At 46.3% G+C, this 72,089-nt stretch overlaps 1 protein-coding gene and 1 pseudogene across 1 annotated transcript; one reads left to right on the top strand and one right to left on the bottom strand.

Moving 5' to 3' along the window:
* Positions 1 to 35,461: 35,461 nt before the first annotated feature.
* LOC143809402 (Fanconi anemia group F protein-like) lies at positions 35,462 to 36,532 on the top strand (annotated as a pseudogene).
* A 3,139-nt stretch (positions 36,533 to 39,671) lies between these two features.
* Positions 39,672 to 47,865, bottom strand: LOC143803745 (vomeronasal type-2 receptor 26-like). The gene is made up of 4 exons (XM_077281520.1): positions 47,380 to 47,865; positions 41,830 to 42,051; positions 40,622 to 40,748; positions 39,672 to 40,534 (listed from the first exon to the last, which is right to left on the bottom strand). The coding sequence occupies exons 1-4, from the start codon at positions 47,863 to 47,865 to the stop codon at positions 39,672 to 39,674; spliced, it is 1,698 nt and encodes a 565-aa protein (XP_077137635.1).
* Between the last annotated feature and the right edge of the window lie 24,224 nt (positions 47,866 to 72,089).

Genomic DNA, 72,089 nt, shown 5'->3' with positions numbered 1-72,089 from the left:
TCAGCTCCCGTCAAGGAGAAGACAAATTAGTAGAGTTAAGCGACTTTTATTTTTTTCGGATCAAGTCGGGTTTCGCAAAACCCGACTTTGTCAAAAGTCGGGTCGGGTGAAATCGGCCGATTATCACGTAAAGTTGGGTGCCGACTGAAACACGAAACCCAATGCAAGTCAATGGGGAATCAAAGTCGGCAGTGAGTGGAGGACAGGAAAACACCTACAGTGCCCATTTTAATGCTAAAAACATCACACAGCATCACAAGACACTTTTGCATACTATGAGGGGCCCTGTGCCAGTGAAGTCATCAACGAGTATGCTCCCCCCACCTGATGAAGGAACCTGCACTTTCATCTGCACCTTCCTCTTTGTCCCCGTGTAAGGTGGTATAGTATGCGGGAAGGGGAACCTGACTTTCAGCAGAGTCAGATTCTGTCTGTGTAGAGTGCAAGGGGAATGTAGTGGTCTGGGTCAATGTACCAGCAGACTCATCTAGCAGTGGCTGGGCAATGGGCAGGATGAGGAGGAAACACAGATATAGGCCTAAATAATAAAGTGGGCTAAATGCAGTTCAAAATTAGTAACAGGACTAACCAGGCGGCATTGCTTTGTTCAGCGGAGGACAACTGTAAGGAGTGGCTGACACAGTGAGTAGGCCCAAATAAGTAAAAGTAGGCTAAATGCAGTTCAAAATTGGTAACAGGACTAAACTGGTGGCATTGCTTTGTTCACCGGAGGACAACTGTAATGAGAGGCTGACACAGTGAGTAGGCCCAAATAAGTAAGTAAGCTAAAAGCAGTTCAAAATTGGTAACAGGACTAAACTGGTGGCATTGCTTTGTTCAGTGGAGGACAACTGTAATGAGAGGCTGACACAGTGAGTAGGCATAAATAAGTAAGTAGGCTAAATGCAGTTCAAAATTGGTAACAGGACTAAACTGGTGGCATTGCTTTGTTCAGTGGAGGACAACTGTAATGAGAGGCTGACACAGTGAGTAGGCCCAAATAAGTAAGTAGGCTAAATGCAGTTCAAAATTGGTAACAGGACTAAACTGGTGGCATTGCTTTGTTCAGTGGAGGACAACTGTAATGAGAGGCTGACACAGTGAGTAGGCCCAAATAAGTAAGTAGGCTAAATGCAGTTCAAAATTGGTAACAGGACTAAACTGACGGCATTGCTTTGTTCAACGGAGGACAACAGTAAGGAGTGGCTGACACAGTGAGTAGGCCCTAATAATAAAGTAGGCTAAATGTCTGCCAAAATTTTCTTCATAAATAAACAGGTGGCATAGCTAGGTACAGGTAAGTGCTCCTCTGCTGAGTAGCAGACAGTGGTAGTAGGTGCAAAGTATTAACTGGTCTAAATGGAGGCCAGGGCCCCTGTATATTTTAACTATCATCTATCATTTCAACAAATTTGTATTGGCAGTGCCATTGAAGGATTTAACAGCGCAGACTACACAGTGGTGGAGCTGGGAGAGGTAAGTATTGCAAGTGGTAGAGCACTGTTCGAGCTGTGGGGGAACACTCTCGTGGGCCGCGGTACTGGCATAGGGCCCCTCATATTACGACGATGTGTCTGACGTTGGTTGTGCACCACCACCGTCAGAGACACTTCATTGTACTATGAGGGACCCTGTGCCAGTGCCGTCGCCCAAGAGTGGGCACACCCACCTGTCCAGGCAAACGGCGCTCGCATGGGTGCTTGCGCCAAGTGGTGACCACGGCCCTGTGGGGGGAGTCAGTTCATTTAGGGAGGTATAAAAATGGCCTATGGTGGACATTCAGCAGCTGCAAATGGAGGAATTGGAGAAGTCAGTAAGAGGAGGCCAAAAGCAAGACATTTTTCAGGCAAGCTACGTGTCAGCAGGGGAAGGTGGGGTCAAATAATTTGAAATCGAATAAATTGATTGGTTCATTTTAATGAAGGTTAGATCATCAACTTTTCGGGTAGCCAGACGTGTCCTCTTTTTGGTCAGTATTGAACCAGCAGCACTGAATACTCTTTCTGATAGCACACTAGCAGCAGGGCATGCGAGCTCCTGTAATGCATAATCTGCCAATTCAGGCCAGGTGTCTATTCTAGATGCCCTGTAATCAAAGGGGAATGACCTGTGAGGGAGAACATCGATAAGGGCGGAAAAGTAGTTTGTAACCATACTGGAAAAATGCTGTCTCCTGTCACTTTGAATCGATGCAGCAGTACTTGTCGTGTCAGCGGTCGTTGCGAAATCACTTCACAACCTGGTCATAAAACACCTCTGTCCAACGCCACTTCGGATTTGTGCACCTCTAACACCTCTGCCATGTTGCCCACTACGGCTCGTGTGAGAACCATCACCGCCGCTATGTGGTGGGAATGCCTGAACCAAACGGTCTACAAGAGTTGCTTGTTTGGTAGCCAATATTTGCTCAAGGTTCTCATGTGGCATGATATTTTGTAATTTTCTGCTATATCATGGATCCAGGAGGCAGGCCAACCAGTAATCGTCATCGGTCATCATTTTGATAATGCAGGGGTCCCTTTTTAGGATACGCAAGGCATACTCAGCCATGTGGGCCAATGTTCCAGGTGTCAATTCTCTGCTTGTGCTGGGTTGAGGAGCACTTTCTTGCAAATCAAAATCACTTGTGTCCCGCAAAAACCCTGTACCTGACATTGCAACACCACCAGTTTCTATTGCCCCCTGAGAAGCATCCTCTTCCCATACATATTCATCCCCATCATCATCCTCCTCCTCCTCTTCGTCCGCCACCTCGTGCAGGAGAGTTCCTTGAGCTGACAATGGCTGACTGTCATCAAGGCTTCCCTCCTCTTCGGCTGCAGACGCCTGCTCCTTAATGTGTGTCAAACTTTTAATCAGCAGACGCATTAGTGGGATGCTCATGTTTATGATGGCGTTGTCTGCACTTACCAGCCGTGTGCATTCCTCAAAACACTGGAGGACTTGACAGAGGTCTTGTAGCTTCGACCACTGCACACCAGACCACTCCATGCCTGCCATCCAAGTGCCTGCCCATGTATGTGTATCATCCCACAAATAAATTACAGCACGCCTCTGTTTGCACAGCCTCTGAAGCATGTGCAGTGTGGAGTTCCACCTTGTTGCAACGTCGATTATTAGGCGGTGCTGGGGAAGATTCAGCGATCGCTGATGGTTCAGCATACGGCTGGAGTGTGCGAGCAAAGTCTTCGCACCTTCAGGAGCACGGCTGGTAACCCCGGATAATTTTTCAGGAAGCACTGCACCACCAGGTTCAAGGTGTGAGCCAGGCAAGGTATGTGTTTCAGTTCTGAAAGGGCTATGGCAGCCATAAAATTCCTTCCGTTATCACTGACTACCTTGCCTGCCTCAAGATGTACACTGCCCAGCCATGACTGAGTTTCTTGCTGCAAGTACTTGGCCAGTACTTCCGCGGTGTGTCTGTTGTCGCCCAAACACTTCATTTGTAACACAGCCTGCTGACACTTACCACTAGCTGTTCGATAATGGGACACCTCGTGTGCAACACTGGCAGCTGCGGATGGAGTGGTCGTGTGACTGCGCTCTGTGGACGAGCTTTCGCTTCTGGAGGAGGAGGAGGGGAGGTGGCGAACGCCTACAGCCAACTGTTTCCTAGACCGTGGGCTAGGCAGAACTGTCCCACTATGGCTGTCCGCTGTGGACTCTGCATCCACCACATTAACCCAGTGCGCCGTGATGGACACGTAACGTCCCTGGCTATGCCTACTTGTCCATGCATCTGTTGTAAGGTGTACCTTTCCACTGACTGATTGCCTCAGTGCATGGACAATACGGTCTTTGACATGCTGGTGGAGGGCTGGGATGGCTTTTCTCGCAAAGAAGTGCCGACTGGGTAGGTCATAGCGTGGTACTGCGTAGGCCATCAGGTCTTTGAACGCTTCGCTTTCAACCAACCGGTAGGGCATCATCTCTAACGAGATTAGTATAGCAATGTGGGCATTCAAACCCTGTGTACGCAGATGAAAAGATGAGTACTTTCTTTTCCTAACGAGAGTTTCTTGTAGAGTGAGCTGGACTGGAGAGCAGCATATGGTGGAACTAGCGGTGGTGGTGGTGGTGGACATGGCAGATTGAGAGAGGGTTGGTGATGGTATTCTTGATGTTGGCCTACATACAGTGTTTCTTACCAAAAACCTTGTGATTCCCTGACTGCTTTGGCCTTGCGACGATACCTCCACATTTGCTGCTGGTGGTGTCCTAACCGGTGGGCTTACAGTGAGGGAAGCAATGTAGCGTTGTTGACTACCTTCGTTCTCACCAGGTGCACCAACGGTACGGGACGTTTAGTAGTTCGTCCAGGCTTGCAAGTGCATGCTGGTTAAATGTCCAAGCATGCACGTTGTATTTAAATTTTGGAGATTCTTCCCTCTGCTAAAGGTCTTTGAGCATTTCTTACAGATAACTTTGCACTGATCATTCGGATCTTAGTTAAAAAATTGCCACACTACACTCTTCCTACTATGGAATACCTTTTCAGGCATTGCACACTGTGCTACTTTCACCGGATGGCTACGCTGTCCTAAAACTGTTTTTGTTTTTGACAAACGTTTTTGGCCAGATATGGGCCTGCCAGATGAAAGCTGTTGCGATGTTGATGGCTGCTGCGGATCATCCTCCTCCGCTTCTGAGCTACTGGCAGCGGCACCCTCTTCCCCCAATGGCTGCCAATCTGGGTCAACAACTGGGTCATCTATCACCTCCTGTTCAATGTCATGTGCACCTTCCTCTGTGTCATCGTGTACGGTGCTATAGCGTTCAGGATGGGGCACCATAGTCTCATCAGGGTCAGATTCTGGCTCAGTACACTGCGAGGGCAATGTAGTGATCTGAGTCAATGGAACAGCATAATAATCTAGCTGTGGCTGTGCATCAGTGCACTCCATGTCCGATTCATCTTGTAATGGGGTGTTAACAATTTCCCTTTCTAACCCAGGCACGGTATGTGTAAAGAGCTCCAATGAGTAACCTGTAGTGTCGCCTGACACATCCTTCACTTTTGGTTTGGGTGAAGGATACAAGGAAGCGACTTGTTCCTGACCGGGAGCATCCACTGACGACTCGCTGCTTTTATATTTGGAACTTTCTGAAGAGGAGGCGAAAGAGCTAGAGGCTGAGTCAGCAAGGAAAGCCAAAACTTTTTCCTGCTGTTCCGGCTTTAAAAGCTGTTTTACTACTCCCAGATTAGGGAGCCTTCGAGGCCTTGTGTAGCCAGACGATGACGCTGGCTCAACACCTCCAGCCTTAGGTGCTATTTTGCTTTTCCCACTACCACCAGATGCTCCACCACCAGCACCACCATCAGTACCAGCTGACAATGACCGCCCATGGCCTCTTCCACCAGACTTCCTCATTTTTGGGAAAATCTAACCAAAATAACAACCGTTATATGGTACTGTAAAACAAGGTAGAAGGTGTATATAAAATTGTCGAGAATTTAAATCTCCCTTTTTTTGGGGGAGACTGAACCAAAACTCAGGCCCAGTGTATAACACAGCACAATGTAAGTAGCAGAACGTGGCTGGCTGATATACGACAAACTAACAGAACTGACGTATATCCACTTTGTGAAAATTTGAATCTCCCTTTTTTTGGGGGAGACTGAACCAAAACTCAGGCCCAGTGTATAACACAGCACAATGTAAGTGGCAGAATGTGGCTGGCTGATGTACGACAAACTAACAGAACTGACGTACATCCACTTTGTGACAATTTGAATCCCCCTTTTTTGGGGGGGAGACTGAACCTAAACTCAGGCCCAGTGTATAAAACAACACAATGTAAGTGGCTGAAAGTGGCTGGCTGATATACGACAAACTAACAGGACAGAAGTATATCCACTTTGTGAGAATTTGAATCTCCCTTTTTTTAGGGGGAGACTGAACCTAAACTCAGGCCCAGTATATAAAACAACGCAATGTAAGTGGCTGAAAGTGGCTGGCTGATATGCAGCGCCCCAGAGTCCTGGTCGTTGCAGTACTGTGGCTCCGCCACTATGGGGAGCTACGGTGCGTCCGATGGCACTGAAGGAGTTCATCTGAACAGGTATCACAGACACCAATACATTTCACAGCAGGGCCTCCGGGGGGAGCTAAGGGTGCTATTCATTAGGCCACTCCCCACCATAGTGGGTAAACCGGGGGTCAGGCAGGAAGTTAGATCAGAAAGCTGACTGGATTGGACGAAGCAACACCTAGTGGCAGAGGGTGTTGTGGAGGAAGAGACAGTAGGGTCTCTGTCAGGGGTGGGATCCTGACAGAGGCTTGGCATTGGAAAGAACGTAACGGGTCCGCGCCAGCTCCGGGAAGCGGCGGGGCCCAAGAAAGGACTAGAAGCGAGATAGATTGTGCTGAGTGAGAAACGAGATCAAGCAATAGGAGAATTCCAGTAGGGGTCGTGCTGTAAGACCGGAGCAACACCCTACTGAGGCGCACTACCGGTGGCCGGAACGCCGAGGGAGTATTATAACATTCAGCTTTAAGCAATACTCTAAACAGCGGCAGGACAGTCAGTCTAAGGCGGGCTGTCTAACACATATCACCTATGAACTCCAGGCCTACCCCACAAACGGGTGCCGTTCTAACTGTAACATCAGGAAGGGACGGACGATTAGAAGAACATCATTTAATCGAGTTGTGAGGGAACTTAAGAAACAGACACAACAGTTGTGGGGTACTTTCCGTAAGCACAGCAGGGAAGGACTACAACACATAGCGCTAAGAAGGAAGGCACCGATTTCCACCTGTGAAGTGAACTCTGGAGGTGCCATTGGACCGGCCGGACTTGCGCAGCCTGGTGAACCGTATTCTGGACTGAGGACTCAGAGATCTCCAGTAAAGAGACTGCAACCTGGTGTCCTCGTTATTTACCGCGACCTGCACCCCACAACTGCACCACCAACATCTACACCTATCATTCACTGTGCGCCCCACGGCAGGGTCACGGACCGGGGTCTAGCCGCCGTGACAACCCCCAGAAGCAGAGACTCGTAGGCCCGGTACCGGGTACCCCTCGGCCCTGCGACAGTGGGGGCGCTACAAACTTGGCGTCACGAACAGGATCTACTTAAGCCTGAAGAATCAGGTCATGTGTGCCTTGGAACTGTGATTTGTTGTGCTTAGACTGTACTTGATTGCAAAGACTGTGCTGCGCCATTTACCGCCAAAAGTTCCCGCCAAAATCCGCCGCCATTGCAGCGCTGAGGAGAGCGCAGGAAGGGAAGAGGGGCGTGAAGTGGGCGTAGGCGAGCTGGGGAGCGCGAACAGCAATGGCCGCCCAGTCTAAGTATTTCTTGATCCTGAGGACGTGCCCGTCAACAGCCGAGGTCCGCCTCCTGATTCTGGTTGGAGGGTGGAGACCATGGGGACGGGGCCGCCCACGGAAGAGACCGAGGGAAGAAGATGCTGGAGAAGAGACCAAGATGGCCACGCCAGAAGCCCTACGTGAGAAGGATCGGGCGCGGAGAGAGGTTGGACAGCCCAATGTAGTTCAGGGTACGCCGTCGCTGAGGGGACTGACCCTGGCAGGGCCAACGATGGGCCGACCTCCCCGGCCGCCGTCAGAAGAGAGCATGGCCGCGGCCGAGGCCCGGCAAATTGCCGCCCGCCTGGAGGCCGACGCCCGCGAGATCGCTAGGCTGGGCCAGCCCACGGAGATCTGTTTGGCTCCAGTGTCCCCTGCTTCTCCCAACCCGGCCGCGGCTGAAAGTGCGATGCAGACGTCAGGCCTGAAGATCATGCCTGAGGCCGAACATCTGCGACGCTTGATGGCTGCATGGCGAACCCGACCCCAGCCGGCCGTGCAGGTTGACCTGACCACCAACGCGGAGGTTCCCTCATCCCACTGGGGGGTAGTGATCTCCTTCAACCCCCAATACGGACGCGGGGTTATCCAGGAAATCGGGGAGCCGCTACAAATCCACGTGGATCGGGAAGAGGTGGAGCCCTGCAGCGGAAGATTTCCCCGCGATCTGGAACCCGGTGATGCGGTGACTTACACCCGATGGAGGAGGGCTACGGGAGAGGCTGGCTGGATGGCGCGAGGCGTGCAGCGATGCATTGCTCTCCAGGCTGCTGCCGGAAAACCGGAAGAGGATGCTCCCGTGGGGAAAGCAGCAGAGCCCGGCCCCGCGGAACCTCGAGAAGCCCGGCCTCGCCGTGCCCCGGAGGGACGTGTGCGCTTGCCAGCGAGAAGGGCCTCCCGGCGAGGGATCTTAGCGTTGCTGGGACCAGAACCGCGTCCTGGCTCACCAGTGCGAGCTGTGGGCCTGGTGAGACCGGATAGGAGACCACCACAGTAAGATTTTACTGTACTTCTTTTACTTGTAAATAATTACTGTTTTATTGCTTTTATGATTGCTAACACCCGTTAAGGGTAAACTCTTAAGGGGATCCTTCTATGGACCTGGGATCCCTATTGTTTGTTTTTGTTTCCAAAAGTTTTGCACAAGTTTTAAAAACTGCTGAATCATGAACAGTGCATGATCCGAACTCTTTTGTATATAGTTTGCACCTTATTAAAGGCGCTCCCTACTGGTTTTACTTAAACAAGGACTCTTTGCGAAGATACCGCACTGGAACCTTTGATGAGTATGGACTGGTAGCTTGAGAAGATGTGCTACCTCACAGAGATTTGGTCCCCTCTTAAAGGGGATGTTCATTTGTTGCACGTAAATGGTGATATTGCTTTAAGACCGGTAGCAATAATGTCAATGGAAGAAAATTATGATAATATTTACATGTAAAAGTTATATGTATGCCATTAGTTAATTGTAAAGGAATGCTGATAATGTTCTCTGAAAGAAAAAAGTAAAAGGGAGTAATGAGAAAGTTTAATGTTGTGAAAAGAAGATAGTTGATAATGTTGATAAGAAAAGGGGGGGGATAGAAGGTAAACCCTGCGTTCCCCATCGAAAGTTAGTAATGTGTTACTAAGGACAGAAAGTGAACCCGTAAGGGTTAGTGGGTGAGTCCTTATAGGAGCCAAGTAGAGCCGGCTCAGTGTTCTCAAACTGAAAGAAAAGTTATGTTCTATACTGTGTATAGTAGTTGAAAAGGCAGTAGGCCCTGGCTGAACGGGGCGGTCCTGTAACAGAAAGGAGAGGCAGTAGGTCTGGTGCCGATAGGACAGGCGGTCCTGCAGATCCAAAGTAGGAGAATGAAAAAGTTAAAATGCCTTATAATGTGATTATAGGAAGGTCTTTAGTGGATTAAGAGTGTATGTCCTTAAAGGCAAAGTTAAATTATTGTTCAACAATTTGTTTGCACTTAGTAGAATACCCGGTTGGGTAAGAAAAGTTAATTATAGCATGTAGCTATGATATTTTTGCCATGTTTGTAACGTTCAAGTGTCCTTACCTCCCATAAAGGGAAGCCTGTTCAAATATGCTTATTGTTATTGCACTCAACAAAATTGTATGTCTTTTTGCTAACTTGTATTGTTGTTTTCTTCCCAGTCCCGGAGTACTGTGTTTAACCAGGGGGGAGTGCAGCGCCCCAGAGTCCTGGTCGTTGCAGTACTGTGGCTCCGCCACTATGGGGAGCTACGGTGCATCCGATGGCACTGAAGGAGTTCATCTGAACAGGTATCACAGACACCAATACATTTCACAGCAGGGCCTCCGGGGGGAGCTAAGGGTGCTATTCATTAGGCCACTCCCCACCATAGTGGGTAAACCGGGGGTCAGGCAGGAAGTTAGATCAGAAAGCTGACTGGATTGGACGAAGCAACACCTAGTGGCAGAGGGTGTTGTGGAGGAAGAGACAGTAGGGTCTCTGTCAGGGGTGGGATCCTGACAGAGGCTTAGCATTGGAAAGAACGTAACGGGTCCGCGCCAGCTCCGGGAAGCGGCGGGGCCCAAGAAAGGACTAGAAGCGAGATAGATTGTGCTGAGTGAGAAACGAGATCAAGCAATAGGAGAATTCCAGTAGGGGTCGTGCTGTAAGACCGGAGCAACACCCTACTGAGGCGCACTACCGGTGGCCGGAACGCCGAGGGAGTATTATAACATTCAGCTTTAAGCAATACTCTAAACAGCGGCAGGACAGTCAGTCTAAGGCGGGCTGTCTAACACATATCACCTATGAAGTCTTGGGAGGCAATTGCGGGAGAGGGGCGTCTCTAGGGTCCCGGAAGAACTCCAGGCCTACCCGACAAACGGGTGCCGTTCTAACTGTAACATCAGGAAGGGACGGACGATTAGAAGAACATCATTTAATCGAGTTGTGAGGGAACTTAAGAAACAGACACAACAGTTGTGGGGTACTTTCCGTAAGCACAGCAGGGAAGGACTACAACACATAGCGCTAAGAAGGAAGGCACCGATTTCCACCTGTGAAGTGAACTCTGGAGGTGCCATTGGACCGGCCGGACTTGCGCAGCCTGGTGAACCGTATTCTGGACTGAGGACTCAGAGATCTCCAGTAAAGAGGTAAAGAGACTGCAACCTGGTGTCCTCGTTATTTACCACGACCTGCACCCCACAACTGCACCACCAACATCTACACCTATCATTCACTGTGCGCCCCACGGCAGGGTCACGGACCGGGGTCTAGCCGCCGTGACAACCCCCAGAAGCAGAGACTCGTAGGCCCGGTACCGGGTACCCCTCGGCCCTGCGACAGTGGGGGCGCTACAGATATACGACAAACTAACAGGACTGAAATATATCCACTTTGTGAGAATTTCAATCTCCCTTTTTTTTTTTGAGACTGAACCAAAACTGAGGCCCAGTGTATAAAACAACGCAATATAAGTGGCAGAAAGTGGCTGGCTGATACATGAAAAAATACAAGGACTGTAGTACAATTTCAATCTCCCTACAATGATCTCAGGACAAGTATGGCAGCAATAAAAAGGACTGTTGCACACAAAAGTGTGGACAAATAAACAAGATAACTGTGCAGAAAGGAGCAACAGGATTTTTGCTTTTAAAAAAGCAGTTGGTTTACACAGCAGCGGTGCAAACAGCAATGCAGCTTTCAGGGAGCCTTATAAGGCAACCTAATAAGCTACAAAGCTGATGCACAAAGATATAGCCTCCACTGTCCCTGCAAAAAAAGGTGGTGTTGGACAGTGGAAATCGCTACAGCACAAGCGGTTTGGGGGTTAATCTTCCCTCCCTAACTATAGCCCTTCTGCTGACGAAGCTGCAGCAACCTCTCCCTATGCTAAGATCAGCAGAAGTAAGATGGCGGTCGGCATGCATGCCACTTTATAGCCCCTGTGACGCCGCAGAAAGCAAGCCAATCACTGTCATGCCCTTCTCTAAGATGGTGGGGACCGAGACCTATGTCATCACTCTGCGTCCTCCATCATTGGCTGAGAAATGGCGCTGAACGCGTCATATGAAACGCGACTTTGGCGCGAAGATCGCCGACCTCATGGCCAATCCCACACTAGGATCGGGTTGGGTTTCATGAAACCCGACTTTGCCGAAAGTCGGAGATTTTTGAATTTGTCCAATCCATTTCGCTCAACCCTAGTCATTAGCCAAGTCTGCCTTCTTTGATAGCTTTAGCATCAGAGGACCCAGTGCCCCCTACTCTTTGAAAACTTGTGCCGGTATAGTAGAGACAGCTGGTAGAAGAGCAACAGGCTACATAGTCGAGTCTATAGATGGCCAAATGTGTCTGCCCTAACTATACCAACCCTATGAAATGTAACCAGATTCCAGACAGAAGGTCAGAGATACCAACGCCTGAAGTGGCATCTTATCATCCTCATCTGAAGTGTATAGAACACCTGATTCCTAGCCTTGACCCAGAGTCTCAAATAATCTAGCTCCTAGGGAGAGATATTCTACAAGTTCACAAGGTTAGACAACAGATCAATGGCTCACACAATGCTCCATATGCTCAGAGACTCGACCTTGGGTGAGTCATTGAAGGAGAGGTCTGTTTAGGAGGTGCACACAAACCGACAGTGGTTAACAACATGTTTACCAGTACGCTCGAGAATGGACATCCATCTCTCGTTCAACCATGTGAAAATCACTACTTCATAAAGGAGTTGCTACACAGCACTTCAGCACCAAGTATCTTAGCGAGTCGTGCCTATGATAATCGCATTCAGAATTGTGAGCAAGATCACCTTGGGTGTACGGTCTTCCGCAAGACCAAAGAAGATAATCCTACAGCAATGTCATTTGAAGATAGACTGTTCCTAGAGATGATGAAGCAAGGAATGGTGCAGGACAAATCGATGAGCTGGATTGCACCTCTACCCTTCAAGCCTCAAAGACAACGCTTGCCTAACAACAGAGAACAAGTTTACAAACGATTTGTCTCCCTCAGGCACAGCTTCCATAATAAACCAGAGATGAAAGATCATTTCTTTACCTTCAAGGAGAAAATATTTAAAAACGGTCATGCAGAGTTAGCACCTACACTTCAAGACTCTGAAGAATGCTGGTACCTGCCTCTGTTTGGAGTGTATAACCCAAAAAAGCCAGGTCAAATCAGAGTAGTATTTGATTTGAGTGCCAAGTATGAAGGTGTTTCATTGAATGATGTCTTGTTATCAGGTCCGGATCTGAACAACCAACTTTTAGTAGTGCTTACCCGTTTTCGTAGAGACTCTATTGCAGACATCCAACAGATGTTCCATTGCTTGGTTCAAAGATAACGATCCTTCCAAAGAGGTTATGGAGTATCATATGAAGGTACATATTTTTGGTAATAGTCCTTCTCCTGCAGTAGCCATCTACGGGCTGAGACACACGGCTCAAGAGGTTGAAGCAGAGAAGGGAACAGATGCCAGACTGTTTTTAGAGAAAGTTTTCTATGTGGATGACTGTTTGAAATCGATGCCAACAAATGGGACCGCGATTAGTCTTCTGAAAAGAGCCCAAGACATGCTCGCTGTATCTAACCTAAGGTTGCACAAGATCGCTTCTAACAGCAAGGAAGTGATGGAAGCCTTCCCTCCTGAGGATCATTCAAATGACTTGAAGAATTTAGATCTAGGCATAGACTCCCCACCGATGCAGCGGAGCCTCGGCCTACTATGGGACATAAAAGCTGATACCTTCACCTTCCAGATTTATAAGATAAACCCTTTACTCGCAGAGAAGTAGTGTCTACCATAAGCAGTTTGTATGACACACTGGGGTTTGTAGCTCATGTAGTCATCGAGTGCAAGGCTATGTTAAGAGAGATCACTAGAGAGGTGTCGAACTGGGATACTCCTCTTCCCACAAAAGAGAAAACCAAGTGGATGGCCTGGAGAAATTCCCTCACATCCTTATCAAGTCTTCATATAACACGCCCGTATGTGTCTGTACCTAGTACCGAGATAGAAACACAAACCCTTTGTGTGTTCTCCGATGCTTCAATCAAAGCGATTGCTGTGGTAGCTTATTTGAAGACGATAGACACCAGTCGACAATGCCATGTAGGGTTTGTCATGAGCAGAGCAAAACTAACACCGCCCATTGAACACACCGTACCACACCTGGAACTTTGTGCCGCTGTGTTAGCAGTCGAATTGGAAGAACTCGTTGCTATGGAAATGAATCTAGAGATTAAAGACTTTGAGTTCTACACTGACAGCAAGATAGTACTTGGTACATCAATAATAAAGTGAGACACTTCTATGTCTATGTTAGCAATAGAGTGCTCAGAATCTGAAGGTCTACCTCTCCTGAACAATGGAAATATGTGCCTACACATCTCAACCCGGATGACCAGGCTATCAGATTTGTTGCTGCAAATCGCCTAAAAGACAATATTTGGTTTACAGACCCTGAGTTTTTGAATAGACCATTGCCCAACATGACAGAAACGGCCTTGTTTGAATTAGTAAATCCACATGCTGATGTTGAAATTTGCCCTCAAGTGTCTGCGTTACATGCGGAAACTTTGAAACACTACCTGGGATCTCAGCGATTCAGTAGGTTCTCTACTTGGAATTCGCTTGTTCGTGCCATTGCCTGCCTGACCTACATAGCTCAGTCATACAAGACAACCTCACCAACAAAAAAGGAAATCTGCAAAGGCTGGCATCATTGTAAGCATGTCCACACAGCTCTCGATCTAGAGCAGTCAAAGAATATAATTATCCAAGCTGTACAACGGGAAAACTACGCCAAAGAAATCGACTGTGAAACCAATCAAAGACCAATACCAAAAGATAGTGTAAGAGGGTGAACTGTAGTCCCACTGAGAGAGCACTAGGACCCTGTGGTTTTTGCCTGCTGCAGCATGGGACAGACACTGCCAGACTCCCGGAGACAATGTGTGCTGGTGGGTGGGGTCTGGTGTCCTGTGTGTAAAGTGTCAGATAAGGAAGGAGAGAAGAAAAAGGCGGGAAGAGGAGAAGAAGCTGCTGTGATATAGGAAGAGACTGTGTGGATTTACTGCGAGTGTGTTGGAGAAAAAGCTTTTGAGAGACTTTTTGTTGCTAACGTTTTTCTGGAGAAGAGCTAACCTTTTAGTTTGGAAGACTGAGACTTCACTGGAAACTCAGTACGTGTTTGAGAGTCTGTGGAGTCCCTGTGCATTGAGTGGAGAAACAAGTTTGGACAGACTGCTGATATAGAGACGGACGGGTTGTTGTGGGAGCATTTCTAGGAGCTACAGAAGCAGAGACAACATCGTGAGGCCACCAAACTAAGTCCCCGGCGTTTGGGCTCAGCATCGGCCGACAAGACAGAGGAGCCTGCTGTAACTTATTGGCGCTGAAGATATGGACTGGCTGCAGCCTGTGCAGATTCCTGCCTGAGACGAGCTCTATCTCAGGATACGGTACCATAGTCATAGATACCCGGGTATCCCTGTTTAGAGTGTTTAATCGTTAATATTAGATGTGTATAAGTTATACTCAGTGTGCCATTCCAGGGGCTCCCTTGACTGCACTACAATCAATTTACACTTGTTCTTGTATTGAGTTGTTCTGTTAGGTAAATTGATAATTAGTCTGTTGGAGCATACACTTCTCAGGAGACCTTGGAGTGGCACAGTGATTTCAGCTGATGCTGAATTGGTGTATCTTTGGGGTGCATCTGCCTTAGTATTCTCCATACTACCTTAGTTATTTTGCCTTTGAGTAAACAACTGTTGGAGATTTCTGCCTTAGTCTTGGTTTGTGACTCACTGGATCTTATTCGGACCTCTGGTCATTAAATTTTTGGCGTAGTCGTCAGGATCCAGTGTTTGTCATGGACGAGGGCGAGGGTAGAAATGACCCCGCTGTATCCGCATCTTCCTCGGGGGTTGGGGTTCCCCTGGCAGCCGCGGCGACTCCGGGAGGGTATGTGCCTGTAGGAGCTTTACTTCAGCACATGCCAAAATACGACGGGCGCAATATGGCGTTGCAAGATTGGTCCGAGAGGATCCGGAGCATTCTGCGCATGTGTAATTTGACCCCCGCGTTACGCGCTGAGCTGGCATTAAATGCACTGGAGGGCAATATTAGGCGTATGGTGATGGTGCACCCAGAATCAGAGAGGGATACGTTAGAAAAGATTTTGGAACTGTTAGAGGGGAGTTTGGGGGGCCGAGCGCGTGTGGCCCAGCTTCGGTCTCTATTCTTTAATCGTCCCCAGAGAGAGTGTGAGTCCCTGATGCAGTACTCTAATATCTTGCAAGAGACGTTGAATGAGATGCAGCGACTAGACCCGGGGGCCATGGGAGCGTTCCGGGAGGTAGACCGCTTGCTCCGGGATCAATTCATCACCGGTTTAGCCAATAGACTTCTCCGGGACAAACTGTTGGAAATGGCCCGGGTTACACCAGAATTATCTTTCTGGCAGATTTACCGAGCTACAGTGGAAAGGGAAGAGAAATCTGCCCATGTGCCCGAGGGGTCAGTGAACAGTGCCCAGCTGGAGGAAGGTGGGTCATCAGGGTCAGGGGGAGAGGGGCTGGTAAGCGTGGTACAAGCTTTGCGTGCTGAGGTGAAGGAGTTGAAGCTAAAATTGTCTCAACTGACAGTTGATCCCGCCTCTACCCCCTCATGGGGGCCTCCTGCCCCACCCCCTGGAACGATGACCCCACAGATGACCAGGTCATCCTATCAGAATGAGTCAAGCCCTCGTCCACGCGGAACAATCACCTGCTGGAAGTGTGGGCGCCAGGGACACATCTCTCGTTACTGCCGGATGCTTGCGGCCCCAGAAACCCCGTCGCCGGCTTTAAACTTCCGGCCGCTGCCATGAGAGGGCAAGCAGCAGCGGTCCCACCCGAACAAAGCCCTCGACGGAATGAGCAAGATTTGTTTGCATGTAGTCCAGTGATAGAAGCAGAGTTTGAAGGGCGGAAGATGAGGTGCTTGGTTGACACGGGATCCGAATGTACTATAATGCCTCTAGAAGTATATGAGAGATACTTCAGTCGACTAGTGATTTCAGAGGATGGCCGAGTGATACGACTGACCGCCGCAAATAATGGCCAACTGTCAGTCAAGGGGATCGTGTGGATGCAACTAAAAATGTTTGGTCAAGAGCTGGGGCAGAAAGGGGTAGTACTGGTGGATCACCCCCCTAGAAGAGGGATGGAGGTGACGCTCGGAATGAACGTGCTGCGAGACTTGAATCACCAGATGTATGCCAGTGAAGGACCCCGATACTGGGCCCGTGCGACAAGACACCGACCTACACAGAGAATTCTACACCGTCTAGTGCTGAGTTGCGACTTGCTGAAAAGTGCGGTCCCGGGTGGCCGGGTGGGCTGGGTTCGAGTGCCATCGTGGGCCCCGATCCTGCTGGGACCCAGACAAGAGGAACTCTTAATGCTGCCGGTGGGAGCTGCACAGAGATTGAATGGGCTTGAAGTGCTACTTGAGCCCGCCCAAGAGAGTTCCTCATTTGCCAAGGTACATGTGGCCCGGTCTTTGGCGATTGTGAAGAATGGACGAGTGCCGGTCCGATGCATCAATGTTTTAGATGAAGCTGTTGCAATTCCCGCTGGAACCATACTGGCTGAACTGTTTGTGCCGGCAGAGAAGGTGCCGGAAAATGCAGGATTCGAATTGCGACCAGACCAACAGTCATCCTGGACATTTGCGGTCGAGGTAGGCCGGACTGAGCCTCCTACGGAGGAATGGAATGGTCATGTGATCATGGAGCAGATGGGAGTGGATCGGGAGAAGCTGACCCCCGTGCAGTTGGAGCAGTTGGAGAGAGTTTTGTGGGAACATCAAGAGACCTTTTCCCGACATGGAGAGGACTTCGGGTGTACCCAGACGATTGAGCATGAGATTCCAACGGGGGATACTCCACCCATTAGAGAAAGATATCGTCAAATCCCTCCGGCGCTCTATCCAGAGGTGAAAAGCATGGTGGCCAGTATGCTGGACAACCAAGTGATCCGAGAGAGCCGGAGTCCCTGGGCGGCCCCTGTAGTCTTGGTCCGTAAGAAGGATGGGACACTTCGATTTTGTGTGGACTATCGGAAATTGAACGCCCACACCGTACGGGATGCATATCCTTTACCCCGTATTGAAGAATCCCTGTCGGCCCTGGGTCGGGCCAAGTATTTCTCAACGTTGGATTTGGCAAGCGGATACTGGCAGGTCCCAATGGCTGAAAAAGATCGGGCCAAGACGGCATTTGTCTTGCCAATGGGGCTCTTTGAGTTCAACCGGATGCCCTTTGGCCTCGCTACCGCCCCGGGAACCTTCCAACGCCTGATGGAACATTGCTTAGGTGATCTAAATTTTGAATCAGTCCTGATATATCTAGACGGCATTGTGGTGTTCGGAACCTCATTTGAAGATCATCTGGAGAAGCTGCGTCAAGTTCTCCGGCGGCTCAAGAGCTACGGTCTGAAAATAAAGCCAAAAAAATGTCAACTGTTACGAGACCAGATTGAATATTTGGGGCATCTGGTGACCCCGGACGGGGTACTACCGATAGCCAGTAAGATTAAGGCGGTACAAGAGTGGCCACCTCCTTGTGACCTGCGGGAAGTGCGGGCCTTCCTGGGCCTAGCAGGATACTATCGGCGGTTTGTGCCTAAATTCTCACAAGTGGTGAGTCCCTTGAACGAACTTTTGAGAGGGACAGCGCTGGGTCCTCGAAATCGGCCCATTCCATGGGGACCCCTACAGAAAAAGGCATTTGATGAAGTGAAAACCGCCCTAACGAGTGCCCCATTGCTGGCATACGCCCGGTTTGACACCCCTTTTTTGTTGTATACCGATGGTAGTCTCCATGGGTTGGGGGCAGTACTAGCACAGGTGCAGGATGGCCGAGAGCGAGTGATTTCTTATGGCAGCAGGTCTTTAAGAGACTCCGAGCTAAATCCGGCTAACTAAAACTCATTCCGGCTGGAATTGCTGGCCCTGGTGTGGGCAATGACAGAACGCTTCGCCGAGTATCTTACAGGAGCTGAGGTGCTAGTCATGACAGATAACAACCCGCTAGCCCACTTAGAGAATGCAAAACTGGGAGCGTTGGAGCAGCGGTGGGTCGCCAGACTAGCCAAGTTCAATTACCGCATTAAATTTCGCTCGGGTCGAGAAAACGGCAATGCAGATGCATTGTCAAGAGTGCCCCTTGGGTCATCAGGGGAAGATGTTGACGAACAACTTGAGGACACTGAAACTCCAGCTTTGGGGCAGATACCTATCTTCCAAAGTGTGGTACACTCAAGTGGGGTGGCCACCGGGATGCCCTGTGTCCTGGGTAAAACACCCTCAGATTGGACAAAAGTCCAGGACGAGTGTCCGGACGTTGCACTTGTGCGCCGTTGGGTACAAAACAAGGTCTGGCCCCGTGCAGAGGACAAGGCTCAGTTGTCCATGGAAGGAATGAAACTCCTTCGACAATGGGATAAATTGTGTGTGGAACAAGGTCTTTTGTATCGTAAGGTGTACCTGCCATCGGAGCTGCAGCATCGGTACCAACTGATAATTCCTGTGGGGATGGGTCCAGTGGTCGCTCGTGAGGCGCATGAGAAGGGGGCCCATTTCGGAAGTGAAAAGACACTTCAGTGGTTGCAGCGAGTCCTCTACTGCCCTGAGTTGGGAGGGATGGTGGCAGACGCGTGTCGGCAGTGCCGAATTTGTGGGCTCAACAAAAGCCCTGAGCAGCGGGCTCCCACACTGTCTATTAAGACTTCAGCTCCGCTGGAGCTACTCATGATTGACTACGTGTTGATAGGGTACTCTACGTCGGGGTACTCCTATTGCCTGGTGATGACAGATCACTTTACCAAGTATGCTGTAGCGGTGTCGACAAGAGATCAGACGGCCAAGTCGGCGGCTGAGGCCGTGTGCCGACATTTCTTCCAAGTGTTCGGGTGTCCGCGGAGAGTACATTCAGATCAAGGGGCCTGCTTTCAGGGGACGTTGATGAAGGAGTTGCACCAGCTCTATGGTATCGAGCAGTCGAGAACAACGCCTTACCACCCTCAGGGTAACGGGGCGTGTGAGCATTTTAATCGGACCTTGTTGCAAATGTTGAGGTCCTTAGAGAATCAGCAACAGACACGCTGGCCTGAGTATCTTCCCGAATTGATGTGGGCTTACAATAACAGGGTGCACAGTACTACTGGTTACTCGCCACACATGTTGATGTTTGGTAGACCTGGCCGAGACATTGAGGATTTGAACATGCCAGATCCCTCCTCCGTTCCCCTTCGGACTGCATCCGAGTGGGTACGAGAGCATCGGCGGCGGTTGAGGGTGGTGCATCAGGTGGTGGGCGACCGCCTTCGCCAGGTGATTCATAGGGACACGCGACCCGTACAAACAGAATTGTTCTCTCCGGGAGACAGAGTGTTGGTGAGGACAAAACGACGGTCAGGGAAGCTGAGTGACCGATGGGAGGCAATACCGTATCTGATAAAAAAACAGGTGAATCCTGAGATTCCAGTGTACGAGGTCGAACCGGTGGGGACAGGGGGGCCAACCCGTAATTTGCACCGTAACATGCTACAACGGTGCTGGTTTGAAGATTCGGCGCCTATCCCCCTAGAGCCAGAGGCCATGTCCCAAGGGGCGGGAAATCTGAATGATCTTGAATTTGTTGGTGTGCTTACTCCTGCGCCTGTTTATTTGCCCCCTGTGGCCAATCTGGCCTTGTGTGATGAGAATGTTGGGAATGTGGAGGATGCTGTTGAGGAGAGCGCGTCAGGTCAACTGCTTGGTCCTGACGAGCCGCAGGAGGAGACAACTTCACTTGCGTCCACTAACACGACCACGGAAGAGACTTTAGCTCCCCCTAGGGTTGCACCTGTTGATGTAGGACTCAGGAGAACTACACGATCTATGGCAGGAATACCGCCTCAGCGATATGCTCAGGATGAATTTGAGTGGGAAGGTGTGTCGAGGACGCCAACCTCTAGTGGGGTGGCATGTAAGAGGGTGAACTGTAGTCCCACTGAGAGAGCACTAGGACCCTGTGGTTTTTGCCTGCTGCAGCATGGGACAGACACTGCCAGACTCCCGGAGACAATGTGTGCTGGTGGGTGGGGTCTGGTGTCCTGTGTGTAAAGTGTCAGATAAGGAAGGAGAGAAGAAAAAGGCGGGAAGAGGAGAAGAAGCTGCTGTGATATAGCAAGAGACTGTGTGGATTTACTGCGAGTGTGTTGGAGAAAAAGCTTTTGAGAGACTTTTTGTTGCTAACATTTTTCTGGAGAAGAGCTAACCTTTTAGTTTGGAAGACTGAGACTTCACTGGAAACTCAGTACGTGTTTGAGAGTCTGTGGAGTCCCTGTGCATTGAGTGGAGAAACAAGTTTGGACAGACTGCTGATATAGAGACGGACGGGTTGTTGTGGGAGCATTTCTAGGAGCTACAGAAGCAGAGACAACATCGTGAGGCCACCAAACTAAGTCCCCGGCGTTTGGGCTCGGCATCGGCCGACAAGACAGAGGAGCCTGCTGTAACTTATTGGCGCTGAAGATATGGACTGGCTGCAGCCTGTGCAGATTCCTGCCTGAGACGAGCTCTATCTCAGGATACGGTACCATAGTCATAGATACCCGGGAATCCCTGTTTAGAGTGTTTAATCGTTAATATTAGATGTGTATAAGTTATACTCAGTGTGCCATTCCAGGGGCTCCCTTGACTGCACTACAATCAATTTACACTTGTTCTTGTATTGAGTTGTTCTGTTAGGTAAATTGATAATTAGTCTGTTGGAGCATACACTTCTCAGGAGACCTTGGAGTGGCACAGTGATTTCAGCTGATGCTGAATTGGTGTATCTTTGGGGTGCATCTGCCTTAGTATTCTCCATACTACCTTAGTTATTTTGCCTTTGAGTAAACAACTGTTGGAGATTTCTGCCTTAGTCTTGGTTTGTGACTCACTGGATCTTATTCGGACCTCTGGGCATTACAATAGTGTTCTGAGGAAACTCTACCCAGTCATGGATGGAGACGGTCTCTTAAGAATAGGAGGACGCCTTAAAGAGGCAAAAATAGGTTCTGCAGAGAAACATCCCGTGATAGTTCCTGGACAACATCACATAGCTACTCTGCTTGTTCAACATTATCACGAGCGGACAAAACACCAAGGTCGTATGTTCACAGAGAGAGCCTTAAGAACATCTGGTCTGTAGATAGTTGGAGCTAAAGGTACCGTTACACTTAGCGACTTACCAACGATCACGACCAGCGATCGTGATCGTTGGTAAGTCGTTGTGTGGTCGCTGGGGAGCTGTCACACAGACAGCTCTCTCCAGCGACCAACGATCAGGGGAAAGACTTCGGCATCGTTGAAACTGTCTTTAACGATGCCGAAGTCCCCTGCAGCACCCGGGTAACCAGGGTAAACATCGGGTTACTAAGTGCAGGGCCGCGCTTAGTAACCCAATATTTACCCTGGTTACCATTGTAAAAGTAAAAAAAAAACACTACATACTCACCTTCTGATGTCTGTCACGTCCCCCGGCATCCACGCGCTGCTGCAGAGAGCTTTCCCTGCACTGAATGTGTCAGCGGCGCCGGCAATAACAGCGGTGAAGTCACCGCTGTGCTCTGCTTTACGGCTGGCGCTGACAGTCAGTGCAGGGAAAGGTCTCGGCAGCAGCGCATGGATGCCGGGGACGTGACAGACATCAGAAGGTGAGTATGTAGTGTGTTTTTTTTTTTTTTTACTTTTACAATGGTAACCAGGGTAAATATCGGGTTACTAAGCGCAGCCCTGCATTTAGTAACCCGATATTTACCCTGGTTACAAGTGAACACATCGCTGGATCGGTGTCACACTGTCATGGGAAGCCTAGGTGGGCAAGAGCTAATAACCCGGGCCCCTGCAATTTCCCTCAGACTAGGGAAATCCTGACTGACCCTCTACCTAGAGTTTACACTGATGGTGTGCATGTCTAGGCCTCGACCCTCGCCCTGTCTCCTGTTTCAACCCTAGGCTGAAAACCACCCACCACCCAGTGAAAAGATCATACACCAATACCCACAGTTAGCACAGACAAGGATAACGGAAAATATACACCACGCTGCAGTCACTCAGGAATACACTATAAATGCGCAGGGCAAAATAAATACAAATATAGGAAGGAGTAAATAAGACAAAGGGAAATACACCTCCAGATACGATACTCCAACTCCTAGCTCACCACTCCAGACCGAGATAACCAAGCACTAGACAGAAGCTATAATCGGCGACGCCCAATGTTCAGGAGAACTATTTAAAGGCAGTGGGCATGGCCTAGCTACCAATCTGAGCACCAGGTAAATTAACCCCGGACCAGCTAGATGAAATCTAGCCGACGCCAATGAGCGCATAGTGGTCAAAAGCGGAATTACCGCTGTCTGTCGAACGACCTGGTCTGAACAGTGTCCGACATGACACACACACACCGATCCAGCGATGGACAGCGGGTGATCAGCGACGAAATAAAGGTCTGGACTTCTAGTTCTGATCCAGATCGCTGCTGCGTGTCAAACACAATGAGATCGCTATCCAGGACGCTGCAACGTCACTGCAACATCACGGATCGTTGTCGTTCTCGGTGTAAAGTTGCTCAATGTGACGGTACCTTTGGACGCGTGTGCAGATTCATCTTTAACTGTGTTACTTGGAAGAAACTTCGTGGTATGTCACAGATTCCGAAAATGGCGGATTTTCCATATGACCGATTTAGCACAGATCCACCTTTCACCAACATCGGTCTAGATGTGTTTGGTCCTTGGTCTGTGGTTGTCCGACAAACCAGAGGCCACGTAAATGGGAAACAATGGGCGATTATGTTCACTTGTCTATCCATTAGAGCTGTCCACATAGAGGTAATCAAATCTATGGACACTTCATGCTTCATAAATGCTCTCCGGCGTTTCATTGCCATCAGAGGACCCGTCAAACATATTCGTTCAGACCGAGGCACAAACTTTGTCGTAGGAGCAAGAGAACTGCAATTCTCTTCCAACTTGGATATCAAGGACGTAGAATGATACAAGTGTACATGGGTGTACTTGGACTTTTAACCCACCACATTCTTCACACATGGGAGGTGTATGGGAGAGAATGATAGGTGTCGCAAGGAGAATCCTCAATTCATTCTTCTTACAGGAATGATCTGCAAGACTGACACACGAACTCTTGACAACATTCATGGCCGAAGTGTCAACCATCATAAACGACAGACCGTTGACTCCAATTTCCAGTGATCCTGATGACCCAACTGTTCTTCACTCCAGCCCTGCTGCTTACGCAGAAGACCGACCCTAATTGCTCTCCACCTGGAAATTTAATGTTAAAGACCGTTACAGGAGTCAATGGAGACAAGTACAGAGTCTCTCCAATGCCTTTTGGGACAAGTGGAAAAAACAGTACCTGCCTACTCTGCAACAGAGGAGAAAGTGGCAAACTGGCAAGCCTAATCTCCAGCCTGGCGATATAGTACTAATGAAAGACTGTCAGTCTCGGAAAAATGAATGGCCATTAGGTCTCATTACCCAGACATTCCCATGTAAGGATGGAATCGTACGTAAGGTGGAAGTAAAAATAGGAAAACAGGGCGAGACCAAATTGTTCGTCAGGCCAGTAGGAGAACTCATTCTGCTGTTCTCGTCTAGTAAACACAATAGTGACGTCGGCTGACGTAAAGCGGGTAGTGTTCTGTCCAGCCATATAATTTCTGTCTAAAAAGTTTAGTCATTTTTTATGTTTCCGTTATTACAGACATTGTATTTTTCTGTGTAGTAATCCTTCCTATATTTCATATTGTAAGGTAACAGCACCACCTGCTGGCCCTTTAATGCATAGATTCTAGTTTAATTTGCAGTGTGTTGTGGGAAGTTCCTAGGGCATTGTGGGATTGTTCCTGTTGCATTTTGGTCTTATTATGACACTTTGAAGGGAACAGCAGCCATTGTTCCTCCATGCGTCTTAGGAGAAACCACATCATTCGTTTTCTTCATGCTCCTTAAACAGCCTGCCCTAAGTGTAGTTGGTAAGCACTATCTATGTGTTACAATCCTGTGTTTATCAATACATTTGTTGTACTAAGTAGGTAATCATCAGTTTGTATTACCTCATGTTACCTGTGTATTGCAGACTATTTGTCTTTCATGCTCTGTGCAGTTATATATTCTGAAATGCTCCTGTTATTGCATCCTATAGTTTCACCCTTTCCTGTCACATCTGCAATCAATAAAAGAAGGTTACAATTTTACAGCATCTTTTCTCAAAGAAGACAGGGGGGTTAACTACATGTCTCGTTGTACACCCTGCTAACGTGTATGAGGACAGTACATGGGGCGTGCGATATTATTCGGCCCCTTTACTTTCAGTGCAACAAACTCACTCCAGAAGTTCATTGTGGATCTCTGAATGATCCAATGTTGTCCTAAATGCCTAATGATGATAAATAGAATCCACCTGTAATCAAGTCTCCCTATAAATGCACCTGCTCCGTGATAGTCTCAGGGTTCTGTTTGAAGTACAGAGAGCATCATGAAGACCAAGGACCACAACAGGCCGGTCCGTGATACTGTTGTGGAGAAGTTTAAAGCCGGATTTGGATACAAAATATTTTCCAAAACTTTAAACATCCCAAGGAGCACTGTGCAAGCGATCATATTGAAATGGAAGGAGTATCATACCACTGCAAATCTACCAAGACCCGGCCATCCCTCTAAACTTTCATCTCAAACAAGGAGAAGACCGATCAGAGATGCAGCCAAGAGGCCCATGATCACTCTGGATGAACTGCAGAGATCTACAGCTGAGGTGGGACAGTCTGTCCATAGGACAACAATCAGTCGTACACTGCACAAATCTGGCCTTTATGGAAGAGTGGCAAGAAGAAAGCCATTTCTCAAAGATATCCATAAAAAAGTGTTGTTTTAACCCCTTAGTGACGGAGCCAAATTTTTGAAATCTGACTGGTGTCACTTTATGTGGTAATAGCTCTGGAACGCTTCAACAAAGCCAAGTGATTTTGAGATTGTTTTTTCGTGACACATTATACTTTATGATAATGGTAAATTTAGGTCGATATGTTTTGTGTTTATTTGTAAAAAACAATCAGAAATTTGAAAAAAATGTAAACAAAATTAGCAATTTTCAAACTTTGAATGATTATCCCTTTAATCCCGATAGTCATACCACAGCAAAACATTAATAAATAACATTTCCCACACGTCTGCTTTACATCAGCACCATTTGCAAAATGTTATTTTATTTTGTTAGCATTTTAGGAGGTTTAAAAATGTAGCAGCAATTAAAAAAAATTTCAAGGAAATTTACAAAATGTATTTTTTTAAGGGACCTATCCATGTTTGAAGTGAATTGGGGGGTCCTATATATATATATATATATATATAGGGAACCCCCCACAAGTGATACCATTTTAAAACAGCACCCCATGACATATTGAAAACTGCAGTCAGGTAGTTTGTTAACCCTTCAGGTGATTTTCAGGAGTTAATGCAAAGTGGCATGAGAAAAATGAAAATGTGTATTTTTACCACTTAAATGTCACTAACTTCTGAACGGATTACTACAGCCGTCAGACTCTAAAGCCGCTATTTGGTCGTGAACTGCCATGGCAATCATCAGGACCACACAATCATGATCTGAGACCACCAATTGGGATAAAGAGGAAGCCCCCACACTCTGTTAACCAGTTATAATGATGTAGTCACTACTGACAGCAGAATCTAAGGGGTTAAATAGATTTGGATGGTGCAAACACTGATCATGTCTGATGCAGCAAGTTGTCAGCTATAGTGTACAGCCGACAGCTGCGGGATTGTCACCTGTATGGGGATATAAGTCTCTTATATCTCAGGTCAGTTAAAAGGCGTATTGGCGGTCACTAAGGGGTTAAGTTTGCAACAAGCCACGTGGGAGACACACCAAACATATAGAAGAAGGTGCTCTGGTGAGATGAAACCAAAATCAAACTTTTTGGCAACAATGCCAAACGATATGTTTGGTGTAAAGGCAACACAGCTCATCACCCTGAACACACCATCCCCACTGTCAAACATGGTGGTGGCAGCATCATGGTTTGGGCCTGATTTTCTTCAGCAGGGACAGGGAAGATGGTTAAAATTGATGGGAAGATGGATGGAGCCAAATACAGGACCATTGTTGAAGAAAACCTATTGGAGTCTGCAAAAGACCTGAGACTGGGACGGAGATTTGTCTTCCAATAAGACAATGATCCCAAACATAAAGCAATACCTACAATGGAAAGGTTCACAAATAAACGTATCCAGGTGTTAGAATAGCCAAGTCAAAGTCCAGACCTCAATCCAATTGAAAATCTGTGGAAAGAGCTGAAAACTGCTGTTCACAAACAATCTCCATCAGACCTCACTGAGCTCGAGCTGATTGCCAAGGAAGAATGGGCAAGAATTTCAGTCTCTCGGTGTAGAAAACTGATAGAGACAGACCCCAAGCGACTAGCAGCTGTAATCACAGCAAAAGGTGGCGCAACAAAGTATTAAGTTAAAGGGGCCGAATAATATTGCATGCACCATTTTTCAGTTTTTGAATTTCCACAAAAATTTAAAATGACCAATAAATTTCGTTCATCTTCACAATTGTGTTCCACTTGTTGTTGATTCTTCACCAAAAATTTACATTTGGTATCTTTATGTTTGAAGCATGATATGTGGGAAAAGGTTGAAAAGTTCCAGAGGGCTGAATACTTTCGCAAGGCACTGTAGTTAACTGTGTGTTATTTTCTGCAGAGTCGAGTCCTGGCTGAAAGAAACAATGGCGGTCTACGTTGGATGAATAAGAAAAGTGAAGTTGAAGGAATTCAACTAGAGATGTCACTGGAGAGTCAGTGTGTTACCTGTATACATCAATGTGTTACCTGACTCCTCCATACATCTATGACCTAGTCTCCCAGTACTTACCTGCACGCAACCCCCGATCCTCACAAAATCTCTATATCCCCTCTTATCTCCACAATTGCACACAAGGTTTCTCCCGTGCTTCCCCCATACTCTGGAACTCTCTACCACAACATATCAGACTCTCGCCTACTGTGATGGTGTGATATGCTATGTGGGTATCATTTTGTGTATATTTCTATTTTATTTATTTTCATGGTGTTGAGTTGTTATTTGCCATCTGATATTCTCCCCACAGTTCTGTATTGTTATCTCTCCACAGGGTCAGTGAATAATGTTGTTTGCTAATATGCTAATGACATGTTGACCTAGCTTGATGAAACAATGAGCCCCTGGGACCCACCCCCCTAACCTGTGAATGGGGAGATGAGACACAGATCAGTCTTGTTTGGAACTATGAAGTGAACACAGCAGAGAGAAAGAAGGGAATATGGACTGTTATCCTCTGTGCTGGATTGTTGGACTTTTATCTTGTAACTGAACTACATTTGTGTTCTGGAATATTTGTATCCTTTGTGTGGTGGATCGTATATGGACCTGTCGTACTTTTGCCTAAATAAAGGTCTTGGGATTGTTCACTCTTCGCTGGGTCTGTTGATTGTGTGGTACCGGAGAAGGAACCTGTGACACCTACCATGGAAACCTTCAAAAGGAACCTGAAGACCTACCTCTTCCGACAAGCCTACAACCTGCAGTAACCACAAAACCGCTGCATGACCAGCTCTACCCTCATTTACTGTATCCTCACCCATCCCTTGTAGATTGTGAGCCCTCGTGTGCAGGGTCCTCTCTCCTCTTGTACCAGTTGTGACTTGTATTGTTTAAGATTATTGTTTTTGTTTTTTATTACGTATAACCCATTTCACATGTAAGGCACCATGGAATAAATAGCACTATAATAATAAATAATAATAGTAACCTGCACACTGACACTATATAGTATATACAAAGCTCCTGTGTATAATGTCACTGGTGAACCCTGTATTAACTGTATACTGACACTATATGCAGTGCTTCTATGTATAATGTCACTGGTGACCACTGTATTACCTGTACACTGACACTATATACAGAGCTCCTGTGTATAATGTCACTGGTGATCCCTGTATTACCTGTACCCTGACACTATATACAGAGCTCTTGTATATAATGGTGTATAATGTTACTGGGGATCACTGTATTCCCTGTACACTATATACAGCGCTTGTGTGTATAATGTTACCAGTGATCACTGCATTACCTGTACATTAATCACTATATACAGAGCTCCTGTGTATAATGTCACTAGTGAGCATTATATTACCTATACACAATATACAGAGCTCCTGTGCATAATGTCACTGTTGATCACTGTATTACCTGTACACTAAACACTATATACAGAGCTCCTGTGTATAATGTCACTGGGGATCACTATTACCTGTATACTGACACTATATACATAGCTCCTGTGCATAATGTCACTGGTGATCACTGAATTACCTGTACACTGACACTATACACAGAGCTCCTGTGTACAATGTCACTGGTGATCACTGTATTACCTGTACACTGACACTATATACAGAGCTCCTATGTATATTGTCACCAGTGATCAATGTATTACCTGTACAGTATACTATCCAGAGCTCCTGTGTATAATGTCACTGGTGATGGTGATCACTGTATTACCTGTACAGCAGGGGCGTAACTACCGCGGTCGCAGCGGTCGCCAGTGCGACCGGGCCCGGCAGATCAGGGGCCTGGGCCCGGCAGGTCAGAGGCACCCAACACCATGTTGCAGTGCAGGAGATTTGCTATCTAATTGTACTCACCTACTGCTGGCACGGTCCCTGCGTGTCCCTGCTTCTTCCAGCGCTGCATATTCTTCCTGTAGTGAGCGGTCACATGGTCCCGCTCATTACCAAAATGAATATGCGGCTCCACCTCCCATAGAGGTGGAGCCGCATATTCATTTCGGTAATGAGCGGTAACGGTGACCGCTCAATACAGGAAGAAGATGCAGTGCTGGAAGAAGCAGGGACCGCGCCAGCAGTAGGTGAGTATACAGCGCTGCGTGATATTTACCGCTCCTCGATCCGGTGCAGCTCCGTCATCAGTGTCCTCTGGCTGTGACGCTCAGGTCAGAGGGCGCGGTAACGTAGTCAGTGCGCGCCCTCTGATGAGCGTCAGTGCTGGAGACGGAGCCGCGCGAGGAGCAGGTAAAGCGCCAGCGTCCTGAGCGAAGAGAGGTGAGTATGTGATTTTTTTTTTTTATTGCAGCAGCATTATATATTGAACAGCTTTATATGGAGTATCTATGGGGCAATGATCAACGGTGCAGAGCATTATATATGGCACAGCTTTCTATGGAGCATCTATGGGGCCATAATGAATGGTGCAGAGCATTATATATGGCACAGCTTTCTGTGGAGCATCTATGGGGCCATAATGACCGGTGCAGAGCATTATATATGGCACAGCTTTATGTGGAGCATCTATGGGGCCATAATGACCGGTGCAGAGCATTATATATGGCACAGCTTTATGTGGAGCATCTATGGGGCCATAATGAATGGTGCAGAGCATTATATATGGCACAGCTTTATGTGGAGCATCTATGGGGCCATAATGACCGGTGCAGAGCATTATATATGGCACAGCTTTATGTGGAGCATCTATGGGGCAATAATGACCGGTGCAGAGCATTATATATGGCACAACTTTATGTGGAGCATCTATGGGACCATAATGACCGGTGCAGAGCATTATATATGGCACAACTTTATGTGGAGCATCTATGGGACCATAATGAATGGTGCAGAGCATTATATATGTGGCACAGCTTTATATGGAGCATCTATGGGGCCATAATGACCGGTGCAGAGCATTATATATGGCACAGCTTTATGTGGAGCATCTATGGGGCCATAATGACCGGTGCAGAGCATTATATATGGCACAGCTTTATGTGGAGCATCTATGGGGCCATACTGAACGGTGCAGAGTATTATATATGGCACTGCTTTATGTGGAGCATCTATGGGGCCATACTGAACGGTGCAGAGCATTATATATGGCACAGCTTTATGTGGAGCATCTATGGGGCCATACTGAACAGTGCAGAGCATTATATATGGCACAGCTTTATGTGGAGCATCTATGGGGCCATACTGAACAGTGCAGAGCATTATATATGGCACAGCTTTATGTGGAGCATCTATGGGGCAATAATCAACGGTATGGAGCATTATATGTGGCACAGCTTTCTATGGAGCATCTATGTTACCCCCTATGTTATCCATCTATGTTATCCCCCCTATGTTACCCTTGTGCCTGTCTCCCGTAGCCCCCTTGTGCCCTCTCCCCTGCCCCCTCGTCACCATTTGCTCGTGTCTTTCTCACTGCCCCTGTATGGAGGGGCTGCATTACACTATTGAGGGGGGCTGCGTTGTATTCTATGGGGGTTACATTAAGTTGTATGGCAGGGCTGCAGGGGGGGGGCCCCATTTGGAAGTTTGCACCGGGGCCCATAACTTTGTAGTTACGCCACTGCTGTACAGTATACTATATACAGAGCTCCTGTGTATAATGTTACTGGTGATCACTGCATAACCTGTACACTATACACTACGTACTACTAATATTACCCTAGATGGAGGAAAGCAAGATTTACTACACCAATATTTCCAATGATACCCATAACCTGCTGGGGTAAGTGATGGAGTCAGCGACTTTGTGCTTCGTCACAGCTCTTAACAGTATGGTTATCTTGAGAACACCGGCACGGTGGCGCAGTGGCTAGCACAGCAGCCTTGCAGCGCTGGAGTCCTGGGTTCAAACCCCACTAAGGACAACATCTGCAAAGAGTTTGTATGTTCTCTCCGTGTTTGCGTGGGTTTCCTCCGGGCACTCCAGTTTCCTCCCACATTCCAAAGACATACTGATAGGGAATTTAGATTGTGAGCCCCATTGGGGACAGTGATGATAATGTGTGCAAACTGTAAAGCGCTGTTAGCGCTATATAAAAATAAAGATTATTATTATTATAACACCAATTCTGTTAACAACATACCATACAAGGTTGCCCACTACCAGATAGGCCCGTCTGGCATTTGCCAGAATTGCCATATGGTCAGTCCGGCCCTGGCTGAGCTTAAAGGGTATCGGCAACGTACAGACTGTCCGATCTGTGGTTCGTACTGTATGAAGCAGGAGAAGCCAGGCAGAATCATATATAGGACTGTAGGAAAAGATTTTGCAAGACTTATATTTTATTCATTGAAGTCTCTGGTATCTACAGTATATGTAGGAGTCCAGTGGGTGGTCCTACTAGTGATAGCTGTGGGAGTCTAGTGGGTGGTCCTACTAGTGATAGCTGTGGGAGTCCAGTGGGCGGTCCTTCTAGTGATAGGTGTGGGAGACCAGTGGGCAGTCTTAGTGGTGATTTGACAGCTGTAGGAGTCCAGAAGGCAGACCTACTAGTGATAGCTGTACGAGTCCAGTGGGCGGTCCTACTAGTGATAGCTGTGGGAGTCCAGTGGGCGGTTGTAGTAGTGATTTACAGCTGGAGAAGTACATTGGCAGTCCTACTAGTGATAGCTGTGGGAGTCCAGTGGGCGGCCGTCGTACTGACTGACAGCTGTAGGAGTCCATTGGCAGTCCTACAGTTATATGAAAAAGTTTGGGCACCCCTATTAATCTTAAGCTTAATGTTTTATAAAAATTGTTTTTTTTGCAACAGCTATTTCAGTTTCATATATCTAATAACTGTTGGACACAGTAATGTTTCTGCCTTGAAATGAGGTTTATTGTACTAACAGAAAATGTGCAATCTGCATTCAAACAAAATTTGACAGGTGCATAAGTATGGGCACCTCACCAGAAAAGTGACATTAATATTTAGTAGATCCTCCTTTTGCAAAAATAACAGCCTCTAGTCGCTTCCTGTAGCTTTTAATGAGTTCCTGGATCCTGGATGAAGGTAGTTTTGACCATTCCTCTTTACAAAACAATTCCAGTTCAGTTAAGTTTGATGGTCGCCGAGCATGGACAGCCCTCTTCAAGTGATCCCACAGATGTTCAATGATATTCAGGTCTGGGGACTGGGATGGCCATTCCAGAACAGTGTAATTGTTCCTCTGCATGAATGCCTGAGTAGATTTGGAGCGGTGTTTTGGATCATTGTCTTGCTGAAAGATCCATCCCCTGCGTAACTTCAACTTTGCACTGATTCATGAACATTATTGTCAAGAATCTACTGAGAGGAATCCATGCGTCCCTCAACTTTAACAAGATTCCTGGAGCCGGCATTGGCCACACAGCCCCAAAGCATGATGGAACCTCCACCAAATTTTACTGTGGGTAGCAAGTGTTTTTCTTGGAATGCTGTGTTTTTTTGCCGCCATGCATAACTCCTTTTTGTATAACCAAACAACTCAATCTAGGTTTCATCAGTCCACAGGACCTTCTTCCAAAAAGAAATTGGCTTCTCCAAATGTGCTTTTGCATACCTCAGCCGACTATGTTTGTGGCGTGCTTGCAGAAACGGCTTCTTTCGCATCACTCTCCCATACAGCTTCTCCTTGTGCAAAGTGCATAGTATAGTTGACCGATGCACAGTGACACCATCTGCAGCAAGTTGATGCTGCAGCTCTCTGGAGGTGGTCTGAGGATTGTTCTTAACTGATCTCACCATTCTTCTTCTCTGCCTTTCTGATGTTTTTCTTGGCCTGCCACTTCTGGCCTTAACAAGAACTGTACCTGTGTTCTTCCATTTCCTTACTATGTTCCTCACAGTGGAAATTGACAGGTTAAATCTCTGAGACAGCTTTTTGTATCCTTCCCCTGAACAACTATGTTGAATAATCTTTGTTTTCAGATCATTTGACAGTTGCTTTGAGGAGCCCATGATGCCACTCTTCAGAGGAGATTCAAACAGGAGAAAAACTTGCAAGTGGCCACTTTAAGTAGCTTTTCCCATGATTGCATACACCTGGCTATGACGTTCAAAGCTCAATGAGGTTACAAAACCAAAAAAAGTGCTTTAGTAAGTCAGTTAAAAGTAGGTAGGAGTATTTAAAACAAGAAAATGATAAGGGTGCCCATACCTATGCACCTGTCAAATTTTGTTTGAATGCAGATTGCACATTTTCTGTTAGTACAATAAACCTCATTTCAAGGCAGAAACATTACTGTGTCCAACAGTTATTAGATATATGAAACTGAAATTGCTGTTGCAAAAAAAACAATTTTTATAAAACATTAAGCTTAAGATTAATAGGGGTGCCCAAACTTTTTCATGTAACTGTACTAGTGATAGTTGTGGGAGTCAAGTGGGCGGTCCTAGTAGTGATTGACAGCTGTAGGAGTCCAGAAGGCAGTCCTACTAGTGATAGCTATCTTGACATGTACAGACATACATGGTAGACTGTCAATCACTTGTGGGATCGCCCACTGAACTCCTACAGCTGTCAGTCACTAGTAAAGCCACCTACTAGACTCCTACATACAGACACCATGGATAGCGATGAATAAATTACTAGTTTTACTGAAACTTTCCCACAAAATATGTCTGTCAGTGTGCTTCAGCTTTATAGCGTGGTGCCTTCGGACCAGAGAGCATTTTCTTTAGGGCGTGTCCTCATTTAGTGAATAAATGGTGGTTTGTGCATAATTGCCGACAAGAGATTATGAATAGATTAGTAGTTCCCTGGTCTAGTGGCCGCCAGAGCCCTGTGAGCCCCTTCCTATGTGACAGCATCCTTGGCTCTTATTCTGATATGTAGGTTCAATGTCATCGTTGTGGCATAGAGTCACGCAGGTCTACTAGTCAGAGGAGGCGCTGGGGTTGCAATAGGAGGTCGGCCCGGCTCCTGTCCGGTGACTGTGGACTACTGATGTGGTCACTAGATGGGTCTCTGTGAATCGATTCCATCATCTGCATTCCCCACCGCTGTGAAATAGCTGGTATCCCAGGCAGGGTCAGCGTCACCCATGACATTCGCTGACTTTTCCAAGAATGTGTCCTCTAATTCTTGGAGGCTCCAGATAAGCTGGGGTAATGGGTACCAATCTGCCCCTAACTATACACCCATGAGACTGCTCGATCAGGTGAGGAGGCTCATAGTCTGCCGGGCGGTCGCGGTACCAGGATTGTGGATGGCAGATATGTGACGCCATCCTCAGTATGACGAGTGCTCTGACATGCAATTATGTGAGACTAAAAATCATTTTTCAATTGGGATTCATTAAAAATATTGCACCATTTTGCTTTGTTTCCGGCACATTCACCTTTAATGTGATCCGTGGTCATAAATCAGCGATAGGAGCTCAGATAAAAGAATCATAAACTTTCCCATCAGGACGAGCTCGATTAAAAGGGAACCTGTGAAAAGATTCGTACTGCACAAACCACGAGCAGCATCAATCATATTGGACGCACCGTCACAGCCCACTGTGTATTTCTCTGGCATGGCATTTCAGAGTAAATCTAGTGGAGACCTGGACGGCACCTTTGATAATATCCACCATTGCCAAGATCTCTCACTTGACATACAATAGTTAGACATGATGGATGATCGGTCATTGTTATGTAGACATCTCCTGAGGTGATCAGGTAGACAACAGGAACAAGTCAAGCTGGTGGGTCATTGTTCTGTTCACAATCCATCTGATGTTTGGTCTGAGTTCACTTTCTTCAAAGGGTTCACCTTCTTATAGAATGGATATCTGGCCTCAAGTTTGTGTAACGAAGACCTGAAAAAGGTCATCTGGTCTCAGGCCTTGGAAAATAAAAACTTTGGAAGTGCAAAGACGCCATCTACTACTCATTTAGAAGGATAGTTGCATTTTGAATGAAACCCAATTGCAAAAATTATGTTTAGACCCGAATACATCTATTTAATTAAAAAGTATCCCAAAAGGTTGGAAACCCCCTTCATAGAACAGGTTACTCAATGTAAATTATGATGGAAAAATGTACAAAATATTTTTTTATTCTCTATATTCACAACCCAAAAATATTTATTAGTACAATTTCTTCAACAAGTTCTCATGTTCACATACTAACTAACTTTGCCGTCCCTATCCCCATTCTCCGGATCAGCGGGGGTCAGAAGCATTTATCATGTAGATCTAGTGGCGTCAATTGTTTCCTCCACTTTTCTTTTTCTATGATTTAGGTGGATGTGATGGCATCATGGCTGAGAAGATGAAGACCCTGCTGGACAATTTGGACCAATTTCTAGAAGTTCTGGCGTTGTCTCAGAGTGCTCATGCCGAAGATTGGGATATCCTTCATGTCCAGCGAGCTCTTGAATGGGGAACTTATTTTGAGCATGTCCACCATCAGTACAAGGCAAATAAACCTCTTAGAAACTTATTAGAAGCTCATCTTACCAGGAAAAACCAAGAACTTTCTGAATATCTGAAAACTTACCATCACGTTACGTTTGATGACCTAAGTAAAGGCCGGAATCTCCTGTGTATGTCTCTCCTCCAGAACAAGGCTCTTCCTGATCCCGTATTCAAGTATGTGACCGAACTGCTCCGAAACTCCGAATCCAAAGGTGCTGAGTATACGAGTGTAACCCATGTGATATCCCAAAAAGTGGCCTCAAAACTACTTCTAGTTCTTCCTATATTGGCGTCTGAAGGATTTTACTAGTTATTGGACAACCCTATACTAATGACACAAGCCAACCTCCTGAGAAAACGTCTAGAAGGACGATTGGAGGTGTAAGAAGACAACCAGAAGACCTCCATCGTGTCAGATATTCTTGGCCGGATTTCCAGACCACATGTCTACCACCTGGTAGTAGCTTTTTTTTATCTAACAAAGCATCTGAACACCAGGACCCCATATCTGATCTTCTCCTGGATTGGGTTCTCTCAGATGAGGACCTCTCTGGTGGCCTTTTAATGAGTGTAAGATGCCAGGTCCTGGCGAGGTTAAGCTTCATGTCCTTCAAGTTCAGGAACATCTACTTGGAATATTTGGTTAAGATGGGTAGTAGTATGGAACCAGACCTGAGTTGTCAGAAATGGGTCAGTGACTCCTTTAACCTGACTTTTGATGGATTGATGGATCATTATAAGCGTCTGATGGAAGGACCTGAAGACTTAAAAGACTTCTTATTAACTAAACTTTGGACCCTAAAAAATAAGGATGGGAACTATGAAGTGCCTGGTGTTAGTATATGGACCGATGTACTGGCTGAAATACAAAAACCTTAAACTATTTTTTTGTTTTCATAGTTTGCTTTTATTATGTGGTGTAAAAATGTATCACCTGGGCTTATAAAAAAAAAAAAAGACCCATCTGCTCTCCTGACATATCTGTTTTAGGCTATGTTCATATGTCCAGTAGTGATCAGTTACAACTGATCCAGTAGTAATCTGTTGGCAAAATAGTTGTGCAGACACAACGTCTTTCTGTTTTTAAATGACTGATCGCTGCTGACTTTGTATTTTTAACATTGAAGTCTATGAAAAAACGAGTCTGTTAATTAGCCATCCATTTTTCTTTCATTTGTAACGGATCCATTTATTTCTTACTGGATCCAGTTACCGGCACTGGAAAATCCTTACAACACGTGATGTGAGGATTAACAAGTCAGTACAAAAATCATGAAACAATACAAGTTACCGCCTGGTACAGGAGGAAAGAGGACCCTTACAATCTACAAGGGATGGGTGAGGGTACAGTAGGTGAGGGGAGAGAGCTGGTGGTTTAGTATGGTGGATCGGTGGTTACTGCAGGTTGTAGGCTTGTCGGAAGAGGTAGGTCTTCAGGTTCTTTTTGAAGGTTTCAATGGTAGGCGAGAGTCTGATATGTTGTGATAGAGAGTTCCAGAGTAGGGGGGAAGCACGGGAGAAATATTGTATGCGATTGTGGAAAGAGGAGATAAGACAGGAGTAGAGGAGGAGATCTTGTGAGGATCGGAGATTGCGTGTACGCCAGTACCGGGAGATGAGGTCATAGATGTGTGGTGGAGACAGGTTGTGGATGGCTTTGTATGCCAGGGTTTTGATCTGGGGTCTCTGGGCAATGGGGAGCCAGTTCAGGGATTGACAGAGGGAAGAGGCCAGGGAATAGAGGAGGGACAGGTGGATTAGTCGGGCAGCAATGTTTAGAATAGATTGGAGGGGCGCGAGAGTGTTAGAAAGGAGGACACAGAGCAGGAGATGACGAGGGCATACATTAGTGTTTTTGCAAATTCTTAGTTAAGGAATGTGCGGATCTGGGAAATATAAGGCCGTGGGACTGGGGAGAGTGAGCAGCCATGGACTTTGATGGATGGGTCAGTTGGGGGGGTGAGTGAGATGGGGGAAAGACAATGAATTCTGTTTTGTCCATGTTAAGTTTTAGAAATCCGGCTGAGAAGAAGGATGAAATAGCGGACAGACATTGTGGGATTCTGGTTAGTAAGGAGGTGATATCGGGGTAGATCTGTGTGTCCTCAGCATAAAGGTGATATTGAAAGCTGTGAGACTCTATGAGATTTCCCAAGGCAAAGGTGTAGATGGAGAACAGGGGTCCTAGAACTGAACCTTGGGGGGACTCTGACAGAGGGCAAGATGATGAGGAGGAGGTGTGTGAGTGGGAGACGGTGAGTGTCTGGTCTGTTAGGTGTCAAGAGATCCAAGCTAAGGACCAAGTCTGTGATGCCAAGAGACGAGAGAATCTGTAGTAAGAGGGAATAGTTCACCGGGTCAAAGGCAAAGGACAGGTCCAGGAGGAGAAGTATTGGAGTCCGTACTCCTCTCTAATACCTCTGATGGAAGCCTCTGCTGTTTTTAATCCACAGAAAAATACTACTTATTAAAACATACATTTTTATTAATTATACATTAAAAAGGTTTATCTGTAAAACCTTAAATATGGAAGATATCTGGGAACAAGGTATGGGTCTATCTTATTCCTCTCTATGGCGGTAATGGACGGTGTTGTAACAACTGAGAGAATAGTTAGCCAAAAGATATTGATAACCTCATGCTGAAGTCCCCTGTAGCTTGCCTCATAAGAAAAGGTGTTATATATATAAGAAGGTGTTATATTTCATGTGCATGTCAACACAATGGAAGCCAGGGAACGTGAAATGGCTGCCACATGTGCATAAGTATAATGTTCAAAAGAACTCAAAGCGTTTCCCTTTTTGATTATCTCTCAAAGGTTCATCAGAAGTAAAGTATTGACGTAGTAGCACTTAGCTGACACTGCTGATAGGAGATGGTGCTTCACTCACAGGCGGTGGCACATTGGTGATTCAGTGCTGCCCTCTCCCCTTAGTGTCTTAAAGCGAGTCCCTTCCACCATTCAGAAAGGGAATATTGATTGCACTTTCAAAATATTTTACCATAATTACATTTTTGAAATTTTGATCAATAAGGAGCAGAACACTCAGCCTGTCTCTGGGGACCTCTTAGTCTCCAAAAGGAGTTGAGTGGCCAACTGACTGCTGGAGCACCTTTGGTCATTGTATATTGATTGGTTCAGATCTATTTGTTTCTTTTTCTTATGTGATCCAGGAGCAGATACCTAGATTCCAGCAATCTGTCTCTTACTAGGCTCTGTTTTGGGGTTTAACTTAAATCAGTGTTTTATCAGCAGGAGATTATCACTAGAGGACTATGTTTCTTATGACTCCTAGTCCAACCCCATTTCCACCACTGATTAGCAGCTTTCTGTCCATGCACAGTTTACACTAAAAGCGGCCAATCAGTGCTGTGGGCGGGGTTATACACAGCTCAGCATTGTGAGCTCTGCTAGACCTGCAGCTAACAAAACTGTGATTCTATCACAACTGCTGCACCCAGTAAACTAAGCGACACATCGTTGGAATCAGGATCTCTGCTTCTATATTATGCTGCTCTCAGACGAGGTAGCAAAAAACTGGTAGCAGATTCTTTTTAAGTTCCTAAGGATAATATTGTAAAGGGTTGTACCACATCAAGCACCCTTGGCTATTGGCTATTATTACCAAGAATGGCTGCAGGTTATGATGCATTTCTTCTGTATCAACCACTCCGAAGACCAATGTGGCACCACAGGGCAACTATTGAAATGAAAGCGTCTCCATGCCCCCACAGATAAAGGGGAGTCTGGGCTACGGGCCACCACTAGGCCACCTTAACAGAAGTTACACGGAGACAATTTATTGGAAATAACATCTAGTTACACAGGTTGAAAAAAGACCTAGGTCCACCAAGTACAACCTTTCTCCACCAATTATACTTGTTCTTTTTGTCGCTAAATTATCTATAACTCCAACTTTTACTAATATAGGGAATTTATAAATTTTTTTTCTATATTTGCCATATGATCCACAGCTGGAATGATCTTTAACTTGCACATTTTATCAACAGCTTCTAAACTTTTCTTGCTTTACTCTTTTATTTTTCTGGTGCATAAAAGATTATGAAGCATTTGGGAAAGAAAATACACCCTAAAACACCGGCTGCAGATACAAGGATGGCGAAAACCTCTACAGCCACTGTATACTTCCCGTTGGTGCTCAGGTATGCCGGTATGAAGGAAATCCAGACACTGAAGAAGACCAACATGCTGAAAGTAATGAACTTTGCTTCATTGTATCTGTCGGGTAGATTCCTAGCTGGAAAAGCTATGATGGAACATCCCATGGCAAGGCAGCCGATAAAGGACAACATGAGGTAGAAGCCAAGGTGCTCTTCACATTCAACAATTATCTGACCATCCTGTGAGTGGAGATCCAAAAATTGGGTAGGGGGATGTGTTCCTAACCACAAGGCACAGATAATAGCCTGGAAAGAAGAGGAGAAACCAACAATGGCCCATGGTAGCTTCCTCCCCATGAATCTTCTCATTTGGCTTCCAGGTTTGATAGCTCGAAAGGCCGTAACCACAAGTATGGTTTTTGCCAATAAGGAAGACACTGAGACCGTAAAAGACATTCCAAAAACTGTTTGCCGTAATAAACAAGTTATGTGTCCTGGATGACCAACAAAAACCAGACAACTGCAGAATGTGAAAGTAAGCGACAAGAGAAGAAGGAAACTTAGATTTCTATTGGTGGCTTTAATGACCAAAGAGTTCTGATAATGGATGAAGATGGCAAGGATGAAGAGGGAAGCTAGAGAAAGCACAATGGCGCTGCAAGTAAGAGCTGTACCCAAGAAGTCTTCATAGGACAGATAGATCATTTGTTTTTCAATGCATTCATTTTTCTTTCCATTCGGCCATTGGTCATCTGGGCATTTCCAACAGCTGCTCATGTCTGTAGGAAAGAATTAAACACACGGTTGATAGTCTCATATTGCTGCACGTGCCATATACTGAGAGCTATGGTGGTGCCAGCCTTTACCAGTGTGATTGGTAACCTGTCCTCTGGGGCAAGGAACGCAATCATAGCAGCAAATTGGCTTTCCTTCCAGTATCATTTTCCTGGACCCAGCTCGGCAACTGTCACTGCAGACAGAACGTGGTGGTTCCTAGGAGAGGAATAGAAATGCGTCACCATTGGGGAAATGGTGCTAAAGGAGTAGTTTTATTTTTTTATGTCAGTACTTGTTGGGGGCTGTGGGGACACTGATTCTGTGTGAGGACCATCATATTGAGTGGGGTCCATGATACTGTGTGTTGGAGCTTCATACTAAGTGGCAAATATGATACTGTGGGGACCATGATACTATCCGTGGTGGGCTGTATGGACCATCATACTGTGTGGGGGACTGAGGGTTTCTTGATACCATGTAATCATACTGTATGTTTGGGAACTATGGGGACATCATACTGTGCGGAAGACTAAGTGCCATGCTGGGGAGCTGTGGGTGACATACTGTATGTTTGGGAGGTATGGGGTCATCGTACTGAGTGGGGGACAGTTGGTTCCATGATACCATGTATGGGGGCTGTGTGTGACATTATACTGTATGTTTGTGAACTATGGGGACATCATACTGAGTGAGGGGAACATTAGGAGCATTATGCTTTGCTGAAGGTCACTTTGGGAGCACTGTGTTAGCATCATACTGGGTTGGGGGCACTTATGAGGACATTGTGTGAGAACATTCACTGCGGGGTACCATACTGTGTGGGTGGGGTGATTTGGGGACATCATACGCCATGGGTGCCACTAAGGGGCTTCAGTAGAGATAGAAATACAGCATACATGCAGCAATACATATCCCTCTCATTTTTTTTTTTTAAAGCTGGGAGGTATGAGCCCACATATTCCACCACATATTTTTTTGAGGGTGTGGGTTGGGTTGGGTTGAAGGAACCTCATGATTTCTATGTATGTCCCTTACCACAATAGAGATGTTACTATGCGTTTTGTAGCTACAGCAATACAGCTTTTTTTATAGCTGCCAAGTGGGACAGAATTGGTCTCCTAACACCATCCTTTTGCTTCAGTATTACAAAATAATCCTTATTTGTCAAACTAGTCCTAGAGAAAAGGCCCATAAAATCAGTGCCCACCATGGTGATTTTCTCATTCACTCTCCTTCTAAGAGAAAGCTTATCCTGCACGGTCTACTTTCTTCAAGCACAAACGAACAAGATGTCTACCTGGGCAAGAGGATCAGCCCATACAATGGCTGATACATTAACCGTCACGTTGTCCCCACTGCTAGATGTGATGTTTCCAACTCTGACACTTCTAAGTTTCTCCTTGCGTCCGGTCACCCAATTAATCAGATCGTACATAGGAGCAGCATCTCCATGTTCATCAAAGTATACGTCCTCTCCAGCGCTATTGGTAAAGTGCACTCTTCTCAGAAATTGGTGAAGCTGCATGAAGAAACATATACAGGATATACAGAGCATAAATGTCACAATTGCTATTAAGTACCAGTAAACATTCTTGGGATCTAGGTTCAGTAAAGTGTACATTGGTAATCACCCACAGATTAAATATGCCTTATACCAGGATCTGCACCACATCTGATGACTGTTCTGCAAAGTATGCTTCATCTGGAAGTGGATGAACTTCTAAATTTGCATGACATGGTAATTACTTTTGAAGACTCATGAGGCGGCGCTGCTCTCCTGAAGAGTCATGAGGGGGCTCTGCTCTCCTGAAGAGTCATGAGGGGGCGCTGCTCTCCTGAGTGGTGCTACTTTTCTGAAGTATCATTGGGTAGTGCTACTATCTTGAAGAGTCAACCAAAAAAAACAAATATGGACCACAGAGCAGTAGATTATAATAATCAGGATACAAAAAATACATAGAGACAATGCTATCATAGAAAAGAAAATTGAATAAACAGCACGTCAAATAATGAAGATAGCAATGAAATGGCAGTAAAAGGCATAGATACTCATGAACACTCTAATTATAATATATAAAGTGACACGTGCAATGCGATAATACAAAGTTGTAAATAAGAATGGAGCCTATCTCAGAAAATCCAAAGAATCACTGGCATATCAAAAACTTAACATATCATGGCTGTTGTGAAATCATAATCAAAAAGGGACACACGAGTATTACCAATGAAGATGGTGCAGTCACCCCTGGGTTCCTCTTCCACATCCTCACCTGAGGTTGGTTTAATTAACGGCATTTTGACTAAGGTGTCACTACCCCTTAACTTTGCCTCATTTATTTTTTAGTTTTTTAATGCATGTTATTAATATTTTTCAATAAATATCAAGTTTTAATCTACTGCTCTGTGGTCCATATTTGTTTTTTGGTTGATACAGTTATATTTATGGATGAGCTATAATTATACGGCCTTGTTTTTTGGTAAAATATCCTGAAGTCATAGGGGCAGTACTGCTATCCTAAAGAGTCATGGGGGTGCTACTATCCTAAAGAGTCATGGGGGCAGTACTGATATCCTAAAGAGTCATGGGGTGTTGCTGCTATTCTGAAGATTGATGGGGCAGTACTGCTATCCTAAAGAGTCATGGGGTGTTGCTGCTATCCTGAAGAGTCATGGGGGCAGTACTGCTATCCTAAAGAGTCATTTAGATGGTGCTGCTATCCTGAAGAGTCATGGGGCAGTACTGCTATCCTCAAGAGTCAAGGGGTGTTGCTATCCTGAAGAGTCATGGGGGCAGTACTGCTATCCTAAAGAGTCATGGGGGCAGTACTGCTATCCTAAAGAGTCATGGGGGCAGTACTGCTATCCTAAAGAGTCATGGGGCAGTACTGCTATCCTAAAGAGTCATGGGGCAGTACTGCTATCCTAAAGTGTCATGGGGGCTGTACTGCTATCCTAAAGAGTCAGGGGGGCAGTACTGCTATCCTAAAGAGTCATGGGGGCAGTACTGCTATCCTGAAGATTCATGGTGTGGTACAGCTATCCTGATGAGTAATGGGGACCTGCTGATATGAGTCATGGGGTGGTGCCGCTATCCTGAGCAGACATGGGGTGGTGATATTATTCTGAAGAGACATGCAACACTATTATTATCCTGGACAGTAATACGTTCTATTATCTAAACCCTATCTTCCAAGTTTCATTATCACCACCCTCCCCTCACCTAGCAAATCATCTTCATTATGTGCTTCCTCCAAGTCTATGGTTGTGTTGCACTTCTCGAGCCTGCACAACACAGTGAGGCCCACTTCACTCGTCCGTTTTTTGTTTCCATATGCGGTATGTTTTTAAAGAGCTGCAACTACGGACACACACCCATTGTATTCAGTGGTGGTGCACACATGTCAGGTCTTTCACATGGACCAGGCGCCTGCTGCTGAAGGCAGCTTACATCATTGTCACGTGGTCTCCCTGAGATTAGTGTTACCAGGCGACAATGATGGGAGTTGTATTCAGCACCTGCTGTGTCCCTCCTGTGTAAAATAAAGAATTACATTTAAAAAAAACAGCGTGGATTCCCGCTCAATTTTCATAACCAGCAGAGGGAAAGCTCACAGCTGGGGGGCTGATGTTAATAATAAGGGAAAAGGAACAATGACCAGGATGTGTGGAGGGCTGGGATGTAGTCTGCCCTCTTCATCATCATCACTACACTATACATGACTAAAGGAGCATTGAAAAGCTTGGAGGAGACAGGAATTGACCAGAACGGGAGGGTTTGAAGATAGCATGACTGCATAGATGTGCCGCCATTTCCATGACTCTTTAAAAGGCTTATTAACCTACAGCCAGGGGCAACAATATAAGTTCTCTTTATAGATAATGCTAAAAAGACCATTTCTACAGGGTATCTTTATGAAGCTGTTCCTCTAGTGTTATTATGTATTACGCTATGGTAGTTATTTAAGGACCTCAAATCAAGTGGCTGGTCCCTGGCAGCTGGAGCGGTGTATTACAAAGGTAGTTCTAAACCCTTTAAAACATATATTAGGATATTGACTAGTGAAAATTTGGGGTCTAAAAACAATGTTTTTAAAATATAGACCATAACTTAAAAAAATAATTGCTATTCGAATATGGTATACAAAAAGAAGTCTTGTCACTTGAGTCACCTTCCAAGGATGTTCATAAGATAGAGACGCACCCTCTATCTGCGATTCCTTCCAGTACTTGGATGCCATAAACATATGAAGGGCATGAGCCAAGGCATATATGGCGTTATATACTCGATAACTCTCTACCATGGTCTCTGCACCCATCAGAATCTTCTTTGCCTCGTCGTGTTTGCACGTGTGATGTAGCAATTTGCCATCAACTGGTTTACATTCATATAAGACGATCTTGCAGAGGAAAATAAAATTGCAGAAGGTGTATTGGTCCAACGTGATGTTCCAAAGGAAAGGCATGAGTCCGGGAATCTCCAGCGTTTTCATCTGAATTGATAAGGTTCCATGGAAAGGGCTGAGGTCCACTATGTCCTTGTTTGAGATCAGATGGTACATGTCAGTAAGAACAATCCAGACTTTCTCTGTCCTTGTTAAATTATGTAGTAATAAATATAAATTACATGTAAATTCCAGGTCAGCCCAAAAGACAATAATGGTTGCCGTGGACTCAGAAATGACTTTGGCAATACGTTTATACTCAGTCTTCCAGTAGTTTGTGGAACTGAAGAACTTTTCTGTGAACTCAATACAACCGCCTTGTGTTATAATGGAAGATTTTAACTTTTGGATTGCATTTTCATTGCTTTCAACATTGGAATAAACTATTCCAACCCAGGTCCAACCAAAATGCTTCAGCACTGAATTCAATGCATTTTGCAGATGGACAGAGCTGGGAACAGTGCGGTAGAAGTATGGAAATATCAACTTATTACTTAGATGAGGGTCTGTGGCCCCATAGCTGATCTGTAATGCAAAAGGACTTTCTTATTTGTCATCAAACATGGCATCCGCAGTTGAATCTGATAGGAACTGACTATAACGTTTGAAATTCGGCTGCTTCCATTTTGTAACAACATGACAAAATCTTGAGTTGACCATACACTAGATAGCTATGGGCCAAATCCTCGTTCTGGCAACAGTTATTTTCCGACTCCATCGTTTTCAATAGAAGGGATAAAACCTCTGCCAGAAATCTCTCACAGTGGGTTATCCTCCCCGAAAACAAAAGGATTTGGTATTTTAAGTGGTTGTCCCACGAGAAACATTTATGGCATATCTGTAAGATATGCCATAAATGTCTGACAAATGCAGGTCCCACTTCTGAAGTAAGGGACTACAGTGCATTTGCTCGGCTGTATAAAGCACTCCCATAGCAGTGACTGGATGTATGTGCTGTGCCGTTCTGGAGACAGGCGAGAGTCCCAGGTCTCAGAAATGTTTCTTGTGAGAACCCCTTTAAATTTCAACTACCTGATTTCAAGTTGATATAATATTTCCGGAAAGATTTGAGACGCCCCCATAAGCATCGGATGGTCCCACCAAAAATATTGGGTTTCCCCATCTTTCATCTAATCTGTAGAGGGGCCTTTAGGCTCCATTAATATAATATATGCATAAGCCAAAAAGAAGTGACCAAACTGTAGCTCTTGACAGATCCTGTTGATAGAGTTAAGCAAAATGATTCGCAGAAGCCAGGACCAGCTGCCACATTGGTAGTTTATGGACCATGGCCATACGAATTTCCTCCTACCTGCAGGCATCCTGGGTGCCTCTTTGGATTATCAACGATTACATTGCATAGGCATCCATCATCGGAAGAGGCGCCAGGGATGCTGGCAAATAAGAGTAGGTTCGCTGGGCTCTGGTTCGGCCAACAAGTACTAACAAACATGGTCACTGGACTAGAGTCCTGAAAATGTTTTTGCTCAATTCTACCTATTGATTTATAATGGGATCTGTAATTCTGCTGGCAAAAAAAGTAATATATGCGCCTCTATCCTTAATTGATGTGAAGAAACCGAGCCTATGATGTAAATGTCACAGTCTAAACAGTAGATAAAGCTTCTTTATATGAGTAAATTCCATGCATTAACCCAAAAAATTGAGGCAAGTGCATGCGGCCAACATATTCCAAGAGACTTTTTGGTATACTTGACCTTCCTAATTTTCTACATAAGAACACATAGTCTGCTGCACTTTCCTATACAGAATGACTTAGCACAGAAAAAAATACACAACATACTTTTTTTTAAATGAAACCAAGAGCCAAAGACTGAGATATGCCACCGTATGGCTTTGTTGTGGCACACATTAGGCTACGTTCACATTTGCGTTGTGCGCCACAGCGTCGGCGACACAACGCACAACGCAAATGTAAACGCATGCACAACGAAGCGTTTTGTGACGCATGCGTCCATTTTTGCATGGTTTTGGGCGCAGAAAAAACTGCAACTTGCTGCGTCCTCTGCGCCCTGACGCATGCACCACAGTGAACCATGCGTCACAAAACGCAAGTGCAACGCATGTCCATGCGCCACCATGTTAAATATAGGGGCGCATGACGCATGCGGCGACGCTGCAGCGCCCGACGCTGCGGCGCAGAACACTAATGTGAACTTAGCCTTAACGCCTTCGATTGGAAGTATACATCTGGAAATACTCCAAACTAATTAATACTATGCTATTACTTCTTGAGAAGGATACAGTGCCTTACTAGGATGATGTATGAACTATGCATGCACCCTTACACACCAGTACAATTATTAGAGTACATGGCAATCATAGAGGGAGTTCTCTACTTAGGAACATATTAAATCACAGAGGGGCATCCTAAAGACACCTACCTGTGGGTAACCATAAATTCCAAATGTATTTGCTACCAGAAGAGAAAGAACTGAAGATGCAAACCCCACTACAGCTACCAGATGTCCTTGGCTCTCACACTTATAATTAGGAGTTTGGAAGCGCCATCCACTTAGTATTTCCATATAACCTTTCAGCGTTTCAGCTTCGTTCATGAAGGATTCAAATAGGTGAATTCCCAAAGTGATATTTGGTAGAAGATCCTCGTTCTTATTAATTTCTTCAATGGCAAATAGAACTGTGAAAATTGTCTGGTATTTTTCCTCATAGGCACTAAATAAAGAGACACCGTGAGAAAAATCTGCAGAGGGAATGTTTAAAAGCTCATGCACGTATGTTGTGTTTGTGTCAAGATAAGGGGCCAAAGTCCACCACAGCGGCCATTGCTCTGACAGATTGTTGAGGTCCTCGACTGGTGAGACAAGCTCTCTAAAATGTCCATATGCCGACACAAAGCACATGGACATCCTCTATTTCTTACCAGGAAGGTTTAGGCTTGAACAATGGCTGTCTGGGGTTGGAGGGTTTGGAGGACTTCTTGTTGCCTTTGTGGGAAGATGAGTTCCAAATAGAGTAAAACCTCTGGAAGCACCTAGATGGCTAAGAGCTTTTATGATTCTGTGGAAGCAGATAACTCTGGCACTGGGTAGCTTCCCTGGTTATGTCATCTAGGTGTTGCCCAAAAAGCCTATTTCCTCTGATGGGGAGCCAAGTAAGGGCATTTTTGGATGATGGATCTTTAGACCAGGATCTGAGCCAAGATGGGCACTGAACAGCAGAATTGGCTGCAGTGTGTTTCAATTTGTGCTTACAAAAGGGAAGTCTTACAAATGAAAATCCATATGGATGCTTCTTGACACTTTTTGAAAGAAAGATGGCAGAGACAGATAAAGAAAGGCAGAAAAGGTACCTGCACAAATGCAGATACAGCCTGGAGACTAAGAAGAAAATCTGGAAAAATAGACCCCTCCCCTAGAAAATAACACAAAAAAGTGTTTAAGGAGATAAGGCCACTCTCTGACCCCCTGAGACAGACGGGGGTTCAAAGAAGGTACCAGGCCACCCTAAGGGTGAAACAAAGTTTGTGGCCTAGCCCCAAGTAAAGCTGCGGCTTCAATCAGTTAGGCTACCAGACAGCATTACACCCCCAGCATAACGGTAGTCGTAGGAAGCGGTCTAGAAGTAAAAAAAAAATGCCCTGCTGTTCAGGGGAAGAAGAGTCACTGAGAACTCCTGATATAGCATAAAAATGCACTGGAGCCTGAAAATATAGCTGCAGAAAGGCGGTAAAAGCGGTATAATACAGTTAGGAAAAAAACAGTTAGAGACTGTAAAACAGAAATCCAAGAAAGACACAGGGGGAGGTGGGAAGATGGCCCTGGAGGAATAAAGAGAAGACCCTAACCAGAACTCATAGGAGAGTGGTGCAATTATACCCACCTATCCAATGTCTTCATATACCCACAGGGTTACCCCTTTGATGACCTTGCATGTATTGTAAGGGCATAGGTACTCTGCTGAGGCAGCAGTCTGGAGGACGGGTGACGTGATGAAATTACGACATCTGCAGAGAGGTAGACTACTGTGGAGTGCATGGTGTGACCTCTGAGATAGTGAACACAAAGTGGAGGACATTAAAAAAAAAGAAAAACTAGAAATGAAAAGAAAAAAAAAATGTGCAGCAGATTTGGTCATGTCTGCTTCTATGGAAAATAGGCTAAAAGTGAGCTGCCTCATCTCTGAGAGGAGGGCATAGGAGGGACAACACTTTTACTCACCTAATAATAATAATCTTTATTTATATAGCACCAACATATTCCGCAGCGATTTACAGCTTAACAATTTCAAACACAACAGTGATAAGTAATAACGTTAGCAATACAATAATTAAAGCAAAATAAGACGACCCTGCTCGTGAGAACTTACAATCTACAATGAGGTGGGGGCAGAGGCGTAGCTAGGGTTTTAACTTAGGGGGGGCGAAACATCTGAGTGGGCCCCTAACCAGCTAACCCTGATTACAGCTACGGTTGCGCACTTTAATTGTGAATATAGGGGAACCTCAGAATATGACCGCACTGTTATTGATAATAAATCTATAGACAAAAACGAACATTGACTTTACCGCCATATTGTGACCATATGCAACTTTGATGGTCACAATATTCTGAGTGCCCCTATAACAATGATGCTTAAGTGCCCACTTAACATTTAATAATGTCCCCTAAGTTCCCCCATGTACTACTCCATTATACACAGTAAGGTGAGCTTAAAGCTTCCATATACACAGTATAAGGCCCCCACAGCTCCCTTATACACAGTATGGTGATTCTATAACTCCCCGATACACCGTATGATGTTCCCACTGCTCCCCTCTACACAGTATGATGTTCCCACTGCTCCACTAGAGATAGTATGAGCCCAATGCTCCCCTATACACAGTATAATGCTGACAGAAATCCACTATAGAAAGTATAATGCCCCCCAGAGCTCCCCTATATACAGTGTAATGGGCCAACAGCTCCCATATGCACAATATGCCTTCACAGTTCCCTATACACAGTATGATGGGCCCACAGCTCCTTTATACACAGTATGATGGCCCACAGCTCCCTTATACACAGTATGATGGCCCACAGCTCCCTTATACACAGTATGATGGGCCCACAGCTCCTTTATACACAGTATGATGGCCCACAGCTCCTTTATACACAGTATGATGGCCCACAGCTCCCTTATACACAGTATGATGGCCCACAGCTCCCTTACACACAGTATGATGGCCCACAGCTCCCTTATACACAGTATGATGGCCCACAGCTCCCTTATACACAGTATGATGGGCCCACAGCTCCTTTATACACAGTATGATGGCCCACAGCTCCCTTATACACAGTATGATGGCCCACAGCTCCCTTATACACAGTATGATGGGCCCGCAGCTCCCTTATACACAGTATGATGGGCCCGCAGCTCCCTTATACACAGTATGATGGGCCCGCAGCTCCCTTATACACAGTGTGATGGGCCCACAACTCCCACATACACAGTATGATGTGTGCACAGCTTCCTTATACACAGTATGATGGACTCACAGCTCCCTTATACACAGTATGATGGGCCCACAGCTGCCTTATACACAGTATGATGGCTTGCAGCTCCCTTATACACAGTATGATGGGCTTGCAGCTCCCTTATACACAGTATGATGGCTCGCAGCTCCCTTATACACAGTATGATGGGCTCGCAGCTCCCTTATACACAGTATGATGGACCCACAGCTGCCTTATACAGTATGATGGCTCGCAGCTCCCTTATACACAGTATGTTGGCTCGCAGCTCCCTTATACACAGTATGATGGGCCCACAGCTACCTTATACACAGTATGATGGGTCCGCAGCTCCCTTATACAGTGTGATGGGCCCACAGCTCCCATATACACAGTATGATGGGCCCGCAGCTCCCATATACACAGTATGATGTGTGCACAGCTTCCTTATACACAGTATGATGGACTCACAGCTTCCTTATACACAGTATGATGGGCCCACAGCTCCCTTATACACAGTGTGATTGGCCCACAGCTCCTTTATACACAGTATGATGGGCCCACAGCTCCCTTATACACAGTATGATGGGCCCACAGCTCCCTTATACACAGTGTGATTGGCCCACAGCTCCCTTATACACAGTATGATGGTCAGCAGCTCCCTTATACACAGTATGATGGGCCCACAACTCCCTTATACACAGTATGATGAGCCAGCAGCTCCCTTATACACAGTATGATGGGCTTGCAGCTCCCTTATACACAGTATGATTGGCCTGCAGCTTCCTTATACACAGTATGATTGGCCTGCAGCTCCCTTATACACAATATGATTGGCCCGCAGCTCCCTTATACACAGTATGGACCCGCAGCTCCCTTATACAGTATGATTGGCCTGCAGCTCCCGTATACACAGTTATACACAGTATGATTGGCCTGCAGCTCCCGTATACACAGTATGATGGGCCCACAGCTCCCTTATACACAGTGTGATTGGCCCACAGCTCCTTTATACACAGTATGATGGGCCCACAGCTCCCTTATACACAGTATGATGGGCCCACAGCTCCCTTATACACAGTGTGATTGGCCCACAGCTCCCTTATACACAGTATGATGGACCTGCAGCTCCCTTATACACAGTATGATGGTCAGCAGCTCCCTTATACACAGTATGATGGGCCCACAACTCCCTTATACACAGTATGATGAGCCAGCAGCTCCCTTATACACAGTGTGATTGGCCTGCAGCTCCCTTATACACAGTATGATTGGCCTGCAGCTCCCGTATACACAGTATGATGGGCTCGCAGCTCCCTTATACACAGTATGATGGACCCACAGCTGCCTTATACAGTATGATGGCTCGCAGCTCCCTTATACACAGTATGTTGGCTCGCAGCTCCCTTATACACAGTATGATGGGCCCACAGCTACCTTATACACAGTATGATGGGTCCGCAGCTCCCTTATACAGTGTGATGGGCCCACAGCTCCCATATACACAGTATGATGGGCCCGCAGCTCCCATATACACAGTATGATGTGTGCACAGCTTCCTTATACACAGTATGATGGACTCACAGCTTCCTTATACACAGTATGATGGGCCCACAGCTCCCTTATACACAGTGTGATTGGCCCACAGCTCCTTTATACACAGTATGATGGGCCCACAGCTCCCTTATACACAGTATGATGGGCCCACAGCTCCCTTATACACAGTGTGATTGGCCCACAGCTCCCTTATACACAGTATGATGGTCAGCAGCTCCCTTATACACAGTATGATGGGCCCACAACTCCCTTATACACAGTATGATGAGCCAGCAGCTCCCTTATACACAGTATGATGGGCTTGCAGCTCCCTTATACACAGTATGATTGGCCTGCAGCTTCCTTATACACAGTATGATTGGCCTGCAGCTCCCTTATACACAATATGATTGGCCCGCAGCTCCCTTATACACAGTATGGACCCGCAGCTCCCTTATACAGTATGATTGGCCTGCAGCTCCCGTATACACAGTTATACACAGTATGATTGGCCTGCAGCTCCCGTATACACAGTATGATGGGCCCACAGCTCCCTTATACACAGTGTGATTGGCCCACAGCTCCTTTATACACAGTATGATGGGCCCACAGCTCCCTTATACACAGTATGATGGGCCCACAGCTCCCTTATACACAGTGTGATTGGCCCACAGCTCCCTTATACACAGTATGATGGACCTGCAGCTCCCTTATACACAGTATGATGGTCAGCAGCTCCCTTATACACAGTATGATGGGCCCACAACTCCCTTATACACAGTATGATGAGCCAGCAGCTCCCTTATACACAGTGTGATTGGCCTGCAGCTCCCTTATACACAGTATGATTGGCCTGCAGCTCCCGTATACACAGTATGATGGGCCCGCAGCTCCCGTATACACAGTGTGATGGACCCACAGCTCCCTTATACACAGTGTGATGGACCCACAGCTCCCTTATACACAGTGTGATGGACCCACAGCTCCTTTATACACAGTGTGATGGGCCCGCAGATCCCTTATACATACTGCACATACTGCAGTATGATTGGCCCGCAGCTCCCTGTCATGATTTGGATGCCCCGGTCATTTACTCATCCTCCGGCGTAGTCACTATTTTGTGGCACTGCTGCAGTCCCACTGCTCAAACTTGTGAGCGCAGCTTCTGACCGGCCAGAAGTTAGAAGCTATGTCACAGGCGCTCAATGTAAGACTATGAGGCTATGTGCACTTGTTGCGAATTCGTGTGCGGATTTCCCGCGGATTTCCTGTGTTTTTTGTGCAGATTTCACCTGCGTAATCCTATACAGGAGCAGGTGTAAAACGCTCCGGAATCTGCAAAAAGAATTGACATGCTGCGGAAAATACAACGCAGCGTTTCCGCGCTGTATTTTCCGCACCATGTGCACTGCGGATTTGGTTTTGCATAGGTTTACATGGCACTGTAAACCAGATGGAAAACTGCTGTGAATCCGCAGCGGCTAATCCACAATGTGTGCACATAGCCTGAGAGTGAGAGAGAGGCCAGAACGAGGCTCCCACAGACTCACACTGATTAGTGACCTCTGCGCTGCTCCATGAAACGCTGGAGCCTCAGACAGGTCACAAACTGCAGGAGACAGAGCCGAGCGGAGACTAAAACAGATGAAAACGCCGGAAGGTGAGTATCAGACAGGGGGCAGGGCACGGGGATTGTCAGCACCGCTCCAGCAGTGAAATAAAAAATAATGCTGGAGTGGTGCTGTAAATGTGATGCAGCTCTTGGTTACTGTATGGGGGCTCCTTATACTAATACTCATAAAAGACCCAGGTGGTACGTAGCAAAAGCCCCCTACCCCTCCATCTTCAGCCTCCCCTGACAGCAAATATTACATGATGGATCACATATAATATCATAACAAAACATTATAATATTTAGCCCCCAGTGACCTGTCCCCCCTCCCCCACTTCAGCCCCAATACCCCCATCATCTCACATCCACCCCTCAGTGCCCTGTCCCACCTCACCCACCTTCTGCCCTCACAATACCCCCATGGTCTTACATTCACCCCCCAGTACCCTGTCCCCCCTCACTCACTTTCAGCCCCCACAATACCCCAACGGTCTCACAGTGACATACCTGAATTTAATAAACCTAAAATGTTCCATCCCCACTTACTGATAAAGTTTGCAGGCAGGACCAGGAAGTGTGAGTGAAATGCAAGCTGTGGGCACTAGGACCCAGCGTGCCTGAGCCAATCCCAGCGTGCACAGAGGGAAGAAAACTGCAGCCAGGAAAAGCTTCATCATCAGGTCAGACAGGGGGGAGACTGCAGCCGCCACTGTGCTAATAGCGTGCAGAGTCTCTGTAAGACGGGAGCAGACATTATACTGCTCTGCTCCTATGCGGTGTTCTGCCTCCTCACAGATGTGGCCCTGGCTCCCAGTGGGCCCCTTCATGTGACAGGGCCCGGGGCGATGGCCCCCTCTGCCCCCCCAGTAGCTACGCTACAGGGTGGGGGAGATACAAAGTACAGGTGTGTATTTACAATGATATTTGTACAATGATGGTCCAGCCATCTTCAGGGGGTGGGGGATAGATGGAGATAGTGAATGGGCTACACACACACCCAAACATAAAATGACTTTGATTAGGGAACGTGATAGGCCGCTCTGAACACATGTGTTTTGAGGCGGTGTTTTGACCTTGTGTCGAACCTTCTTTTTTTAATCAGATAAATTTTTATTGAACATAACCAGGACTTATACACACAGTCCTGGGTCCCACTATGCTAACAACAACTAAAAAAGTTTAACCCCTTAGTGACAGAGCCAATTTGGTACTTAATGACCGAGCCAATTTATACAGTGCAGACCACTGTCCCTTTATGAGGTTATAACTCTGGAACGCTTTAACGGATCTTGCTGATTCTGAGTCTGTTTTTTTTGTGACATATTGTACTTCATGTTAGTGGTAACATTTCTTCGATATTACTTGCGATTATTTATGAAAAAAATGGAAATATGGCGAAAATTTTTTAAATTTTTCATTTTTCAAACTTTGAATTTTTAAGCCCTTAAAGGGAACCTGTCACCCCCAAAATCGATGGTGAGGTAAGCTCACCATCATCAGGGGCTTATCTACAGCATTCTGTAATGCTGTAGATAAGCCGCCGATGTTACCTGAAAGAGGAGAAAAAGACTTTAGATTATACTCACCCAGGGGTGGTCCCGGTGCGGTCTGGTCAAATGGGTGTCTCCGGTCTGCTCCGGCGCCTCCCATCTTCATTCCATGACGTCCTCTTCTTATCTTCACGCTGCGGCTCCGGCGTACTTTGTATGCCCTATTGAGGGCAGAGAAAAGTACTGCAGTGCGCAGGCGCCGGAAAGGTCAGAGAGGCCCAGCGCCTGCGCACTGCAGTACTTTGCTCTGCCCTCAACAGGGCAGACAAAGTACGCCGGAGCCGGAGCCACGGCTTGAAGACCAGAAGAGGACGTCATGGAATGAAGATAGGAGGCGCCGGAGCGGACCGGAGACACCCATCGGAGCGGGACCGCCCCTGGGTGAGTATAATCTAAAGTCTTTTTCTCCTTTTTCAGGTAACATCAGGGGCTTATCTACAGCATTACAGAATGCTGTAGATAAGCCCCTGATGACGGTGGGCTTACCTCATCATCGATTTTGGGGGTGACAGGTTCCCTTTAAATCAGAGAGATATGTCACACAAAATAGTTAATAAATAACATTTCCCACATGTCTACTTTACATCAGCACAATTTTGGAAACAAAATTTATTTTTGTTGGGAAGTTATAAGGGTTAAAGGTTGACCAGCGATTTCTCATTTTTACAACAAAATTTACAAAACCATTTTTTTTAGGGACCACCTCACATTTAAAGTCACTTTGAGGGGTGTACATGACAGAAAATAACCAAACTTGACACCATTCTAAAAACTCCACCCCTCAAGGTGCTCAAAATTACATTTAAGAAGTTTATTAACCCTTTACGTGCTTCACAGGAACTGAAACAATGTGGAAGGAAAAAATGAACATTTAACTTTTTTTTGCAAACATTTTACTTCAGAACCAATTTTTTTATTATCAAAAGTGTAAAAAGAGAAAATGAACCACAAAATTTGTTGCGCAATTTCTCCTGAATACACCAATACTCCATATGTGGGGGTAAACCATTTTGGAAACTAGACCCTTTAAGGAACTTATCTAGATGTGTGGTGAGCACTTTGAACCCCCAGGTGCTTCACAGAAGTTTATAACGTAGAGCCGTGAAAATAAAAAATCTAATTTTTTCTACAAAAATGATCTTTTCGCCCCCATATTTTTATTTTCACAAGGGTAACAGGAGAAATTAGACCACAAAAGTTGTTGTGCAATTTGTCCTGAGTACGCCGATACCCCATATGTGGGGGTAAACCACAGTTTGGGCGCATGGCAGAGGTTGGAAGAGAAGGAGTTCCGTTTGACTTTTTCAATGCAGAATTGGCTGGAATTGAGATCGGACACCATGTCGCGTTTGCAGAGCCCCTGATGTACCTAAACAGTAGAAACCCCCCACAAGTGACCCCATTTTGGAAACTAGACCACCCAAGGAACTTATTTAGATGTGTGGTAAGCACTTTGACCGCCCAAGTGCTACACAGAAGTTTATAATGCAGAGTAGTGAAAATAAAAAATTTCCACAAAAATGTTTTTTTTAGCCCCCAATTATTTATTTTCCCAAGAGTAACAGGAGAAATTGGACCCCAAAAGTTGTTGTCCAATTTGTCCTTAGTACGCTGATACCCCATGTGTGGGGGGACCACTGTTTGGGCACACATCGGGGCTCGGAAGGGAAGTCGTGACGTTTTAAAATGCAGACTTTGATGGGATGGTCTGCAGGCGTCATGTTGCATTTGCAGAGCTCCTGATGTACCTAAACAGTAGAAAGCCCCCACAAGTGACCCCATTTTGGAAACTCAACCCCCCAAAGAGCTTATCTAGATGTCTGGTGAGCACTATGAACCCCCAACTGCTTCACAGAAGTTTATAATGTAGAGCCATGAAAATAAAAAATCATATTTTTTCCACAAAAATTATCTTTTCACCCCCAAATTTTTCCATTCACAAGGATAACAGGAGAAATTGGACCCCCAAATTTATTGGGCAATTTATCTAGAGTACGCTGATAGCCCATATGTTGGGGGGGACCACTGTTTTGGCGCATGGCAGAGCTCGGAAGGGAAGGAGCGCCGTTTTGGAATGCAGACTTTGATAGAATGATCTGCAGGCATTATGTTGTGTTTGCAGAGCACCTGATGTACCTAAACAGTAGAAACCCCTCATAAGTGACCCCATTTTGGAAACTAGACCCCCCAAGGAACTTATCTAGATGTGTTGTGAGCATTTTGAACGCCCAAGTGCTTCACAGAAGTTTGACGCAGAGCCGTGAAAATAAAAAAAAAAATTTTTTTCCACAAAAATGATTTTTTAGCCCCCAATTTTTTTTTTCTATTTTCGCAAGGGTAACAGGAGAAACTGGACCCCAAAAGTTGTTGTCCAACTAGTACTTAGTATGCTGATGCCCCATATGTGGGGGTAAACCACTGGGTGCACGGGAGAGCTCAGAAGGGAGGGAGCACCATTTGACTTTTTGAGCGCAAAATTGGCTGTCTCGTTTGGAGACCCCCTGATGTACCTAAACAGTTGAAACCCCCCCAATTCTAATTCCAACCCTAACCTCAACACACCCCTAACCCTAATCCCAACCTGATAAATAATCTTAATCAAAACCCTAAGCCCAACACACCCCTAATCCTAATCTCAACCCTAACCTCAAACCTAACCCTAATCCCAATACACCCCTAATCCCAACACTAACCTTAACCCTAATTCCAAACCTAACCCTAATCCCAACCCTGACATTAGCCCCAACCCTAGCCCTAACTTTAGCCCCAACCGTAACCCTATCCAACCCTAACCCTAACTTTAGCCCTAACAATAACCCTAATTGGAAAATAGAAATACATACTTTTTTTATTTTATTCATTTTTCCTAACTAAGGGGGTGATAAAGGGAGGGTTCTTTATTATTTTTTTTATTTTGATTACTGTGATAGGATCTCACAGTGACCAAAATAAAACAAGAGGAAGAAATCTTCCTCTGCCGGCCAGCAGATCACGGCAGGCGCACTGCGCATACGCCCGCCATTTTCTTACAGCCGGCGGCCAGGAGAGGAAGCAGGAGAACCCAGGGACACCGGTAAGTATAACAGGGTCCCCGATCCCCCTATTTCTGTCCTCTGATGTGCGATCACATCAGAGGACAGAGAATAAAACACCGCATTTTTATTTTTTTGCGGTCGCCGGTAAACGGTTATTTGCCGGCGATCACAAAACAGGGGTCGACCCCGATCATGTTCTTTGGGTCTAGGCTACCCCCAGCAGCTGAGACCCCAAAGATCTTCCGGGTGTCGGCCGGCGGGCACACTTTGCATGCGCCCACCATTTTTTTGTCGGAAGATGGCAGTGCCCATGGGGAGCCATGAGGAGCACCGGGGAAGACGGGTGAGTATCGGGGGCAATCGGGGACCCCATTTCTCTGTCCTCTGATGTGCGATCACATCGGAGGACAGAGAAATTAAATAGCAAATCGTTTGGTTTTTTTCGCGACCGCCGGTAAACGGTTAATTACCGGCGATCGCAACTCGGGGCTCGGTAAAAACCGACCCGGATCATGTTCTCTGGGGTCCCGGCTACCCCAGCAACCGAGACCCCAGAGAAAATCCGGCTCTGGGGGCCGCTAGACACTTTTTCCACAGCGCCGTTAATTAACGACAACGGCGCTGTGGTTTAAGTACCCTTAACTGCCGCCGTTAAAAGGCGTATCGGCGCTTGTTAAGGGGTTAAAACTGATCAAAGGCTAAAAATAAAAGTGTGTTTGGTAATGGATTTTTACATAAAGGTCAATCTATGAAAATCTAAAATTGTTTAACCCTCATAGTAAACATCATACACAAAAATCCAAACCCTCAAATTGGCTTTTTTTAGTCTCCACATCTCCACACAAAAAAAAGCAATGAAAAATGATCAAGATATCATGTAGGCTCCAAAATAGTACTATTAAAAACTAAAGTTTGGTACAGGAAAAACAACAAGTCATCATACAGGTTCATCAATAGAAAATTAAAAAAGCTAGAGTCTCTGAAAATAGTGAAGGAAACCACATTTATTTTTCTTCGAGGTTCAGAATTTCTTAAACGGGAAGGTGCCAGCAAAAAATTTTTTTTTCCAGCAATTGAAAAAAATGTAAAGAATTAATGTTTACATTTTCTTAAAAAATATTATAAATTGTTTATAATTTAGTAAAATATGAAAAATAATTTTAAAAGGTTTGGCATTTCCACTTTTAAACACTAGGGGGAGCAGCTACTGAAATTGGACAAAAACCTAGTGTACAACTAGCTCACATTACAGCACTGCAGTAATTATGGGCGGAGTCTGCTGATGTGTGTGATGTCTCATCTCCTCCCCTCCTGGGTGTCTGCTAAGGGATAAGAGAGGATGAGATTTAGGAACCCAGTGAGCAGCCATTTTGTTGGTGACTGCAGAGTTATACTGACAAGTAAACATTCACAGAGGATGGCAGGCAGCAAGGATTCTGGGAGATATATGGTGGAGGGAGCAGGGTGACAGGAGCACGGAGTATTTCAGGAGAGCAGTGTGCTTGTCTATGGGGGGCACCCTGTTTGGTGCGCGGAGCAGCCAGGGATTGTACATAGAGCGCTGTCTTTTATACACATGGATGGATCGTCTGCTCCACAGAAATCCAGGAAACATTTCTGCTGATGGCCTGTTCTGATCCAGACATTGCATGCAAAGACCCCATTCCCCTCCTCAGATCCTGTCCTGGTGATGTGTGAAAGTGAGGTGACAGGCGCAGTACGGGGTGACGCTGGGAAGCAGACTGGGGGGAAATGTAGCCATATAGTAACAATAAAAATGAGACCCTTCTATTCAGCTGCCTCACCTGCCCTTCCCTGACTGCACCTAACTGGAGGTCATGCTGCTCCCTCTATGACCCCAGACCTGTGTGCAGGTGCTCAGCCAGAACCACCCTAGAATGGGTCCCCTTTCTGAAGATAATACCGCCATATAAATCACACATAATGCTGTCATATAGTTCTCACATACCACCATATAGATCACACATAATGCCGCCATAGTGTTCTCACATAACACCATATGCTTCTCACATAATACCGCCATATATATCACACATATGTCATATAGATCACACACAATACCACAATGTAGATCACACATAATACTGCCATATACTTCTCACACATACCACCATATAGATCACACAATACTTGGCGGCATCATGTGTGATCTATATGGCAGTATTATGTAATATATATATGGCGGCATAATATGTGGTCTTTATGGGAGTATTATGTGATAAATATATATGGCGGCATTATATGTGATCCATATGGCATTGTGCTGGTCTAGAGAGGTCACAGAGAGATGTATGTTGGAAGGAGCAGGGTGACAGGAGCACGGAGTATTTCAGGAGAACAGTGTACTGGTCTATGGGAGGAGTGTGCTCACACTCACGCGGACACTCAGACGCTCACAACTGTATACTTAGCCTTTACTGGCTATTAAAATGGGGGACATCCCCCCAAAAAAGATGTGGGGTCCCCCTATAATTAATAACCAGCAAATGCTCTGCAGACAGCTGCGGGCTGAAAGAATAGCCTAGGAAGGGGCCATGGATATTGTCCCCCCCCCCCAAGCTAAAAACATCAGCTCTCAGCCGCCTATTAGATGCGCCTTTTCTGGCGCTTTGCCTGGCAATTCCCACTTTCTCTGTAGCGGTAGCAAGTGGGGTTCATATTTGGGGGGTTGATGTCACCTTTATATTGTCTGGTGACATCAAGCCCAAGGCTTAGTAATGGAGAGGCGTCTATAAGACACCTATCCGTTACTAATCCTATACTTGTATGGTAAATAAAGACACAGCCAGAATAAAGTCCTTTCTTAATCTTAATTAAACCATACTTACCGAATGATAATCCCCGACTCCCTCGTCTCCTACAACAAAAATAATAAACCACAGTGGGGAAAGACATGCAGGGGAGAGAGGAGTGCATAGGAGAGGATTAGATACTGACTGCTGAGCTGTGTATCTAAACCTGTCCTATGTATCTAAACCTGTCCTGTGTGATACTGACTGCTGAGCTGTGTATCTAATTCTGTCCTGTGTGATACTGACTGCTACACAGGACAGGATTAGATACACAGCACAGGATTAGATACACAGGACGGGTAGCAGTGGTAAGTGGTATACATAGGGACAGGTAGAAGTGGAATATAGAGGCAGGTAGCAGTGGTAGGTGGTGTGTATATAGGGGCAGGTAGCAGTGTTAGGCCGGGATCACACACAGCGAGATACGGCCGAGTCTCGCAGGTTAAAAACAAGCTCTGGCACCGGCACTCCAGAGAGGAGCGTGCGGCCGCCTAGCAATACATGGAGCTGCACGCTCCGCTCCGGAGTGCCAGTGCCAGAGTTTGTTTTTAACCTGCGAGACTCGGCCGTAAATCGCTGTAGTGTGACCCCGACCTTAGGTGGTATATAGAGGAGGTAGCAGTGGTAGGTGGTATATATAGGGGCAGGTAGCAGAGGTAGGTGGTATATAGAGGAGCACACAGCAGTGGTAGTTGGTATATAGAAGAGCAGGTAGCAGTAGTAGGTGGTATATAGAGGCAGGTAGCAGTGGCAGGTGGTATATATAGGGGCAGGTAGCAGTGTTAGGTGGTATATACAGGAGCAGGTAGCAGTGGTAGGTGGTATATAGAGGCAGGTAGGAGTGGTAGGCATACCTCCCAACTTTCGAGGAAGGGACAAAGTCAGCGGCGCGCGTAGTGCGCCGCGGCAAATTTTAGGCCACACCTCTGACCACACCCATTTCACAACTAGTCACACCCCAACCACACCCATTTAGCACTTCTGATCACAATGTTTCGTAAACAATTATAAACAAAAAAAAATATGGCCACACATGACGCTCCATACTGTATAATGGCCACACATGACGCTCCATACTGTATAATGGCCACACATGACGCTCCATACTGTATAATGGCCACACATGATGCTCCATACTGTATAATGGCCACACATGACGCTCCATACTGTATAATGGCCACACATGACGCTCCATACTGTATAATGGCCACACATGACGCTCCATACTGTATAATGGCCACACATGATGCTCCATACTGTATAATGGCCACACATGATACTCCATACTGTATAAGGCCACACATGATGCTCCATACTGTATAATGGCCACATGATGCTCCATACTGTATAATGGCCACACATGATGCTCCTTACTGTGTAATGGCCACACATGATGCTCCTTACTGTATAATGGCCACACAGTGCCCCATACTGTATAATGGCCACACATAATGCTCCATACTGTATAATGGCCACATTATGCTCCATACTGTATAATGGCCACACATGATGCTCCATACTGTATAATGGCCACACATGATGCTCCATACTGTGTAATGGCCCCAAATGATGCTGCGTACAGTGTACTGGCCCCACGTGATGCTCCATACAGTATAATGGGCCCACATGATGCTGCATACTGTATAATGGCCACACATGATGCTCCATACTGTATAATGGCTCCACATGATGCTCCATATTGTATATTGGCCACACAGTGCTCCATACTGTATAATGGCCACACAGTGCTCCATACTGTATAATGGCCACACATGATGCTCCATACTGTATAATGGCCAAATGATGCTCCATACTGTATAATGGCCACATTATGCTCCATACTGTATAATGGCCACACATGATGCTCCATACTGTATATTGGCCACACAATGCCCCATACTGTATAATGGCCACACATGATGCTCCATACTGTATAATGGCTCCACATCATGCTCCATACTATATATTGGCCACACAGTGCTCCATACTGTATAATGGCAACACAGTGCTCCATACTGTATAATGGCCACACATAATACTCCGTACTGTATAATGGCCACACATGATGCTGCGTACAGTATACTTGCCCCACGTGATGGTCCATACAGTATAATGGCCCCACTTGATGCTTTGTACAGGATAATGGCCCCACACGATGCTGGGTACAGTATAATGGCCACACATAATGCTGGGTACAGTACAATGGCCCTAACGATGCTCCATACAGTATAATGGCCCCATACAATGCTGGGTGCAGTATAATGGCCACACATGGTTACCCCACCCCCATCATTGCCTTCTCCATCACTACACACACACACCTTTCACCGCGCTCCCTCGCAGCAGCCGGCAGCTTCCACTCCCACGGCGCTGAATGGTGTCATCCAGCTAAGCGCAGACTGCTCACGTCACTGCAGCTGTGATACGCCACTGATAAAGACCTCCGTGTCTCCTGTGCCAGGCAGTGTCAGAGCGAGGAGCAATATCTGCTCCGATCCGACACAGCCAGCGTCCGCTCTGTACACCTCGTACACACACGACTCCGCTCCATACACCTTGCACATGCGGCTCGGCTCCGTACACCTCGTACACACACGGCTCCGCTCCATACACCTCATACACACACGGCTCCTCCCCATACACCTCGTACACACACGGCTCCACTCCATACACTTCGTACACACACACGGCTCCACTCCATACACCTTATACACACACGGCTCCGCTCCGTACACCTCATACACACACGGCTCCTCTCCATACATCTCGTACACACATGGCTCCACTCCATACACCTTGTACACACATGGCTCCGCTCCATACACCTCGTACACACGACTGTGCTCCATACACCTTGCACATGCGGCTCCGCTCCGTACACCGCATACACACACAGCTCCGCTCCATACACCTCATACACACACGGCTCCACTCCATACACCTCACACACACATGGCTCCACTCCGTACACCTCGTACACACACAGCTCCGCTCCGTACACATTGCACACGCTGCTCTGCTCCGCATACCTTGCACACACGGCTCCGCTCCGTACACCTCATACACACATGGCTCCACTCCATACATCTCGTACACACACGGCACCACTCCATACACCTCGTATACTCACGGCTCCGCTCCATACACATTGCACACGCTGCTCCGCTCAGTATACCTTGCACACACGGCTCTGCTCCGTACACCTCATACACACACGGCTCCTCTCCATACATCTCGTACACACACTGCTCCACTCCATACACCTCGTACACACACAGCTCCGCTCCGTACACATTGCACACGCTGCTCCGTTCCGTACACCTCATACACACATGGCTCCGCTCCATACATCTTGTACACACACGGCACCACTCCGTACACCTCGTACACTCACGGCTTCGCTCCATACACATTGCACAAGCTGCTCCGCTCAGTATACCTTGCACACACACGGCTCCGCTCCGTACACCTCATACACATACGGCTCCTCTCCATACATATCGTACACACATGGCTCCACTCCATATACCTCGTACACACACAGCTCCGCTCCATACACATTGCAGATGCTGATCCGCTCCGTATACCTTGCACACACACGGCTCCGCTCCGTACACCTCATACACACACGGCTCCTCCCCATACACCTCGTACACACACCTCGTACACACACGGCTCCACTCCGTACACTTCGTACACACACGGCTCCGCTCCATACACCTTATACACACACGGCTCCGCTCCGTACACCTCATACACACATGGCTCCTCTCCATACATCTAGTACACACACGGCTCCACTCCGTACACTTCGTACACACACGGCTCCGCTCCATACACCTTATACACACACGGCTTCGCTCCGTACACCTCATACTCACACGGCCCCTCTCCATACATCTCGTACACACACGGCTCCGCTCCATACACCTCGTACACACACGGCTCTACTCCATACACCTTGTACACACACGGCTCCGCTCCATACACGTTGCACACGCTGCTCCACTCTGTATACCTTGTACACACATGGCTCTGCTCCGCACACCTCGTACACATGTGGCTCTGCTCTGTACACCTCGTACACACGTGGCTCCGCTCCGTACACGTCTTACACACACGACTCTGCTCCATACACGTTTCACACGCTGCTCCGCTCCATACACCTCATACACACGTGGCTTCGCTCCGTACATGTCTTACACACACGACTCCGCTCCATACACCTTGTACACACACGGCTATGCTACATCCACACTGTAAACACCTCCTGACCTCACACATACGCTTACCTTCCTCCAGCGCCATGACAACCAGCAGAGTCCTGTACACGGAGGTCCTCCCCATCATGTGACCCCATGACTCCTCCCATCCTGTGACTTCATCACAGGTCCTGTGCGCACAGAGCAGCCAATATGCTGCTCTGCGGGTGCAGGGGCTCAGGGAGCTGACCGGGTGATATACACACCTCCCAACCAGTGCGGGACAACTAATGTCCCGCCCGGGATCGCAGGGCTGACTGTCAAAATCGGGACAGTCCCGCTGGATCCAGGATGGTTGGGAGGTATGGTGGTAGGTGGTATATATAGGGGCAGGTAGCAGTGGTAGGTGGTATATAGGGGCAGGTAGCAGTGGTATATAGGGGCAGGTAGCAGTGGTAGGTGGTATATATAGGGGTAGGTAGCAGTGGTAGGTGGTATATAGAGGCAGGTAGCAGTGGTATATATAGGGGCAGGTAGCAGTGGTAGGTGGTATATAGAGGAGCAGGTAGCAGTGTTAGGTGGTATATATAGGGGCAGGTAGCAGTGGTAGGTGGTATATATAGAGGCAGGTAGCAGTGGTAGGTGGTATATAGAGGCAGGTAGCAGTGGTAGGTGGTATATATAGGGGCAGGTAGCAGTGGTAGGTGGTATATATAGGGGCAGGTAGCAGTGGTAGGTGGTATATAGAGGAGCAGGTAGCAGTGGTAGGTGGTATATATAGGGGCAGGTAGCAGTGGTAGGTGGTATATATAGAGGCAGGTAGCAGTGGTAGGTGGTATATAGAGGCAGGTAGCAGTGGTAGGTGGTATATATAGGGGCAGGTAGCAGTGGTAGGTGGTATATATAGAGGCAGGTAGCAGTGGTAGGTGGTATATATAGAGGCAGGTAGCAGTGGTAGGTGGTATATAGAGGCAGGTAGCAGTGATAGGTGGTATATATAGGGGCAGGTAGCAGTCGCAGGTGGTATATAGAGGCAGGTAGCAGTGGTACATAAGGGCAGGTAGCGGTAGGGGGTATATACAGGCAGGTAGCAGTGGTATATAGGGGCAAATAGCAGTGGTATATAGGGGCAGGTAGCGGTGGTAGGTGGTATATAGGGGCAGGTAGCAGTGGTAGATGCATAAGAAAAAAAAACAAAACATGTACCTACCTTCCCTCCTCTCCTCTCCCAGGAAGTACTGCATCCTGTTCACGGCAGAGCAGTGTAACAATCTCCCTGCTGTGCTCTGAACAGGTCGACAGTGATTGCAGCCTTTACTGTAATACTAAGTACAGGCTGCAATCACAGCTCCTCGCTGCAGATACTCACCCCAGAACCCTCGCTTCCCAGCAGCAGCTTCTCCCTGGCAGCTCCTGCCATCGCACGCACTGAGCTGTGTATGCGATGATAGAGGAAAATGAAGCCCACAGCTGTGGGCTACAACAAAATGGCCGCGATCTCCTCTCACAGCTGTGACCTAGCAGCCCAGTGGGTGTGCCCAGCTCACAGCTAAGAAGCAGGAGGAGCGGCCTCCATGTAAGAGATGCGGTCAGAGTCCAACCGCAATCTCTTATGCCCATGGCTGCCATAAGTGAGGTGTGCAAGTGTCGTGCCCAGACACTTATTCCCACACTAACGAAAATGGCAGCCTCCAGTGTCAAAAATAAAGTTAATCCTTAATGCAGCAGCCTAATCGTTACTCGGACGTGTCCGCTCTTCGCCAGTCGTTACACTGACTGCCCATTCATTATAGAATCCAATTCAAAGTACTTGTTCTTACCCACAAAGCTCTCCACAGTGCGGCACCCCCTTATCTCTCCTCCCTCATTTCTGTCTATCGGCCTAACCGACCGCTGCTCTCTGCAAATGACTTTCGATTAATCTCTGCACTAATTCATACCTTCCGACTCCAAGACTTCTCCTGTGCTGCGCCAATCCTCTGGAATTCTCTACCCCAAGATGTTCGGACAATTTGCACAGTTTTAGGCGCTCCCTCAAAACATATTTGTTCAGAGCGGCCTATCACGTCCACTAATCAAAGTCATTTTATGTTTGTGTGTGTGTGTAGCCCATTCACTATCCCCATCTATCCCCCACCCCCTGAAGATGGCTGGACCATCATTGTAAATACATCATTGTTAATACACACCTGTACTTTGTATCTCCCTCACCTCATTGTAGATTGTAAGCTCTCACGAGCAGGGTCGTCTTATTTTGCTTTAATTATTGTATTGTTAATGTTGTTACTTATGACTGTTGTGTTTGAAACTGTTAAACTGTAAAGCGCTGCGGAATATGTTGGCGCTATATAAATAAAGATTATTATTATAATTATTATTAATAAATAAAAAACTATGAAAGTAGTTAATTTAATTTGTATTAAAAATAAATGATTATATAATCAATAATTATTAATACAAAAACTAAAATCACGGCACCTTCCCTTTAAGCTTCTAAAATAGATAAAAATAAAAGCATATTTGGAATCGCCGTCATCGTGCAGTCGTGGGGAATCATGTTGTCAGGTCATATTTGCTGCTCAATGAATTCCATAAAAATAAAACCTAAAAAAAATTAGCAAAATTGTGTTTATTTTTATCAAAATTTCACCTTGCTTAGAATTTTTTCCCATTTTCTAGTACATCGTACTGTGAATTGAATGGGGACATTCAGAACTACAATTCATCCTGCAAATAAAGCAATCTTTCATACGACTGTGGAGGAGGAAAAAGTGACAACGCCGTAACGAGAAATTGGCTACATCTTTGAAGGGTTAATATGACAAAAATTTGATAATGAAGCCATTACAATCCACTGAAATTCTATCTCGTTTATTACAGAAGACTTATAGAATAAGACATGATGGATCGATCATCGCTACTTACTAAACCGATGTTCTAACTTTTGGCTTTATTCTGAATGTCAGCTTTTGAGCATCACGCATCATCCCATTAACTGATATAATGGCACCGATGATCATTTCTCCAGGATGGTATAGCCCGTGTGCTAACACTTTATTTTCTGCAATTCCCAACGTTTTCGGAATAAAGAACAGAAGATATAATAGTATAAGTAATGACATATTTGCACCAGATATAAAATACATTATAAATCCAGCTCTTGATATCAAGCGTCAGAATAAAAACAAAAATTCTTCTGCTCTTTTTCTTTTGGATATTGGTTGACGATTTATAGAAGAAATGCTCCATAAGCGACATGCACATTAATGGGATGACTGGTCTCTTTCATGTCGGTAATAAGTGCAGGGCAGGAACCAGAGATTTATAAGCCCAAGATCTGTGGAGTTGACGTGGAAGATTATTTTTCAGTAACTTGCTCCAATTATTAAAATGACAGGTTGATGTTCTTTTTCTATATTCAGTTACAGTGATTTTTTTTTATGTTAGTTACTGTGTGAACACCCTCATACCTCCCAGTCGTGTACTTGGGAACTGTTTGGAATATTAAAAATAAGATGATTATAGTGTTTGTCACCGAGAACATCTGTACTCTAAAGATGGACCAACCTCATATGTAGAGAATAGACAAAGCCGAACTAGAGGTCTCCAAGCGGTTTGTCCATTTTGGTCTCGTGTGCCATTATATGTGGATGTGAAGATTGGACTAAAGAGGTCAATCAAGGGCCAGGTACCTACCACAGTGCCCCACCAGAATAGAGTGTCTCATTTGGTTCTTACTGCACTATCAAAATGCTAAAAAAAAAAAAAAAAATCCATACCCTCAAATTGGCTTTTTTTAGTCACCGCATCTCCACAAAAAAATGCAATGAAAAGTGATCAAGATATCATGTAGACTCCAAAATGGTACTAATAAAAACTACATCTTGGCACAAAAAAAAACAAGCCATCATACATGATCATCAATAGAAAATGTAAAAAGTTCTGAGTCTCGGAAAATGGTGAAACAAATCAAATGTTTTTTTCTACAGGGTTCAGATTTTTTTTCCAGCTCCTAAAATAGTTACAAATAAAAGCATATTTGGTATTGCCATAATCGCATTGACCTGGAGGATCATGCTGTCAGGTCATTTTTGCTACTCAATGAATGTCATTAATACAAAACCTAAAAAAAAATGATGCAAAATTGTGTTTTTCTTTATGACCATTTCACCTCATTTAAATTTTTTTAACATTTTCCAGAACGTTGTAACACAGGACAGGTGTTATTTACCTCTATCTACCAGAGCAGGGGGGCTCCACTAGTGGCCAAAGCTCTCCTGCCCCCAGCCATCGGCTAATAGAAATGAGAGACTATGATTGTTATCAAATCAAATTCATTATGAATTTTCCAAAAAGTTTCGATTCCAATTTTCCAATTGTTGGATTCATTGGGCAAGGAATTGGCTAAAATGGATGCGCCATTTCAGAGGCGGCTGAGGGCTGGTGTTATTAGTCTGGGAGGGGGCCAATATCCATAATCCCTTCCCAGCTTATTAAGATCAGCATGCAGCTGTCTGTTTAGTCTTCGCTGGCTATTAAAAATAAAGGGTACCCACATCATTATTTTTGACCCCTTTTTAATAACCAGTAAAGCCTACGCACAGGGCCGCATTTGCCACTAGGCACGTGAGGGCACCTTAGCAAGGTTTTTTTTTTCGTTTTTTTTTAATGGCTGGGGTCTGCCCACCCGCCCACCCCCCTCAACCCTCCCCCCTTCCCACCCACCACCTCCCCACCTCCTTGAAGACGATATACTCACCCTCCTCCAGCGGTGCCTGGTCTCAGCGCCGGCAGCAAATCCTGTGATCACAGCGGTCACGTGGTACCGCTCATTAAGGTGATGAATATGGACGCATATTCATGACCTTAATGAGCGGTACCATGTGACCGCTCACACAAGAAGAAGCTTTGGCGCCGGGAGTCGGGTCAGAGGTGCAGGAGGAAGAGTCTGTTCAGCGCGCTGTGAGGAGGGTGATTATGATGGACGGGGGAGGAGAAGGAGGACGGGGGGAGCCACGTATACAAGATGGGGGGGAATGGAGCCACATATTCAAGATGGGGGGAACGGAGCCACGCATACGAGGATGGGAGGAGGGGGGGAACGGAGCCAAACATACAAGGATGGGAGGAGGGGGGAACGGAACCACGCATACAAGGATGGGAGGAGGGGGAGCAGAGCCACGCATACAAAGATGAGAGAAGGGGGAGCAGAGCCACGCATACAAGGATGTGAGGAGGGGAGGGGGGAACGGAGCCACGCATACAAGGATGGGAGGAGGGGGGGAACAGAGCCACGCATACAAGGATGGGAGGAGGGGGAAGCAGAGCCACGCAAATGTGGCGCCCCTAGGGGTATTTGCCACAAAAAGTTATTGACACCAAATACAAATATTAAAATAGCAAGACTGCACTACCATCTCCGGCCAGAAGGGGGAGCTCCAGAGACTCCCCTTGATCTATTCTGGTCTGAGAAAAGGACTGGCAGTTGGGTTGAGGAGCTGAAAGTGAGAGGTCGTATAACTGAACTCCTAACAGCCCTATGACGGATTATAGGCCCGTAATACCCATAGTAGGAAAAGAGGAATAGAGAAAAAGGACATTGTGAGAACCGGGTAGCAATAATTTCTACCCAAAATAGGCGCAGAGACAGATACCGGATCCGTGGCTATATTCGTTATATATAATACAGCAACCGGAAGAAAGTGAGGTGATATCAGCTTCACCAGGGTAAGACGCAGCAACAGACACAGAGTTCAGCGGTACTCCCAAAGGGGGTAAGCCGACAAAAAGGACTCGGGTTGTCCGTCTAACCAGAGCACAGAAGAGACAGATTGGGTCGGCAGCCAGTTCACATACAGCAGCAGGGCCATACAGAAACTGCGCATAATAAGAAGTGGAAATCCTGACAGGGTCAAAGTAATTCAGAGTTCTTATACAGACTCCGGTGACAGTATTGGTTGCAAATCCCTTTTTGTTGAAGTAAACTGGTTAAACGTTTCAGCGCCTCAGTCTTTCATTTGGACAATAGCCATCGATCCAGGATCGGGGTCATCACAGCTGAGAGGACCTGCTGCTGATCAAGTAAGTGTCTGTTCCTTCATGATATCCCTTGCACTGTGCATCGCCTGAGGCCACAGCACCGGGTCAAGCCACTAGTGACATCCCCCTCAAGAGACGGACCTCTTTGATCTGGTGCTGGGTACCTCGGTCTCCCGGGCATCACAACTGGCATCACGAACAGGATTGGGCCAGCCCGTACACCGGGTATTGTGTGCCGTAATTGGAGTCTGAAACTGAAAATTTGGATGAAAAATCTTGGAAATTGACTTTGTTAAAGAAAATCCCGTTCCCCATTGAAAACTATTGAAAGTGACTTTTCTCCATTGGTTATAATGGGGTAAAAATGTCCGCCATCCCCTGATGTGATCATCTCATAACCGTTAGGCACAAAACTGCTACGTCATTACCCAAGCCCCAGTCTAACTGAAAAACTTCAAAATCCACCATCACAGAGCGTGCGGCAGTTAGAGGCAGCAGGGGGCGTGTCATTGTCATCCTGCTGCACAGAGGAACGAATCTACATTATCTAGACGGAAGCTGGGACCGGAGGGGTCTGGATTAACTAAGGGGGTACAGTATGTCGCAGCACAGAGACACCGCAGCACCTGGCGACGCTAATGCAGCTGAAAGACAGAGTGTCGATAGAGAGCCCGGCAACGCAGCAGTGCAAGGAGTGGCGCCCATCATGCCGGTGTTGATGCCATATACCCCGGGTGGCCCGTGGCTTCCAATGTATGAAGGTGAACCTAATACCCTTGACGGTTTTAGGGAAAAGATGCTGGCTCATTTTGATATGTTCCCCGTGGGTGAAGCTCAGCGTGTTAGTCTCCTGA

Source organism: Ranitomeya variabilis, chromosome 2, assembly GCF_051348905.1.
Source record: "Ranitomeya variabilis isolate aRanVar5 chromosome 2, aRanVar5.hap1, whole genome shotgun sequence".
NCBI classification, from domain to species: domain Eukaryota; kingdom Metazoa; phylum Chordata; class Amphibia; order Anura; family Dendrobatidae; genus Ranitomeya; species Ranitomeya variabilis.
The sequence above is the reverse complement of the archived record's forward strand: the minus strand, read 5'-3'. Positions and strand labels throughout refer to the sequence as shown.

Coding starts and splice junctions, on each gene's coding strand:
- LOC143803745 (XM_077281520.1), bottom strand. CDS start 47,865: ATGTCCATGTGCTTTGTGTCGGCATATGGACATTTTAGAGAGCTTGTC. Junction 40,749..41,829: donor GGGCTGATCCTCTTGCCCAG/GTAGACATCTTG, acceptor TTCCTCTCCTAG/GAACCACCACGTTCTGTCTG. Junction 40,535..40,621: donor ACAGGTTACCAATCACACTG/GTAAAGGCTGGC, acceptor TCTTTCCTACAG/ACATGAGCAGCTGTTGGAAA.